The sequence below is a fragment of the Microcaecilia unicolor genome, chromosome 3, assembly GCF_901765095.1.
Source record: "Microcaecilia unicolor chromosome 3, aMicUni1.1, whole genome shotgun sequence".
NCBI lineage: Eukaryota > Metazoa > Chordata > Amphibia > Gymnophiona > Siphonopidae > Microcaecilia > Microcaecilia unicolor.
The window spans coordinates 65,430,323-65,502,411 of NC_044033.1; the positions used below are offsets into that span (position 1 = coordinate 65,430,323).

Below are 72,089 nucleotides of genomic sequence, written 5' to 3' on the forward strand. Positions count from 1 at the left end.
AATATTTTTGGCCATGCATATCGGATACATGTAAAAAACGGAATTACCGCCCGCGGTTCGCGGTAGCCAGGTGGTAGTTCCAAATTGTCGCACGTTGGATGTGCAAAGGCCCCAGAATCCGTACAGGCTTGCTCCTATTACCGTATATAAGTATAAACTGAGATTTTTTGGCAAAAAAAGTGCTTATACCTGAGTCTGCTGGCATCTTGCCAGTAACAGCTCCAATCCCAAAATAGCTGTCATCTCCAGCGGCAATCTCGCGCAATTGTTGCTGGAAGTCACAGCAGCCATTTTTAATGAGGAAGGCAGCATGGGCCGGCATGCATGAAAATAGTTCCTACCCAGCCTCTCCACTAGATCACAAGATGAAACGGAGACCCAGGGGGGAGGGGGCAGGGTGGATGCCAGCCTATGGGTGTGTTGGGGGGGGGGGGTCTCTCTGAGGAATAGGGAGAAGAAAGGGAGGGGAGGCATTCTGGACACGATAGGGGAGAAGACGACTACCTGAATAAACCCTGTTTATATTCAAATTAACATTTTCCCCCTAAAGAAAGTGTGTGTGTGTGTGTGGAGGGGGTGTTATCTTGGTTTACATTTGAGCTTATACGGTATTTGCAAACCTAGTTATGCTGTTTAAAAGGTACGATTTCTCAGATTTTTAGTTATTTTTTTTCTTTTGCCTTTTTAAGCTCTGTTGTTGTCATTCATCTTTTTGTGTGGGAACAACTGTTAGTCTTGCTGTTTTTTTCCAATGCTATTTAGTTACATTATAATGGTTTTGCATCAAATTTGTTCTTTTGGTCTTTTTTGGTTTAAGTTTCATCTAATGATTTGTCACTGTAACTTGATATTTTTTATACATGTGATTACATTTTTAGAGGAGCCAGAGTGACTTGGCAAGAATTATTGTAAATGGACCCATTATGTTAGCCTTTGGAGTGACCTCGTGAGCAGGAGTAGCTTTTGTCAGAATAGTGGAAAATATGATCACAGTATTTTGCTTCTTCTTTTTGTTTTCAGAAATTCTTTGTCTTATTCTTATGTTTGGATGCCACATGCAGAAGGTGAGACCAATTTGTCCTTTCATTAATTCTAGTGGTAAGGTACATTGTATAAAAGTTTTTGTTGGGGGTTCTTGAGTATTTATTTTCCACTGATTTATTTGTAATTTTAAGGGTTTACCCCCCTCCTCCCTCACCCTTAAGGCAGTGGTTCCCAAACTGGGTCCTGAAAGAACTCCAGCCAGTCAGGTTTTCAGGATATCCACAGTGAATATTATTCATGAGAGAGATCTGCATGCAGCAGAGGCAGTGTATGAAAATCTCTCTCATGCATATTTACTGTGGATATCCTGAAAACATGACTGGCTGGGATGCCTCCAAAACCAGGTTGGAGAATCACGGCCTTAAGGTTTCTCTGCTCTACTCAACATAGGTGATACTGCTCAAATTTTGTTTTGCATGTACTATTTAAACCATAATTTGCAACAGCCCAGAAGCAGGTATTCTTCTGGAACATCATCTTATATATTACACACATTATCTTTCTGCTTATTAGGCTATACTTTTCAATTGTTTTTGTTGATTTTTTTTGACTGATAACATTCCTAGCTGCTGTGTTGATTTTGCACTTGCAATCGGGGAATTTTGTAGAAAAGAGCTAAAAAATATATGAATAGTTTGTCTAAGACTTGAAAACATAAAACCAATATAAGGATCTAACACAACTGAACACATGTGCTGGCTCCACGGTGCCTTGGCTGGGTTGTGTTATGTGATAGACCCAGATAGGCATATGTGAAATCAAAGTTTAACAGGACATCATACAAACATAGGTTCACGAACTGAAGGGACGGCAGTGTGTTTCTTCCAATTCAGGCACTTTTAGATACAAAACTTTGGGTGACAAACTAGTTTCAGAGCAGAAGAGGTTCCGATATAATAAGACATATTTTTCAAAGCACTTAGGCTTACAAAGTTACATCTATGGTACTTTGTAAGTCTAAGGGGTCCTTTCACCAAGCTGCAGGAAAAAAGGCCCTGCACTAGCAGCAGGGGCCGTTTTTCCCCACACACCAGGGCCCTTTTTACCTCAGCGGGTAAAAAAGCCCCAAGACACACATGGCCATGAGACGGGGAGCCCTTACCGTCACCCATGCTAACCCGGCAGTAACTGGGCAGCACGCAAGCCATTTCCATGGGTTTTCTTTTTCCCCCGGAAACAGCGCATGCACGGGATGCATTGGGCTGGTGGTAGTCCCTGAAGAGTGAGTGATAAGCCCACGTTGGGCTTACCGCCGCTCTGTAAAAGGGCCCTTAAGTGCTTTGAAAATAAGCCCAATAACCTCTAAAATCTGCATAGCTGGGAAAAGAATAAACAAATTTCAAAATAGAATTTTATTATGCTAAAAAACAAAACAAAACATGGCAATAATGGCAAATGCTTGCAATGATATTAGTCCTGGGGAACTAAGGAACTGAGTTCGATTCCCACTTCAGGCACAGGCAGTTCCTTGTGACTCTGGGCAAGTCACTTACCCCTCCATTGCCCCAGGTACAAATAAGTACCTGTATACAATATGTAAGCCGCATTGAGCCTGCCATGAGTGGGAAAGCGCGGGGTACAAATGTAACATTAAAAAAAAAATGAACAAAAGTAACATTCTTAGTTTCTAGGTGCTGTTGCTTCTTCAGGTAGTTTCTTTAAAATCCAGGACCTCAGGTTTTCCAGTTCTGTCTTGCTTAGTTCATGATAAAGATTAGGAAAGCTGTGAAATGTTGTTGGGACTCCCAAAGACAGTAAAGCTGAGTTGGTCTCTTTGCCCCAGGAATGAAAAACGAGCTGATCTAGAGCTCCATGGCACTGAAACAGTTCAGGAAGTGAGCTATTTTCCTTAATTATCTGGTGATAAAAAAAAATATATAAGCAATTCAACAAAAACCACTGTCGCCTCAGCTTCTAATCTTAGGGTCGTCTTGATTTCTCTCTCTTTCTCTGCACATATACAACAGACTGCTAAAATCCATTACTTCTTTCTCTGTATTAACACCAAATTTCATCCTTTCCTTTCTGAGCACACTATGAAAGCCCTTATCCATACTCTATCATCACCCCCATGTAGACCAATGGTTCCTGGAGGCACCCAAACCAGTCAGCTTTTCAATATATCCTCAATGAATATTTATGAGATAGATTTGCATGCAGTGGAGGAAGTGCATGCAAATCTCTCTGATGAATATGTGGGTATGCTGAAAACGTGACTGGCTGGGGTGCCTCCAGGACCAGGTTTGGGAACCTCTGAACAACACTCATAGGAGCCAACTTTTCAAAATGATTGGGGGTGCTGATTTTTTTTTTTTACAGGTGGTGCATTCCCCCCTCTGTCCCCTCCCTCTCCCCTGTCCCCCCTCCCTCCCTCTCCCCCTCCCCTGTCCCCCGTCCCTCATCCCCCCTCCCTCTGAGTTCCAGGGTCGTCCCCCTGCCCCCTCTGAGTTCCAGGGTCATGCTCCCTCCCGCCAAGTTCCAGGGTCCCTCCGAGTTCCAAGGCCTCCCCCTCCTCCCTCCCTCTCGAGTTCCAAGGACCCCTCCTCCCTCCCTTCGAGTTCCAGGCCCCCTCCCTCCAAATTTTAAAAGTCATCTTACCTCATCGGGGTTACGGCAGCAGCGGTGAAAAGCGTGCAGGCTCGGCGCTTAGTTCAGTCTTCCCTTCTCTCTCTCTCACCTCTGAGAGAGAGAGAGAAGGGAAGACTGAACTAAGTGCCAAGCCTGCACACTTTTCACAGCTGCTGCCGCCACTGTAACTCCGATGAGGTAAGATGACTTTTAAAATTCGGAGGGAAGGGGCCTGGAACTCGAAGGGAGGGAGGGACGAAAGGAACTTCCGGTGGGTGAAATATTGGGGGTGCTTGAGCACCAACAGCACCCATGGAGTTGGCACCTATGCCTGAACTATTGCAAGCTGCTCCTCACAGGTCTCCCACTGAACCATCTCTCTCTCCTTCTGTCTATTCAAATGTCTGCTACAAGACCTATCTTCCACTGCTACAGTCACATAACACCTCTTCTCCAGTCACTTCATTGGCTCCCTCTCTGTTTCTACATACAGATCTAACTTCTTTAACTGACCTACAAGTATATTAATCCTGCTGCTCCTCGATATCTCTTTTTTCTCCCCCCAGTCCTTATTAAGAAAACCGTTTATTGGGTAAGTCACTTATCTGTGCCTTCTTTTCCACCAATTCCAAAGTCCCTTCCTTCCATCTTGTTGCACCAAACAGTGGGGCCCTTTTACTAAGCCACTTAGGCGCATACGCGAGTCCTACACGCATCAATTTTGAACTACCACCCGGCTACCACAACGCCCAGGCAGTAATTTCAGTTTTTATGTGTGTCCACTAGGTATGCCGGAAAATTTCTGGCGTGCGGCGCTAACAGCGCGGTAATCAAAATTGTGCGCATGTATATCATTACTGCCCGGTTAACACGTGAGACTTTATCACTACGTCAATGGGTGGCGGTAAGGTCTCAGGCCCAAAATAGACATGCGCCAATTTTTATTTTGCTGCACATCCATTTCCAACCCCCCAAAAAGAGGCCTTTTTTGCAGGTGCACTGAAAAATGGACCTGCGCTCATCCAATACACGCATCTATTTCAGCACAGGCCATATTTCGGCGCACCTTAGTAAAAGGACCCTAGTATGTCTGAAAAGGTTGAGTCAGCATATCTTGCTCTGTCTGGCCCTATTCAAATCAAGGCTAAAAAGCCCACTTTTTTGAGGCTGGTACACCCCAGGAAAGGCTTGAGAAGAACTGTATTAGGCATAGAACTAATGACAAACAATGGCACTGTAAATACCAGTAAATATGAATTTTCTTTAAAAAAAATATTCTATATAAAAAAGTTTTGGAGACATGTTTGATACTTACTTGGTAAACAACAGATCCCTTGTTAAGAAAACTAGAAAGAGCAAATACTCCTGCTACATCTTGATGATACTTGTAAGCTAAATGCATTGCCATGGCTCCTCCCATTGAAAATCCACCTGAAATTTAAAAAACACACATACACACAAAATATAAACTAATTCAGTGATATCAGTAAAATACGTGGAGGGGCATAATCGAATGGGGACGACCATCTCTAGGGACATTCTGGCGAAGGGGCGGGGAAATCCGTATTATCAAAACAAGATGGACGTCCATCTTTCTTTTCGATAATACGGTTGTGGACGCCCAAATCTCAACATTTAGGTCGACCTTACAGATGGTCATGCCCGGTCCTCCTCACATGCCAGGACACCAACCAGGCACCCTAGGGGACACTGCAGTGGACTTCACAAATTGCTCCCAGGTGCATAGCTCCCTTATCTTCAGTGCTGAGCTCCCCAAACCCCCTCCCCACAACTGTACACCACTACCACAGCCCTTAGGGATGAAGGGGGGCACCTACATGTGGGTTCAGTGGGTTTCAGGTGGGTTTTCGAGGGCTCACATTTACCACCAGAAGTGTAACTGGTGGGAGGGAGATGAGCCTGGGTCCGCCTGCCTGAAATGCACTGCACCCACTAAAAACTGCTCCAGGGACCTGCTTAACGCTGTGATGGAGCTGGGTATGACATTTGAGGCTGGCATAGAGGTTGAAAAAAAATGTTTTTAAATTTTTTTTTAGGGTGGGATGGGGTTGGTGACCACTAGGGGAGTAAGGGGAGGTCATCCCCGATTCCCTCCGGTGGTCATCTGCTCAATTCGGGTACCTTTTCGAGGCTTGGTCATGAAAATAAAAGAGACCAAGTAAAGTCGACCAAATACTCATGAAAGACGCCCTTCTTTTTTCCATTATCAGCTGAGGACGCCCATCTGTTAACCACGCCCCTGTCCCGCCTTCGGTACATTGTCGACACGCCCCGTGAACTTTGGTCGTCCCCACGACGGAAAGCAGTTGAGGACACAAAAATCGGCTTTCGATTATGCCGATTTGGGCGACCTCGGGAGAAGGACGCCCATCTCCCGATATGTGTCGGAAGATGGGCGCCCTTCCCTTTGAAAATAAGCTAGATACTGATAATATTCAGTGGCAATCAGAAATTCAAATGTTACTCTCTCTCTCTCTCTATATATATATATATACACTCTGCAATCCACTTAAGTGCAAGGGTCTGGGACCAAAGAAATACATGCAGTTAACTGGCGTGTGCACTTAACCGTTGTGACACAAAAGCTTGACATCTGATAAACATATGTACAGTACTGTTTATTATACGTACAGTATACAGTCTCCGTTAACTGACGTTATACAGTCTCCGTTAACTGACGTTAGGCTTACTTAAAGTAATCAGTCATAGTCCTCTGTACACTCTTGTGTCTGTGAGTTCCATAGACTATGTCTGCCAGACGGTAAAAACTGTCATAGCACTGACATCCAGTGGCCTCCAGATAGGCCCGCACGGCGTTGAGACTCTCCAGCGCTCTTGCAAAAGTGACAGGAAGTTGTTGAATTTCGTCAGCATGTGTCTCGCTGCTAATTTCATCATCTGTTTCATCATCAGCCGTTGCCTGTGTGTAGGCATATATCTTGACATCAGTACTGTCGTCAGTTGTTTGTGCATCGTAATCAACAGCTACATAGTGATGAAACTCCTCTTCAGTAACACAGGCTGGGATGTCAATAGCCTGTTCATCTGACCCGTTTGCAACAGCTGCATCTATTTCGTCCCTCTCCACATCCCTAACAAAGCTTGCCCGCTTGTAGCAGTTCACAATGGTTGCTTGTGAAACATGATTCCAGGCTTCTTTCTGCATATGTAGGGAATCCAACAGTGATAGATTACGAGCCAGTTCAACAGCAAGTTTATTCTTGCCAGTCTGGTCATCCATAACGCTCATCAGACGACGTAGCACAAGAGCCCGATAATGTTGTTTGAAATTGGCTATTATGCCCTGATCCATAGGTTGGATCAGAGAGGTAGTGTTTGGTGACAGGAAGACCACCTTGACGTTAGACAGCCTGACATCATCACTGTGTGCAGCACAATTATCACAAAGCAATAAAATCTGACGCTTTTGTGCCCGCATTCTAGTGTCTAACTTCTTTAGCTACTGCTTCCAAATTTCCCGTCATCCATGAATTTGCGTTTATTTTTATTTATTGCATTTGTAGTAGTAGTATCCCACATTTTCCCACCTAGTTGCAGGCTCAATGTGGCTTACAGAATCCTGTTATGGCTTTGTCATTCCAGGATGTCAGATACAAGTAGTGATGTGAAAATATTAAATAAGGGAGATAAGAGAAGATTTAGGCGAATAGGTATAGAAAGTAGACTTTCATAACTGACACAGGAAGTCGCTTAACATTCTTGAAGCAATAGGGCTGTTTGCTCTTTCCAATGATGAGGGGTTCCAACTTCTCATTCCCATCCATATTGCAGCAAAGGAGTATCATCAGTCGGTCCTTCAACGTTTTACTTCCTGTAGTTTCGGCTTGTTTGAATGCAAGTGTTCCATCAGGAATCGCTCGCCAGTAGAGACCGTTTTTGTCAGCATTGAAAATGTTACAAGGTGCAAACTCGTTCAAGATGGTAGGAAGAAGTGAAACAACCCAATTTTCAGCACCAAAGTCATCAGCGTCTTGTTTTTCACCATGCTGTTTCTTGAATTTTATGTTGTTCCTCTCCTTCCATCTTTCCAACCATCCAACAGTGGCTTTGAATTCAGTTAGTCCAAGACTTTCAGCTAGCTGATTAGCTTTATCCATAAGTAGTGGACCACTGACAGGAAACTGTTTTCTCCTGACTTGAGAAAACCACCGAAGAAGAGCATCTTCTATTTCCTCAGATTTTCTAATTTTTTTAAGAACTTCTATTCGTTCAGCCAGTGTTAAAGTCTTACAGTTGCGAAGATGGCCGCTGACTGAGACAGATGTGTTTTAGAGCTCCTCCAGATTTTACTGTTACTCTCCAATTACCTTGTAATGCCGAAGAGAAGGGGCAGAGCTGCTGCTACTGCAGCCCAGCAGCAAAGACCTTTGATATCTTCTGGCTTGATTGAATCTTATCTGCAACGAGCTCAGGTTTCAACAGCAGCGTCAGTGAGCGGTTCGCTGGAACAGCCCAGGATAGGAGACCAGGAGCTGAACCTTGAACTGGAAGTTTCTTTGAGCCCCATGCAAGGGCCCCATCTCCCCAGCCTGTGAGAAGTAGTTCTCCGGTGGCGGCGTCCTTAGCCCTGAATACCGAAGTGTTACAGGGTGGAACTGGACGGGAGGCAGTGTTAGCCTTAACGGAGAACGTGGGAGATTTGTCAGCTTCTTCCCTGTTATCTCACACTGCCGGAAAAACACAGGAGGAGTTGCGAGGGACATTGGAAGGTGAGAAACATGTTTCACAGGAAGAGAGTGAGAGCATTGCATTTGCTAAACTTTTTCAGAAACCAGATGAAATGACATTGGACAATCTATGGCAGTTGATTGCAGAAATGGGGAAGTTTTTGTGCCCCCAGATGAGGAAAATAAGAAATGAAGTTGTGATATTAGATGGGAAGGTAACAGAAATTGAGAATGAGGTGAAAATAGTTAAAGCAGATTTGGCTAAACAGAAAAAGGATGTTTTAGAGTTGAAATCACAGCAAACAACAATGCTTAAAGACTTGGTCAATTTAAGGAGAAAATCAGAAATGCTGGAAAATACTTCAAAATCTAATAATCTGTGTTTTATAAATTTTCCGCGACAACCACTTATCTCCCCTCGGGAGATGCTAAAAAATTACCTTAGAGAAATTCTAGAGATAGAAGATAAAGATATGCCACCCTTTTCACAGGTTTTTTATATACCTGTGAAGGGTTTGGATCCTTTACAAAGGAATAATATTCAGAATGCGCAACCATTGGGTGTTTCAGCCTTTCTTGAAATGTCGGATTCAGAACAGATAACACCAACTACTATGTTGGCCACTGTAGCGTTACCTTCTGACAAGATCTGGATTTTAAAGAAGTTTTTTCAGAATAAAGAAAAAACCTTTCGTGGTTTGCAAACTCATGTTTTTCCAGATCTAGCGAGGGAAACGCAAAGGCGACGACAAAAGTTTTTACAGATGAGACAGGCGACACTTCAACTTGGCGCAACTTTTTACCTTAAATATCCTTGTAAATGTTTAATCTCCTATCAAGCCGTGAAATATGTTTATTTTGATCCTGACCAACTGTCATCTTTTTTAACATCTAAGAGAGCTCCTAGTTAAGTAAAGTTGAATAGAAACTCGTCTGCATCTCAAAATTTGATTTATAAAGTTTATTACCTGTTTTCTCCTATTTAGGAATCTTGGACTCCTGTTGTGGACTTTAAATGAAGCTATAATATTTAATTTGTGTTATGAATAATATCTTTAGATTTAATTGTAATAGTGGATTTTTCTTTACAAGTTTATACTTGTTTACTATGTATAAAAACGATAAATAAAATATAAAAAAAAGTCTTACAGTTGCGCGACGACGACAACCCCAGTGCTCATTGCTCCAAAAATTAAAATTGCATGATTAATTGCGCACACATTTTATCGCATAAAGCAGTCCTCTCATATTTCCTCCTGTACAGTGCAATATATAGACAGCAGATGTAAGTTCTCAAAATGGGCTTATTTCAATTATTAAACTACAAATAAAATAATTTATCTTACCTTTCTTGTCTGGTGGGTTTATCTTTTATCTTGTTCACTTTCTCTGGTTCTACTTTTTTGTGCTCTGTTTCCTGGCTCTACTGTCTTAATCACTATTACTTTTTTTTTTTTTTCTCTTCCTGCCCTATATCCATCTTTCACACTCAATTTTCTTCCATTTTTCTTCTTCCTGTTCATATATATCTAGTTTTCATCTCTTCCCTTTCATGGACACCTTCTCCTACCATCTTTCTTCTCTCCCCTTCCCCTCATGGGCACCATGTTCTCCCATCTTCCTCCCCTTCATGGGCATCATTTCTTTTCCTCTCCTCTCCTCCACTCCCTTGGCTCCATCTCCTCCCCTCCCTTGGCTCCATCTCCTCCCCTCCCTGGGCACCATCTCCTCTCCTCTCCTTCATGGGCACTATCTCATCCTTTCTGTCTTCCCTATCCTTCTCTCCATGGATACCATCTCCTCCCATCTCTCTTCTCTCCCCTTCCCCTTTTCTCCATAGGCACCATGTCCTCCCATCTTCCTCCCCTCTCCTCTATGGGCATCATCTTCCTCCCCACTGCAGGCACCATCTCTCTCCTCTCTTCCCCATCTCCCTTTTTGTTTTTTTCCCATTTCTTATATCCAAGATATCTCACTAATGCTGCTTCTACTTGCCTCCTCAACCTTGTATTTAACGTGGGAGGGAGGAGGGGGTCCACCACTAATTGCTCCTGCTCTTCATTCCTGGCTGGTGTCCTCAGCATGCTCTTCCTCTCTCAGGGTGCCATCCTGTGAGCCCTCAGCTGCTACCGACTCACTGTCCTGCCTGCGGGTTCCAGGTTGTCCATCGGACTCCGTGTCCTCGCTTGCATAGGGAAAGTATAGGAAATGTATCTGTTGCACTAGCAAATCTGGCAGTCTGCTGCAGCCTTCCTGAAAGTACCCCTCCATGTGCACTTCTAGACCACAGCTGATGAGGAATGGTATTGTCATGCAACCCAAAGATGTATGCTTCTAAATCCAACACTGCAGGAGCCAAGGGGTATGGTGCACTGTGCACCTCAGAGGCCAGGGTGCCAGACAGCCAGGTGGGTACAGAAGGACGGATTGTGTAAGTGGTGTGGAGGGCATAATGAGAGGCCTAGAAAGCAGGAATAGACACTGGTTGGTAATGAGCCTAGGTGGAGGGTGGGGGAAGCAGCCATCTAAACATGAGAGGTACAGGGGTTCCCCACCTGGCAAGCTGAGTGGCCCCAGACCTGCCTACTAACCTGTACTCCCTGTTGAATTGTTGGGACATGGCCTCTGATAACCAGCCTTTCAGCAAATACTCTTGTGTGCCTTCTTACCCCCTCCCCCACCTACCTGAGAACCTGTACTACACATGGGAGTGTTATCAGTGAGGGCCCCCACACTATCCCTGCTTGAGGAACAGGGTGCAAAACAGAAAGAACAGCCAGCACAGCTTTGTTCTCCCAAACTTACCTGACTTCCCAGCCTGTGCTGAGGTGTCCTGGCTTCCCAGACCAGGGATGCCCTCCTGGGGAAGGAGCCTGTGCACCATGTGCTCCCTAGGGGTGAAGTTCACAATGATCATACCTGGCGGGTCGGCCCCAGCCTTGCGCCTCATAAACCTCTTCAGCTGCCTCCATTTCCTCTTGCAGTCCTCCACCTCCCTATTTGTGTGGTAGACTACATTAAGATGGTTGCATATTGCGACCTATTCTTTTTCCTTGGTCTAAGCGCATATTGTTTGCCCCTTAGGAGAAAAGAGATTGGTATGGTGTGCCGTATCTCATGCTCCTTGTGGGATGTCTGATCTTTTTCCAACAACACTGCCTATATTCATGATCTCCGTATTTCTCATACTCAACATCATCTTGCATTAACTGAGACTTGGCTTTCTCCTGAAAGCTCTACTTCAGTTGCTGCTCTCTGTTATGAACACTCATTTTCCCAATTCTCTCAGCTTACAACCTTAGGGTCATCTTTGACTCATTTTCTCTACTCATACCCAACACATTGACAAATCCTCCTGTTTATTCTCTGTAACCACAATCTGTCCTTTTCTAAACAAACCATTATGTCCTTTATCCACAGCATTATCACCTTTCACTTACGCAACTGTTCCTCTCTCTGAACCATTTCTCTTTACTTAAACCTGTTCAAAACTTTACTTACTCCTCCTTTTCTCAAATCACTTCTTTGGCTCCTTCACCATTTTCACATACAGCTCAAAGTTCTTACTGACACACAAGTTCATTCATTCTGCAGCTCCTTATTACCTTTTCTCTCATCTCTCCTTACACCCTCCATGGGAACTTGCTCATCAGGTATGTCACTCTTATCTGTGGCATTCTCAATTACCAACTCCAGACTCCATTCTTTCTATTTTGCTGCACTATACAGAGGCAATGTATCATGCTCCCTTCACTGGAAGTACTGAAATTCAGCTTAAAAACCCCATCTTCTTGAGACTGTTTTAAAATCTAAACTCATAAAAATGAAACCCTCTAGCAAGGACTCTCTCTTATATACACTACACTGCAAACCTCTAGTAGCACTATAATACAATAGCAGTAGTAATAGGCAGACCACATTGAGTGCAGAGAAAGCCTCCCAACAATGATTTGGTGGGGAGGAATTTGAATTGGCTTCCTTTCTCAACACGCCAGTTCCTTGTAAATATACCTGACAAGAGCATGAGTGCGTCCCCCAAAATCATACAACCATTTTTACTGATAAAGTTAAAAAAATGTGTGTTCCAAAAGCTCCAATTCCTTTACCTTTTCAGGGGAAAATGAAGCTTTCTACCTGCAATGGTGACTAAAATTGTAATTACCCAAATTCCCTTTATCATCGGTGGTACAAATTGGTTACATTCTGGAAGCCAACAGCACAAAGAAGAATGGAAAGTATGCATGGAACGGCAGTGAACAGCCCTAAATGAAAGCACTAGGGGATAACCTGCACAAAGTAGCAGTTACAATCCTAATCTCCTTTGGGCAAACTAGATGGGGCCATTTTGGTTTTTAACTGCTGTCAAATACCATGTTACACTCAAACAGTTGCTATATATTTTCTTAAATGTTCAACACAAGGTGTTATCTTTATAGCTGGGTACTTATGACAGAATTTATCTTACATTCTGTTAAAAAAATGTGCATTGAAAATTCATTACTACTTTTTAAATAGTTTAATCTAAATTTTGCACCCAGTTAGTCACAACTTGGCAAGCCAATATACAATTAGTCACTGGCAATCCTTTACAATGCAGTCACCTTCCGTGTAAAGGAATATTAGGTAATGCTACATTCATGTGGCTCATGCTAGTTAAAAAAAAAAAAAAGTTAGCTCTTTGAATTCAGTTTTCCATTGAAAAGCCTGCAATTTATCACTCAATACCACAAAGGTCTCTAGGTAGATACCATAACTCTGTACAGATAATGATTTCAATGGGTATTTATAGCTGGTAGCAAACTATTATGATTCAAAGATATTTCAATGTAAGAATGGTTTGACATAATACATAAAACACATGTTGAATTAAGGGAGTTACGCTTTTTTTTTCTTTAGGTTTATTTCTAGTATTCTTGTATAGGAATAGCACATTTATTCCTTGGCAAATGGATTAAAATGTTAAATTCCAACGACTCATTATTTTCTTCTGTTTCCTGCTTCACGATTTCATAATGTCTTTACAAGGTTAAAGGCAATGTCCTTGCAGTAGCCAACCACATTCTCTTCTTACAAAACTAGTGACATAAATTAATCTGTAGCCAGATCTCTCTTGGCAAAGCAGCGGGACATCTTTTCAGCTAACAACTAAAATGGCACAATTTTACAGAGAAAAAGTGTCTACCTTCTCCACATGTATTAAATCTGTGTAATTCTTTTTTTCATTTAAATTTAACATAGCATTTCCCAAACTGTTTCTTTGGAATCTACCTAAGTTGAATGACTAGATATTGTGTGCCACAAAGCAAAATCATGGCAAATACAGCCAACAACACACTGATTAGTGCTCAACACTGCCTAACAGGAGATACAGGGTCAATTCTCAATTTAGGCTTCTTCAGCCAAAGTGCTAAAGCAGTAGCCTCACAGCTGTTTTTTGCATGGCAACAAAGGACAATAGTAAAGAGTTTGTTTCAAGAAAAGGGGAATTACCAGGGGTGTGCCTGTAAGGATCTGTCCTTGGTCCAGTTCTTGCCAATATTTTTGAATGTGACATTGCAGTAAGGCGGCCAGAGAATGTTTCCTTTTTTTGAAGATATAACAAAATCTACAACAGGGTAGACATGAGGAAGGATTGATTTAGCAAAGCTTGAGGAAGGATAGTTTGGCAGCTAAGACTTAATGCTATAAATTTACAGGGTCACACATTTGTGCTAGAAAATAAAAGTGAGCAATGCAATATAAGGAGTAAAGTTTTTTTCTTCTGTGCATGAAAGAATAGTCGAATCTGAGGGTGAGTATATCAGAGTATCTTGGGGGCAGGGCTTAGTCTCTCTGCTACCATGTCCTTCAACAGCAGATCAATTTTGGAACGTTTTAATAATTTATTTGTGTAATCTTTAACCACCCTTGTTCCAGATCATGGAATTAGCTTGTATTACTATGCACACATCCAACTGGTGAACTATATGGCTCCTTTGTCTGCTGATCTGTCAAAATTAAATACATATTTAGATGTCATTGCAGACTGGCTTATTAAACATAAGCTGATATTGAACCCGTTAATCACATATGGCCCTTTTACTAAGCTGTGTAAGCGTCTACGCACGCGCCTAAATGGAGTTACCGCCTGACTACCGCGTGGCTCTTGTGGGTTTCATTTTTGGCGCGCATCCGATACGCGTGTCTGAAAAATATTTTTCATTTTCGGGCGTGTGTAACGGATGCGTGCCAAGTGGCATTTGGTGTGCATAGGTCATTACCACCCAGTTACTGCGTGAGTCTTTACCACTAGGTTAATGGCTGGCGGTAAGATCTCAGACCCAAAATGGACATGTGGCAATTTTCATTTTGCCACATGTTCATTTTCGGCAAAAAAGGCCTTTACAGGCGTGCTAAAAAAAATGGATTGGTGCACGCCCAAAACCCACGCCTACACTACCGCAAGGCATTTTTCAGCACACTTTTGTAAAAGGACCCCATAGCCTCACATTGCAACTCTTACCCCCCAGATCGATGGCTTACCTATTCCACTTTAGAATACTTAGAAGATCCCATCAGCAAGGAAAGAACTGTTAATAGTAGTACTAATGCAGAATTCAATAAAGCGCAAGAAACAATACATCAGTTTACACATAGTGCTACTGAACAACTTCTAATAAATCATTTTTTTCCGGCACCTACCCTCTGAGATATGGAGGGGCATTTTTGAAAGGGACGTCCAAGTTGCGATTTGGACACCCTTGCAAAACGGCAAAATCCAGGGGCGGGGAAACCTTTATTTTCGAAACAAGATGGACATCCATCTTTCGTTTCAACAATACCATCAGGGATGTCTAAATCCTTAAATGTCCTTAGACAAGGATGTTTCTGACTTTCGGCTATTTTCGAAACCAAAGACGTCCATGTCAAAAATGGCCAAATGCAAGCCATTTGGTCGTGGAAGGAGCCAGCATTTGTAGTGCACTGGACCCCCTGACATGCCAGGACACCAACCGGGCACACTAGGGGGCACTGCAGTGGACTTCACAAATTGCTCCCAGGAACATAGCTCCCTTACCTTGTGTGCTGAGCCCCCCCCAAAACCCAATACTCACAACTGTACACCACTACCATAACCCTTACGGGTGAAGGAGTCACCTATATATGGGTACAGTGGGTTTGTGGTGTGTTTTGGAGAGCTCGCTGATCCCTCCACAAATATAACAGGTAGGGGGGGTATGGGCCTGGGTCCGCTTGTCTGAAGTGCACTGCAGTACCCACTAAAACTGCTCCAGGGACCTGCATGCGCTGTCATGGACCTGAGTATGACATCTGAGTCTGGCACGAAATATTTTTAAAGATGTTTTTTGAGGGTGCGAGGAGGTTAGTGGCCACTGGGGGAGTAATGGGAGGTCATCCCCGATTCTCTCCGGTGGTCATCTGGTCAATTCGGGCACCTTTTTGTGCCTTAGTCGTAAGAAAAACAGGTCCGGGTGAAAACGTCCAAGTCAGGGATGTCATTGTTTTTTTCGATTATGGGTCAAGGACGTCCAAGTGTTAGGCACGCCCAAGTCCCGCCTTCGCTACACCTCCAACACTCTCCCTTGAACTTTGGCCATCCTTTGTGATGGAGTGCAGTTGGAGACGTCCTAAATCGGGTTTTGATTACACCGATTTGGACGTCCCTGGGAGAAGGATGTCCATCTTCTGATTTATGTCGAAAGATGGACGTCCTTCTCTTTCGAAAACGAGCCCCATGGTCAAACAAGCAGTATCCCTTCTCTACAACTGAGGAATCTCAGCAAATATCGTAACTATTACCTGTTCTACTGCTTGCAATTCATGTAAATACTGGCCTGTGATGACGCCAGGTTTTACACTGGCTAAAAGGATGGCTCAACTTTCAGATGGAAGTACTCACCAGGCACAAATTGGCAGATGATGAAAAACTGATAAAAGTGAGTTGCTTTACGTCAGGACAATGCTAACTGCTATCAAACAAACTGGCTGGCTCATTATTTATTTATTCTTAGTGCTTCCTATACTACAAGTTGTCCATGGAGGTGGCTATGTAGTTTACAATTCTAAAACCAGATGAGGGAAGGACTAAGAAACATAAGGAGAGGGATAATACAGTCAGGAGGGAGTGTTAATAGCCTCTGTGATAAGGAAGGTTTTTAGTAAGGACTTAAATTTTGGGTAAGATGTTTCAAGGTGAAGATGAGGTGGAACAGAGCTCCAGAGAGAAAGTCCCTGAAAACTGAAACTAGCTTCTCTAGAAATAGTAAGACAAAACGAAGGAAGAGAGGGAACTAATAGAAAGTTTCCAGATGAAGAATGAACAGAATGAGAGGGTGTGTAAGGGGTAAGCAGAGATAAAAGATATTGAAGGGGGGGCAGTGGGAAGGCGAGACATTAAGAATATATACTTGTCTGCACATTCCTGGAGTTCTCTCTAGACATCAAACAAATCCAAATGTATTCACCATTATTGAATCCTTGGTTCTTATTAATAATACGTAACTGACACCAGTCTATCTTGGAGTTCAATTGAAGGTTCACATAAACATACTCACAATTTTAAATGCAGCACATTTTATTCTGGAGGAGGGAAGGAAATGGATACAATGGGTATACTTAAAGATGTAGGGGGTATTGCAAAAGGAATCAAACTGTCAAAAACTGTAAAGCAGGATAGAGGGCACTGCATGATACAAAGTAATGTATTCTACCGCCTAACACCTAAAGTAATCTATTACTATTTAATGTTTTGTATACCACCTGCAGATCCAGATTAAAGAATAAGCAAACTAAGCATATGCCTAGAGCCCAAAGGTGTAGGGGCTGGGGCCCTCTCAGATGTAGTCTGGAATCAGAAGCATAGGACTGCCAACTCTCTGAATTTTGAAGGCTAAATGATCTGTATATATTTCAGTTTAGACCTCTGTAGCTCTCCAATGCTCCCCCCCCCCCCCCCCCACTTTCCAGTGCAGAGACTGTGATAGGATCCAGCCAATGGGAAAGTTGCTCTTGTTACAGGAAGGAGGGGCTGAGTCGCAAGTGATTGTAAGGAGAGGTGAGAGGAAGTGAGACTACATGGGATTTAGAGACAGTCAGGAAAACAGGTGAGTGTTTTGGAGGTGAGGGGGTTGTTGAGAAATGGTAGAAATGTAAGAGGGGTTGGGGAAAGGTTAGAAGCAATGCAGGCTGAGAAACTGGAATAAAATGGCAGAATTTTACACGATAATGGGAAGAGCTGGTTACAGATGGTGGTGTGGGGGGGGGGGGGGGGAGCACTGACAGAGAGAGAGGGAGGATTTCTAGAAAGGGACAGTATGAAGAGCAAGAAAGTGGATATAAGTGAAGAGTGAGAGGCTGTAGTATCACTCGTGGAGACAGTATCACATAGAGCTTCTCTTTCAAAATCTGAGTTGCAGTGCAGAAGCCAACTGGTACACCTGTACCTGTGCAAATGCTAAATGACGTGAAATGGTCAAATTGGGGATTTACCCAGCAAACTGTCAAGTTACTTGGGCAAATGCTTAATACTGCCTCTACTCTGTCTATATTATTTTACAATATCAAAGAAAGCTAAATATTTTCTTTTGCTCACTCCATTTATGAAGTTTCTCGTATATAAAACATTGTACATTTATATCTCAGACATATTGCCTGTGAATCTCACGCTTGGAGCAGTATACCCTTGACAACAGAAGCAGTGGAGAATGAAAATGGCTTGCCAGTGGAGGAGTAGCCTAGTGGTTAGGGTGGTGGACTTTAGTCCTGGGGAACTGAGGAACTGAGTTCAATTCCCACTTCAGGCACAGGCAGCTCCTTGTGACTCTGGGCAAGTCACTTAACCCTCCATTGCCCCATGTAAGCTGCATTGAGCCTGCCATGAGTGGGAAAGCGCGGGGTACAAATGTAACAAAACAAAAAAACTTCCCTGGTTCTCAGCCCACTGCTCCAGAACTGCGAAGTTACCCAGCCTCAGGAGGAAGAGTGTTTGGCCAATCCTGTTTTTGAACATACATGCTAATTCAGTATGCTATTTGTAGTCCCTGATTTTACTTATTGATATCAGTGCTACATGTCCCATAATGCACCATGATAAGGTTGTCAGAAATCCAGAGCTGGTTAAAATCTCCCTCCTAGGAGTTGGTAACTTGGGAGCACTCCAGCTCCAATCATTTAAGCCACTTCATTCAAAACATAGCTTGCCTAGTTCCAATGTTCGATAACAAACTATTAGCGCTGACATACTCACAGTTACAGTAGGCTCTGAAGTTTTCCATGCTACTTCTGGAGAGCAGAAAACCATACATGAATACCTTGGGGGTGGGGGGGGGGGGGAGAGCAGGGAACTCAAACGAGGATAACTTATGTTTCTAAGACCAATAAATCAATAATCCTCAGTATCATGAGTATTCAAACACCCTTAATATCTGAATCTTATTTTCTTACATTTTTCTTTAAAAAAAAAGGGGGAGGAAAAGCCTCTACAGACTCCAACTAAGCAAAATGTCTGTCAAGTACCAGAGTTTTTGCTGTCATCATAAACTAAAATACCTCCCAAAACGTTTCATTATCATAGTTCATAAGTACAAAAAACTTTCACTTAGCTTGAAAATGCTGAGAAACCCTCCACAGCTGTTCTACAGTCGCTAATGGCCAAAATTTCGATAAACTGCATCACGGTCCATGGGGCATAAGCTGTGAAGAATAAAGGAAGGAATCAGATCCAAACAAGTAAGTTTCCAATGTACAAAATAAAGTACTCTCATACCCAAACTCCAATCAAAATGGCATCCTCTTAAATAAACAAATGTCAGACATCCAGTATTGATATCAACCAATCAGAAATAACTCTCAATCATATTTACAAAAAATACTTCAATAGAAATGACACTACTCTATCTTGTAGTTCAGTCCTGAGGGTTCAAGTGTCTTCAATTTAAAAATCCACTTCTGCTCCAATTGTAACAAAACCCGTCTTGTGTCTCCTCCTCTACACAATGGATCAATACGTTATAAAACAATACATCTCAGAGTTTCAAATACAGTTCAAACTCCTCTTACTGACCTTTAAATGCATCCACTCTATGACCCCTCACTACCTCTCCTCTCTCATCTCTCCCTACTTTCCTCCCCGTGAACTCCGCTCTCTGAACAAATCTCTCTTGTCATCCCCCTTCTCCTCCACCGCTAACTCCAGACTTCGTTCCTTTTATCTTGCGGCACCTTATGCCTGGAACCGTCTTCCCGAACCCATACATCTAGCTCCATCTCTACCTGTTTTTAAATCTATGCTGAAAGCTCACCTTTTCACTACTGCCTTTGGCTCCTAACCGCTACTCATTTGCCCTCCTCCTCTCCTGTTCCTCTTTACCCTGTAATTCCCTTGCCCGTAATGCCTTGTCTGTCTGTTTTACCTAGATTGTAAGCTATTTGAGCAGGGACTGTCTCTCTATGTCAAATGTACAGCGCTGCATGTGCCTGGTAGCGCTATATAAATGCTATTAGTAGTAGTAGTAGAAGAGATCTTTCCTGGACAGATAATTTCCTGGAAGATTGAGCTATATATAATTTTTTGCAAGGACACTGGATGCACTATATCACAAAATTTGTGGAACAAGATGTAACAGACAAAAGAGTTATTTTCATGCTCGATTGTTGATCTTCAAAAAAAGATGAAACCATCATTATATTGCACATCTGGCACTATCCACAAGTTTCATGTCTCTCTGCCACCTCTTCAGTGTCCTCTTGTCAATGAACATCTTTAACATGGAGGGACTCAATATCTCCTTAAGATTCTTACCTCTACTATAAGCAAACTACAAAGCGGTATCAGTAAATGTTGTCAGTTTTCACTATATGCCAGTGCTTTCTGATGGCTATTCGTGAAGTGGTAGTTGTAAATTTCAGAACACATGTCATTATGTCTTCTTCATCAAAATTTTCTATTCCTTGGTGCTAATAACAGATGACGATGATTAAATTTGGCTCTCCTATAAGCTGTTTTAATAATACTTTTGGGATATCCTCTATCCACTAATTGTTTTTGCAAGTTCTGTGATTTATTCTGAAACTCTTGATTGCTTGAACATATTCAGTGATATCTAAGAAATTGCGAAAAGGGGAGGCCATCTCTCAACTTCTTAGGATAGCAACTGTTTGTAGTCCAACAATGTATTTCTATCAGTAAACTTCCTGAAAACTGTAGTTTCAAATCTTGAGTCTTCTTTCTTAACCAAAATATCAAGATAGGAAATAACGTTTTTATCATACTGTATAGTGAACATCAAAGCTGAATTACATTGGTTCAGATCTTGTACAAAAAACAGGACGCTGTTCCATTCCACAGCAAGAAAACATCATCTATAAAGCGGACTCAAATAAGCACTTCATCAAAAAAAAAAAAAAAAAAAAGAGGAAGTATATATCTTGTGTTCCTCAAAGTAAGCCACAAACAAATTTGCGATTGAGGGAGCCATGGTTGCTCCCATTGCAACTCCAGGTTCTTATTGAAATATTCTTCCATTAAATTGGAAAAAATGTTTCTTCATAGCTAGGGACATCAAAGTTATGATAAATGACATTGGAACTTTCTGGTCTGCTTTTTGGTCCAGTATAGACATCAAAACATCTAAATCTTCTTCCTGTGGAATCACTGTGAACACACTCACCACATCCATTGTAACCAACCAGCAGTAAGTTGAACCATACTCCAATTGATTCAACCGTCGCATAAAATCAGTAGAGTCTTTTATATAAGATTTAGCTTGTTCTACAAAAAGTTGCAAAAATGTACCTATATACATAGACAAAGGTTCCAAAAGTGATCCTCTGCTAGAAACAATTGGCCGTCCACGTGGACAATCAAGTATTTTATGTATTTATGGCAATGTATATAGTACTGGGATTTGAGGATATTTGACATTCAAAAAAGAAAGCTCCTTTTGAGTTAAAAACCCTTGCAAAAAGCCTGATCCCGTGACATATATAGCTCTGAGGTCTAGATGGATCTTCTTCAATCTCTTCATACTCCAGAGGACTTGAAAGTAGGCGAAAAATCTTATTATCATACGCATCCCTATCTTGAACAACTATGGCCCTTTATCTGCTCTCCTTATTACTATCTCTTGATTTTCTCATAGAAATTTAATAGCTATTCTCTCCTCCTTGGTGCAGTTAAAATAAACTCTATTAGCTGTACTCTCAATGGATTCAAATTCTCTAATCACCAGTTGTTTGAAAATGAATATTGCTGGGTCTATAGGACCCAGAGGAATCCATTTTGATCTTAATGTAACTCTTGAATTGTCAGTGGTGATTACTTCTTTTCTATAAAAAAACGATTTAATTTGCAGATTTCTAATACATTTCTCAAAGTCAATCCTGCATTGAAAATCATCACGATGTATTGTTAGCTCAAAAGACAGGCCCTTAGCTAATACTTGATGTTCAAAAATGGAGAGGGAATAAATATCGGGATGGATTAATAACCACAGAGTCTTTCATTGTTGTGACCAAGTATACGGTCGTTCCATTCTGTCTTGGGGCTGTTGCTACTCTTGTCTGCCCCAGCATCTTTGATATCTCCTTCTTCCTCTGCCTCTTCGCCCTGACAGCAAGAAATCTAGTACTTGACAGGCATTTTGCCTAGTTGGAGTCTGTTGATGCTTTTCCTCCCCCTCCTTTTAAGAAACATTTACAAAAATTAATAAAATAAGATTCAAAGATTCTCATGATACTGAGGATTATTGATTTATTGGTCTTAGAAATATTTTATCTTAACCATGATTGCTAACCAGGCCTTGTAATGCTCTATTTCTGTCTTTGCTTCATACTCGACTGAAAGGGTAATCTTATAACAGTAACTAAACAGGGACTGTACATAGGTACTCCAAGGCAGAGGTAAGTTTGCACATGTGCTGGAATGTGCCCCTGGGGGGGAGGGGGGAGGAAATAAAAAATGGGGCTCCATGGTAGGAGACCCACAAATGCATGTTTGCCTATGGCCCAATATAGTTTTAATATGGATCACAAGGGAAAACGTTAAAGGGCTGGGGGAAGAGGGTTATTCAACAGGATGGGAAATTCGGCACACACAAAAAAATTACAAATAAAAGTATGTAGAATTTCAAAGAACTTGAAAATATTGTGCACAGAATTTTCAAACTTCTAGCACAGAATTCCATCAAAAGTAGTACTTTAAGAAATTTAGAACAATTAGAGCACAGTATGCACACTAAAAGGCACTGTTCATGAGTGCATTTACCTAAAGATGCCACACCAACTTTTTGGAACTTTCTTCCTCTCGTGATACAAGCAGAATTGTCCTTCAAAAATTTGAAATACACTATAAAAAAAAAACCTGGCTCATCTAAAAACAGGCCTTTGGTTCAAACCAGGAAGTTCAGTGCCAACCAGCCACTAGCTTGCTTCCATTTTACCAGTTTACCCCTCCCCATCCCACTGCCGCCCCCCCTCCAGGACTTCTTTTTCTTAGTGAGTCTTTGTACTCCTTGATTGAATGTAGACTCTTTCCTATCACGGTTTGTAGTTCTTTTTCAATTTGTTTGTTGGTTTTTAGTCTGTAAACCACCTAGATCTGCCAATTAGGCAAGGCAGTATAGAATGTCTCAATAAACAAACATATTTATACAATACCTCTTCAGAGTCCTGCAAATAATATGTACGTTATAGAAAACCACATGTATTTCTATTGCAAAACAGCATAATAATTTACTATGTCATTATCTGGGTAAGCCATCATTTGAAAAACATCCTTATGGTGTATAAAAGTGGATCTGTAAGTTCAAGATGTACCTAAAATCAAATCAAATTAATTTTTGTATACCGCTAATATCCCCTTTCCAGGGTTCAGTGCGGTTTACATTCTAGGTGGGACAAAAGCCGATAATGTTAGTGTGAGGTATGAGAACAATTAGAGACCACTGGTGTAATGCATGAGATCAAAAACATTATAGGAAAGGATAATGGATGATACTAGGAGATAGAAGTCAATGGATTGTTATGAAGCAGTCTTTGGGAAAAGAAAGGTTTCTAGCCCCTTCCTGAAGCTAAGGTAGCTGTTTTCTGTTATGAAGGCAATAGGTAGAGTTACATATTTTAACTCCAAGTGCAGGGAATAGAGAGCTGAAAATCTTCTGATTTCAAATTGTCTTAACGGCGATGCTAGCATCAGTTGTTCTTTCAGTCTGTTAGACTGGACCAAACGTAGTGAAGTGGTCTTAGTCAGCAGTTCAGAGGGGAGACCCTGTAAGATTTGAAAAACTAAACATGTAGCTTTGAACCTGAATCGTTCTGCTATGGGAAGCCAGTGCCGTTTGTTAAGATGAGTTGAAACACTAATATAGCTATTCAATCTGTATATTAGTCTAGCAGCTGTATGATTTGCAGTATTTTCTGATATTGACACTAAATACCAAGAAGCTGAACGTTACAATAATCCAAGTGGGGTAAGACAAACATTTGGACTAGTAATGCAATGGCTTTTTGGTCGAAGAATAATCTGACTCGACGTAGCTATCTCATTTTGAATAGTGTTTTCTTCCACAGCTGGTTAATATGGGAAGAGAAGGTGAGTGAAGAATCAAGCAAGACCCTTAGTACTCTGGTTTCAGATTTGACTGCAAAGATTTGACCACTGGACAAAGATATTGATGATGGGACTTCAACTCCCTGATTTCGGAACCACAGAACCTTGGCTTTTTGCGCATTCAATTTCAGTTTATTGGTCAGAGCCCAGGTGCTAAATGCAGTCATGCCATTCGCTATAGACTGAGTTGTATTTTTGATGCTGTCACTGATAGAGAAGCAGGATGTCCCTGTGAGACCCCTCAATTAGGAGACCAATAGTTGGAAAGTTGTCTGTTTTGCTTGACAGAATAGCTTCAATCAAAGGAATTCACTGAAGCATTTGATCACAGTCCCTGTTATTCTTATGTGATCCAGACGTTCGAGTAGCAATGTGTGGTCAACTGCAATGAATGCCGCCGATATATCGAATTGGAGAAGAACTACTTGGTCACCTTTGAATAGGTGTTGTTTGACAAATGTAGTTAGAACTAGCAGCAATGATTCCGTACTATGTGAAAATCTGAAGCCAAACTGTCACCAGTGTAATATAGAACATTTTTCCAGATATAAACAGTTGTTTACTGATGTAGGTTTCTAATACTTTAGTAAAACTGGATATGCTTATCACTGGACGGTAGTTTGCAGGCGATGCTACGTCTAGCCCAGATCCCTTCAACAGCAGAGTGAGAACGTTTTTGCCCATATTAGGAGGAAGAGAGCCAGTTTTAAACAGTTCATTGAGATCATTGAGTAACCAGTTTGCTGCTTCTATAGGGATGGAATTGAGTAAGTATTTTGGGCACTGATCCAGGGAACAGTTGGCTCAGGAGCATTTCAACAGAAGGGATCTTACATCCTCAAATGTTAGTGGCTGAAAAGATTCCCAGTTTTGAGTCCTTGGATTGTAGAATTGCAGGATCTCCAGCGATTGAAGTTGAACTAAAGTTTGTACTATTTTCCTCTGTTGGAGTAGCTTTAGATAACTCAGACCTAATTTGGAGGATTTTATTGGCAAAATGATCAGATAGATCTTGGGTGGTGGGACATATTTTCTGTGAATGTTCATCATCATCATTAGTGGAAGCTAGTTTTTTAACTAAAGAGCACTACAGTACTGACATTTTGAATCAGCTACCTTTTTGTAGCGTCAGAAGGCTGATTCCATTTGCATTTATCAGTAGTATTTTTGTTCTTTCTCCATTGCTTTTCAAAGCATCAACATTCCTTATTTAGGATGGATAGTTCCTCTGTAAACCATGCTGAATTTCTGGATGTCTTGACCTTTTTAGTGGTAAATGGAACAATTTTGTCTAATATGGCTTTCATCTTGGTATCCCAGTGGGATTTGATCGAACCATGTGTAGGAGATAAGGTAGTGAGGGAATCTGTTAGCTCAGACCAGAAAGTGACCTCCTTGATTTTTTACCTCTGGTGGAGATGAGTTTGGAGGACTTGTGCCTGGTTAAACTTGACGTATAGGTATCAGTGGTGAAATACAGTTGGAAGTGGTCTGACCATGGTACTGGCCTCCATTTGAATGAACTGATCAAGCTATTACGATAGGAAGTCATGAAGTCTATCGCATGGCCTTTTCATGAGTTGCACCTTCGGAGAATGTAGTTAGTTCGCATTCCTTCAGGAATTATTTGAAGTTGTGGACTTTGGTGTCCGCATCATTTTCCAAGAGTAGGTTTAAGTCTCCCACAAAGATAATCCTAGAAAATTGGGACATGGCAGAGGAAATAATTTCTTCAAGTCGAGGTTCTGCCTTGGACCAAGCTCCTGGAGGACGGTAAATAACGAGTAGGGCGATTTGATTTGCCTCTTTTGAATCATTGCAGAATTTGCACATCATATATTCCAGTTCAGGAAAAGCCCCAGAACTAACTAAAGACACGTGGAAAAAAACACATTAATATAAGAGCCACTTCATGGTGATAACTTTTGGAGCTAATTTAAGTCAGTCAGGGTTAGCGCTCTTTATCAGTTCTAAATGTGCGCTGTTAAAGACTTCACAACAGAGTCCTCCCTGAGGGTAGAAGCCACCGATAGTGAGGAGAGGTCATGATGTCTCAGGAGCTCATAAAGTGGGGAGGTGTGGGTAGGGTATTAGGTAGAGTTCCTCTTTCAAGCTGTCATTCTTCCATAGTCAGTCATGTAGTAGTAAGGGAGAGTTTAGAGCATGCAAGAGGCCATAACGTAGTTTTCGTGTTATGGAATTGTCAATTTCCCTTGTTTGCTGTTTGAATTATGATTACAAGAACAGAGCTGAGCAGGACAGGTATTTGTATGACAGAGGAAAGTAACTGACCTTAAAAAAACACTTTTTCTATAAAATAGCACATAAAAAACACAAGGGACCATCTAGTTTTTCTGTTTCTCGATGCAATGTCATGAATCTTCCCAGTCTATGGTTTCATCCTTACTTCCCTGCATCCAAGAATGTTGTGCTTAGTCCATTTTTGTTTCAATTCTATTATATTTTATCCTCCACCACTTCCAGAGGGAGACATTTACATAGTAACATAATAGATGATGGCAGATAAAGACCTGTACGGTCCATCTAGTCTGCCCAACAAGATAAACTCATATGTGCTACTTTATGTGTATACCTGACTTTGATTTGCATTTGCCATTTTCAGGGCACAGACCGTAGAAGTCTGCCAAGCACTAGGCCCTCCTCCCAACCACTACCCCGCCTCCCACCACCGGCTCTGCCACCCAATCTCCGCTAAGCTTCTGAGGATCCATTCCTTCTGAACAGGATTCCTTTATGTTTATCCCACGCATTCTTGAATTCCATTACTGTTTTCATCTCCACCACCTCCCACAGGAGGGCATTCCAAGTATCCACCACTCTCTCTGTGAAAAAATACTTCCTGACATTTTTCTTGAGTCTACCCCCCTTCAATCTCATTTCATGTCCTCCAGTTCTACCGCCTTCCCATCTACGGAAAAGGTTCGTTTGCAGATTAATACCTTTCAAATATTTGAACGTCTGTATCATATCACCCGTTTCTCCTTTCTTCCAGAGTATACATGTTCAGGTCATCAAGTCTCTGCTCATACATCTTGTAACGCAAATCCCTTACCATTCTCGTAGCTTTTCTTTGCACCGCTTCAATTCTTTTTACATCCTTTGCAAGGTACGGCCTCCAAAACTGAACACAATACTCTAGGTGGGGCCTCACCAATGACTTATACAGGGGCATCAACACCTCCTTTCTTCTGCTGGTCACACCTCTCTCTATACAGCCTAACAACCTTCTAGCTACGGCCACCGCCTTGTCACACTGTTTCGTCGCCTTCAGATCCTCAGATACTATCACCCCAAGATCCCTCTCCCCGTCCGTACCTATCAGATTCTCCCCGCCTAACACATACGTCTCCCGAGGATTTCTATTCCCTAAGTGCATCACTTTGCATTTCTTCGCATTGAATTTTAATTGCCAAACCTTAGACCATTCTTCTAGCTTCCTCAGATCCTTTTTCATGTTTTCCACTCCCTCCCGGGTGTCCACTCTCCGTTACAGATCTTAGTATCATCCACAAATAGGCAAACTTTACCTTCTAACCCTTCGGCAATGTCACTCACAAATATACTGAACAGAATCGGCCACAGCACCAATCCCTGAGGCACTCCACTGCTCACCTTTCCCTCATCTGAGCGAATTCCATTTACCACCACCCTCTGGAATCTGTCCATCAACCAGTTCCCAGTGGCGTTCCTAGGGGGGGCTGACACCTGGGGCGGATTGCCGATGCGCCCTGCCCCCCCCCCCGGTGAAAGGACACCCCCCCCCCCCGCGAAAGAACCCCCCCGGGTGCACGCCGCTGGGGGGAGGGGGGGTGCCACACGCACCTGTCCTTCGTTTGTTCCATGCTCCCTCTGCCCTGGAACAGGAAGTAACCTGTTCCGGGGCAGAGGGAGCATGGAACGAACGAAGGACAGGCGCGCGCGGCACCCCCCCTCCCCCAAGCGGCGTGCACCCAGGGCGGACTGCCCCCCCCGCCCCCCCCCCCCCCCCCCCCAGGAACGCCACTGCCAATTCCTAATCCAGTTCATCACGTCAGGTCCTATCTTCAGCCTGTCAAGTTTATTCAAGAGCCTCCTGTGGGGAATGTGGTTTATTTGGTTTACTAAGTCTAGCCACTCTTCGGCTTCAATTATGATTTGTTGTTACACAACTCCCTTATCCCTGAAAATGTTTGCCTCTATGTGTATGATCTACACATTTGAGGTATTTGCCCTCCGACAATAATTTTAACTTTCTGGTGTAGGATGAAAATGCTGCTCAATATGCCCAAACTAGAGAATGTTTAACTATATGTAAAAAAATAAATATACTTACACAAGTTGTAAAGGCTCTACACTCAGGGGAATTGAACAGAAAGGCACTGGTGTTCCTTCCAAGTAAGATGCCACAATCTACAGGCCAACTGAATTAGCCTGTTCCTAAATGGCTGTCACTCTCTACTAGCTCATTAACAGCTGTGTCATTGTTCTCTGAATCCAACAGTCCATCACCTGCAAGGTCTGTTTAATGTATTCAATAGCTGCATTTAACAAACATGTCTCCTGGGTTTGTAGCACTGTAGTAGCTCACTGTGATAAATCCAAATAAATATGTAGATAGAAGGGGGAGAGAGGGGGTCAGAGAGGCAGACATGAAGAACAAAAACATTATTTTTTTCTTCAGATAAACATGATGCCTGCAAATGGATGTAAAAAAATGTGTAATCTAAGTTTAACAAAATGTATTAAAATCGTGCGTTCTGCTCACATGCATTATCGCCTTTATGTGCTACAAGTAAAATTCATTTGATCAGTCCTTTGATAATCCCACATTTCTCAGAATGAAGGCATTTAAATCCACGGTCTTGCAGGACACATTGCCACAGGTGTGGCTTTAATTTTAAAAATTAAAAATGTTATGAACAAAGATATACTGTAGTACAGTCTGCTAATAGGTTCCATGAAACGTCTTAAATTTATTTACATCCAACTTTTACAGAAGCGCTTTAGAAATATACAGCTCAATACTCAGAAGTATGCACAAGTTTACCCCAGGATTCTAAATAGTGCAAATTAAGTTGCATGCACAAATCCAGTCATATTCTGGATTTGCACAAGCAACTTAATTAGTTAACAAGCCAGTCTCCACAGATAATTGCCACTTAACAAGCAATTAACATTAATTATAATTTACAAGCAGAAATGTCTAAGCATATTCTATGAACATGATGTGCGTACATTCTAAGTCGCATAGTTGAAAAGGGAGAATGGCCATGGGTATGGAATGGGTGGGGGGGGGGGGGGGCATTTCTGAAATCTAAGCTTGTGGTTATATTATACACACAGTCCGCACATAATTTAGGTGTTGGTACTTGGCGTAGCTGCCAGTGACTAAATTTAGTTGTGCGGGCGGGCGCTCGGTGTATTCTATAAACCGCATGGAAATTTAGGTGTCCTTTATAGAATATGCCTAGACATATTTCATTTCGGTGCCATTTTTTTGGCATCATATATAGAATCTAGTCCTTAATGGCAACCACTAGTTGTGTAAGTGCTCAATATGGATAATTCCACTGAAAATTCTTACAACCTCCCCAGTACAATCCGGATAATAATGAAGTGTAGCGAGATCGTTTCTCCCTTTGGAAAGTCAGAGATATTCAACTATTAGCTACACAGCTACATGGTTTAATTTAGGACACAAAAAGACTGTTCTAGTACACAGCATGCTGTCTTTGGAAACTCAAAATTCCAGTGGGCATTTCTGTATACTTGTTAGGAATAAACAACAACTTGATTTTGCTTAAGGATAAAGGGGATTTATCTGATACAGTGTTTGCTTTTAGCAGCAAGATTGACTGTAGGGAGATATTAGAAATGTACAAGTGTAGAAAACTTAGGATGTATTTCAAATGGAAAAACTGACTTATAAGGTACATGATAGGAGTCTTGTGTTTTGGGACCAGTGGATGCCTTTTTTTTTCCTCTTACGTTCATATGTTGTAAACAATTTGACTGTTATACCACCTATGTTTTCCGAAACTTCCTATGTGAAACCCTCTGTGGTTTAGCTTAAGTTTTATTATACAGTGGGAAATGCTGAAATGCTTTGTGTAACTCACACCATACTTAGACATTGCAGTTAACTGATTAATTTTTCAGTGTGGAGGGAGGGGGAGGTTGTCTCTGTGGACAATAATCACTATATAAGTACATAAGTATTGCCATACTGGGAAAGACCAAAGGTCTATCAAGCCCAGCATCCTGTTTCCAAAAGTGGCCAATCCAGGTCACAAATACCCGGCAAGATCCCAAAAATGTACAAAACATGTACAAAATATGTTAATCATTGGAAGCTGCTCTCTTTAAAAACAACACTTTAATAAAATGTTTAAATTAAAAGAAAAAGAGGCTGTCCTAAATTAGCTGTACAGACTGTAACTGAATACCGCCAGCTATCCATATGTGACGGTCTCTGGGAAAAGGTGACTTTAGTGTCCAGAAAAAAAAAAAGGTTTTATTGAATTCTGTTACAGCAAACAATTTGTAATACAACAGTCCAAACCTCATCCTTTTATGTAAAAAATTTTTTTAAGTTACAGAAGTTCAAACATGGACATTTTATAGGCTGCTTATGGACCCACAACATGAAAATAAAATCAGCCACTCTCAACATTTTGGATCTGCTACTTTAGTTATCTATTCCCAGGGACGATCACATATAGTGTACAGTCAGCACCACTGAATCTATGTATAATATTTAAATGTCATGGCTGGCATTTATAAAAACATGCTGGCAGCAGGGTTTAAATATTGACCTGATACTATATAACAATGTGCAGTAATTAGTAGTACTCAATTCTATCAATCTCAGAAGGATGAAAGTCTAAAATGATGAGACTTGAACCCATCAACTTTGGCTTTTACCATAGATCATTAAAACAAAAAGGTATTTGAGACAATACTATCCTTCAGCCAAATATTTGGGAATGGCAAAAGGAAAAACATTTTATTTGTTTTTGGAATTTTTGACTCCACCTCCTCCCCCCCCCCCCAATTTTTGCACTTTTTTCTGTTTCCCACATTCTTGTTAATAAAAATTATGAATGCTAACTTGTAGGTTAATGTACATTGAATTATTTTGCGTGCATTAAAGTTTTTAAGGCAAGCTAATGAGCATTGAATGCATGCTAGCAAATGCACCATCATCTGCTGGTGGCAAATGAGCAGCAGAAAATAAAACACATTTGAACTAAACTGATGAGCAAAATATTTTGCAAAATAACTGAAATAATAAAACCACTTCTTCCTGATTTTAAATTGTCAGTAGTAAAAGGAAGAACAGTGAGATTCACTTTAACACATGCAACAATACACTGAACCAGAGTGCAAGGGATTCCTATTAAAACACACAAGAGTTTCTATCCAAAATTACTTTCCAGGTCATGTATACACAGTTTGAACATATGCATAGTTCTGAAGAAAACCACACCTGTTAGAGTCCTTCTGTCTCTTATATGATGTCCTGAAAATGTAGGGGTCCTTTTACTAACGTGTGCTGAAAAATGGCCTGCGGTAGCGTAGACACCTGTTTTGGGCACGCGCAAAATTATTTTCCAGCGCACCTACAAAAAATGCCTTTTTAAAATTTTTGCCAAAAATGGACGTGCAGCAAAATGAAAATTGCCGCGCGTCCATTTTGGGTCTGAGACCTTACCGCCAGCCATTGACCTAGTGGTAAAGTCTCACAAGGTAAGTGGACGGTAATGATCTACGTATGTCAAATGCCACTTGGTGCGCGTCCGATGCGCGTGCCCGAAAATAAAAATTATGTTTCGGACACGCGCCAAAAATGAAATTACCGCAAGAGCCATGCGGTAGCCTGGCGGTAACTCCATTCTGGTGCGTGTAGATGCTTACGCACCTTAGTAAAAGGGCCCCTTAGTGCAACAATTTTTATGAGAACCCACAGAGATACAAGTCTCTCAGTAGGCCAAAAAAAAAATGCCTTACCAAGGATTATCCTATGCTTTGGGATGCCACTTTTAACTTCCTCATTAATCAGATCTCTCAAATCCTGGGACATTGATTCAATGGATTCAAGGTGCTCTGGGCAATCACTGGAGATTTTGTATCTGTCAAACCATACTGTGGATAATGCCCCCATCATAGGTGTGTATGGCCTGAAAAAGTAATTCATGTAATTTACAAAGCACTCAAACACTGTGCACAGAAAAATATGATAGTTTAAGAGACAGTTCAACGTAAAGTGAATACTGAATGCATGGACTTTGAGCAACATTGCAAATAGGAAAGAGCCAAATAATGAACTGACCATGACCCTCAGGGACTGCTGGGATCAATGGAGACCCACAATTCCATCCAGAGAGAAATTGGAAATGCACAGGGAGCATTAGGAACACCAAGCATACTGTACAATTTAATATTTCTGTTTGGATGTTTCTGCTTGAAACAGTCTTCAGTAAGAATACAAGAAGAAGATATATTTAATGAAATATATATTTCACAGATTAAGAAACCATTGGAAAAAGAAACAAGTGGAAACAGCATAAACAGCATTGCTCATGGATTTCTTTCTACCCTTTCTGCATATGTGCCTGTATATGTCTATCTATGTTGTTTTGTGTGTGTCGCTGACATGGAGGTGAGGGGGAAGGGCCGTTTGAATGCAGCGGTTCCCAAACATTCCTTTCATAATTAACAGATTTCAAAGGATGGATTTTATAGTTTAACCACTGCTGTCTCTGTTCCATGGCTACAGATATTGCTATGCTTCACTACTAACTGGTAGTACACACAGCAGTCAGAAGCAAAGTACATGGCTGAAGTCATTATCACTGTTCATGGGGTTCAGCCAGAATGTTTCACAGAAGAATGTCCAACAAAGAAAAAGAAATACATATCTGAATCACTAAGAGCCAACCTAGCAGTGATAGGGGTGTGACAGAAATGACAGTGGGGAGAGCATACCTCGTGGAATTATATCCAGTTCTCGTGTGTGTCAGAAGGCTCTGTAATCCATAACCAGATCTGCATGCACTGTCTCCTTGCAAATCTATCTCATGCATATTAATTGTGAACATCCTGAAAACTCAACTGGCTGGGTGTACCTTGAGGACTGGTGTGAGAACTAGAGGATGACCAAAACCAAATCTGTGGTCGAAATCCACAGCTCGGTTTTGGCCAGAACCAGAACCGCCCCCCCGACAAACCACATTTTCGGCCCCCCAGGCCACCCACGACTCTACCCTACTCCTCCCCTCACACAGTTAGGCCTGCCTCAGGCTTACCTTGTAAAGGCCCTGGTGATCTAGTGGTGTCTTTGGGGCAGGAGCATCCCAAGTTGCTCCTATCCCCTTCGGATGTGCTGTAACAATGGTAGCCACGACTTACTATGGCAGTCTCACAAGGCTGCCATGGGAAGTCGCAGCCTCCAATTTTGGAAATGGCTTGAGCAGGCTGCTGCTCAGGCCATTCTCAATTACAAAATGACAGCTGTGAGGCTGCCACAAGAAGTTACAGTGCAGCCGACAGGGGCAGGAGCAACTCGGGATGCTCCTGCTCTGAAGACACCACTAGAATGCCAGGACCTTTACAAGGTAGTCCCAGGGAGGGCCTATAGGAAAGGAGGAGGAGCGTGGAGTGGTGGATGGTATGGGGGTGGGGGGTGGAATGTGTGTTTTCTGTTGGGGGGGTGGGGGGAGGTTGGCTTGTGGCGGTGGGGCTACAGTTTCGGATTTCTACAGAAAATGCACAGGCATTTTTGGCCGAAACCCGAACCCGGATTTCAGGTCAGTTTCGCTGTCGAAACTGAAATTCGGTCAGTCTCTATTGAGAACTAATGGTCTACGGGCTATACAAGTAATTGTTTCTTATTCCCTAAACGTAATAGTATTTCATGAAGAGTATCAGAATAGACAAGCATTATGTAGGGATCATGTCCAAAATCCTTTTCCATGTTAACTTTTGAGGAGCCGTTTTTGTAGTGAGCACCACAGCGATAAATATTAAGAAGGTAACTGTCAAAAGCATTTTTGCAGGTAAAGAAGTGCTTTATCCACGGAAAACAAAATAGCATGCCCAAAGTGTTGATAAAGTTTCATTTGTACAGACTGTAATGTATAGCATGAAACAGTTTGCGAACCCCTCACACAATGTTCTGCAATTTAACATAAAATTAGGTCCTTGCCTGAACCTTGATAACAGATAAAAATAACCTTATTTCTTATGCTGCTTTGCAACCCACTAAGGAAATTATGATTGGACTGGTGGATATAAATATTGTAAAATACACACACACGTATATACATATATCTACATATACATATACACATACATATATCTACATATACATACACACATACATATATATATATATATCTATATACACACACACCCAGGCAAAAATACATGCAACTGAAAAGACTCAAGAATAAGTATCCTTTGGTGATAAAGCATGTGAACATTTCATTAACTGGTGGCACCTTCTTAAGCATCAATAACTTCAAAATATTTCTAGCCCTTGGAGAATTTTGGCCCATTCTTCCATCCAGAACCATTTCAGCCTTGTGACATTTGAAGGCTTCCGAACAAATCTTTTCAGATCTTGGTACAACATTTCAATATGGTTTAGGTAGGGACTTTCATTTAGCCAATCCAAAGGCCCCAATATTTAATGGCACTTTTCCAGGTAGATGCTCCCAAGGTCACATCTGGATTTCCAGAGGAGTTATCTGGATAATGCCACTGAAAATTCACCAACTGCCCTGGCACTATTTGGGCAGTCTTGGTTTAGAGCCAAAAGTTATCCTAGTACTGCCATAACATTAAACACTGTGGTTTGTATTTTAAAGCAGCACTGACCATGGAGTTTAAATATCGGGGGAGGTGGATTTCTTTAATGTTTGTTCACCCCGGCTGGATTTCATTGTTTTAAAGTGTACTGCGTCTTTTTAAAGACAGTGTGCTTTTTACCTACATAAATTGCACACTATTGAGACCTTTCAAACAAACCCCTGAGGCAGGCACTCAGCTGAAACAATGTGCCGTGTTGGGTCCTTCAAGGAATAAAGTGTTATATTTCATTCAGTCATCCTTCTGTTTTCCTTCTGCAAGAGCTCTGCTGGCTATACCACTGCTTTGGGTGCTTTTTTACACAGTGTGTCACGGTCCTCTGCTTCTGCGGACATTCTCCACTTTCCCTCCCCTCAACCATGATACAAACATTCAAATATTTGAAAGGTATTAATCCGCAAACGAACCTTTTCCAGAGACGGGAAGGTAGTAGAACTAGAGGACATGAATTGAGGTTGAACGGGAGAACTCAAGAGTAATGCCAGGAAGTATTTTTTTCAGAGAGGGTGGTGGATACATGGAATTCCCTCCCACAGGAGGTGGTGGAGATGAAAACGGTAACGGAATTCAAACATGCATGAGATAAACACAAAGGAATCCTGTTTAGAAGGAACAGATCCACGGAATCTTAGCGGAGATTGGGTGGCAACACCAGTAATTGGGAAGCAAAACCAGAAATGGGCAGACTTCTACAGTCTGTGCCCTGATCATGACTGAATAGATATGGATGGGCTGGAGTGTAAATTTTAAGGGGCTTCAATGTTATTCAAAACTTTTAGAACAAGAATAGTGCTGGGAAGACTTCTACAGTCTGTGCCCTGAAAATGGCAAGGACAAATCAAACTCATTTATACATATAAAGTATCGCATACCATCTATAATGAGTTTATCTTGTTGGGCAGACTGGATGGACTGTACAGGTCTTTATCTGCCATTATAGACTATGTTACTATCAGGCTCATTTTCAAAAGAGAAGGACGCCCATCTTTCGACACAAATCGGAAGATGGGCGTCCTTCTCACAGGGTCGCCAAAATCGGTATAATCGAAAGCCGATTTTGGGTGTCCCCAACTGCTTTCCGTCGTGGGGACGACCAAAGTTCATGGGGGCGTGTCGGAGGCATAGCGAAGGTGGGACTTGAGCGTCCTAACACATGGACGTCCTCGACCCATAATGAAAAAAAAAGGGCGTCCCTGATGAGCACTTGGATGACTTTACCTGGTCCTGTTTTTCATACGACCAAGGCATAAAAAGATGCCCGAACTGATCAGATGACCACCAGAGATAATCGGTGATGACCTCCCCTTACTCCCCCAGTGGTCACTAACCACCTCCCACCCTCAAAAATAATCTTTAAAAGTATTTTGTGCCAGCCTCTATGCCAGCCTCAAATGTCATACTCAGGTCCATCATAGCAGTATGCAGGTCCCTGGAGCAGTTTTAGTGGGTGCAGTACACTTCAGGCAGGTGGACCCAGGCCCATCCCCCCTACCTGTTACACTTGTGGTGGTAAATGTGAGCCCTCCAAAACCCACCAGAAATCCACTGTACCCACATGTAGGTGCCCCCTTTCACCCGTAAGGGCTATGGTAGTGGTGTACAGTTGTGGGTAGTGGGTTTTGGGGGGGCTCAGCACACAAGGAAAGGGAGATATGTACCTGGGAGCAATTTATTAAGTCCACTACAGTGCCCCGGCATGTGAGGAGGGCCAGTGCACTACGAATGCTGGCTCCTCCCACGACTAAAGGGCTTGAATTTGGTTGTTTCTGAGATGGGTGTCCTTGGTTTCCATTATTGCCGAAAATCAGAAACGACCAAGTCTAGGGACGACCATCTCTAAGGACAACCTAAATTTCAATTTTTGGGCATCCCCGACCGTATTATCGAAATGAAAGATGGACGTCCATCGGGACATTTTGCGAGGACGTCCTCAGCAAAACTTGGGCGTCCCTTTCGATTATGCCCCTCCACGTGTCCTCTGAAGCTGGTCTGTCCCTTGTGGGATGTAGGGCTTGTTCTTCGTGCGCTCCGGCGGCCTCACTCAGGCCACTCTTAAAGACCTTACCTTGATTGAGGGTATAAATGAGAGCATTTGGATTGTCAAACTTCAGGGGTACTTGGAGGAAGAGAGATTTCTCTCCCAGTCTTCCTTCCTTGTTAACAAGAAATATTATGTGGCTCTAATAAAAAAAACTAGTTTTATTGATCTCTTGTGGTACAATGAATTTATTTCTCAAAATATATGTACATTCCACAAGTGCTCTCTATCTCCACCTGCTGGTCGATGAGGAACATAACTCAGTTGTCTGGACTGATTCTTGGTGACGTAGTGGAAGTGAAATTTCTGCTGCTACTTTAGTATTTAATAAAGACATATCGGTGCCTCTGTGTCTTTAACATGGAGCCTAAGTGCATACTTGCCCTCTGAAATTAGTTGCCCCCTTATAAAATTACCCTCCACATGTCAAACTGTTCTACCACTGGAAACAGAAAACCTAAAATAAACATTGAATAAAAGGTTGACAAGGCAAAACCCTGGAGGGGTTCTATCAGGTGACTGTTCCCCCTCCCACCAGACAACTTGCTTTCTTCTCCACAAAAAGAGTTAATTCAAGCCTCAATCTGCCCTGTAATCCCAATCTGAATCAACTGCTCTAAAAGCAACTGGTGACCAACAGTGTCAAAAGCAAAAGTTCAAGATCACCACTAAGGTGTCCTATCGTAATTCAGCTGCTAATAACCCTGTATTGACAGTATCCAAAAGAACTAGTCTGGTGACATATACCTTTCCGAACCTTGACTGTATAGGAATAATAGCCCAGGCTTCTACACAATTGTTCCAAGGTTGGTGAAAAGGGGAAGAAGTTTGTATTTTTTTTTGTTACATTTGTACCCCGCGCTTTCCCACTCATGGCAGGCTCAATGCGGCTTACATGGGGCAATGGAGGGTTAAGTGACTTGCCCAGAGTCACAAGGAGCTGCCTGTGCCTGAAGTGGGAATCAAACTCAGTTCCTCAGTTCCCCAGGACCAAAGTCTACCACCCTAACCACTAGGCCACTCCTCCACTCATATAGTAGGCACATACTTTAGAAAATTCATCCATAAGTGAACACAACCTAGAAAATGTGAGTGTAGTGATAGCCAGCATAAATGTAAGCACACATTCCCAAAGGCGCATTTGATAAGTCAACGAAAACCTGTGCGCTTATAAAATTACCCATGCCTGTAGTGTGCTAGGCAGCACATTCATTTTTCTGTTTGCTGGCACACACGAAGCCTGATTTCTCATCAGAGGAAAGAACTTTTGGGTGGGAAACTAATTTTCTGGGAAATGTAGTAGGAAGGATGGTTCTTATAGCTGTGTGTGGTGGGTGAGGAGGGAAGCCCGAGATGACATACTGGGTTTCCTTTGTGGTTAATGCAATTTTTTCCACTACCTTCACTCCATGGTTTTGAATACCTACCCCCGCAAATGTTTAAAATAGTTTAGCAGTATATATATAGCTGACCTGCTGATTTACTGTAAGATATTAAGACTGCCTTTCAATGTGTCTTCCCATAAAGAGATCACCACCACAAGGGTAAAATGAATGGTACACATGCTACAAAATAAATCTTGACATACATCTGAAAATAATATTCTTACCAGTTCCCTATGCCTACACATCTGTTTTAGTCATTCACCTATGTTTACATTTGCTATGCCTTACATCATCTCACCTCCAAAATAAATCCCTTCTCTAGCTGGTTGAGTAGAATTCAGAAATTACACAAATATGTTGAGAAGAAATCAGTAAAGATACAAGCCTACAGATTAGAACTTTTCTTGCCTCAAATTAAAAGAAATATGGCAATAGACCAGCACTACTAAACTTGCTACTGCATTATAAGGTTCTCAAAACTCAACTGTAACTACACTGCTTCTCTACTGATGAAGAATTGTTCTTGAAGGCTAGTCACAGATGTATTGAGATAGTACAGTAAAAAAGGTATTTATCATAATTTCTTTGTAAACCCTTATTTTTTCCAATCCGATGGATGATGTAAAAAAAATAATACATAAGGGATTGAGAATGCTTGCCTGCCTGGGAGCAAAATAATTCTCCAAACGTTTAGGGGAATGGAACCAAACTTGGCATAGGAGGAAAAACAGGTGAAGAGAGAATTCAAAGAGAGGCCAGACTGGCCCAGATATTCTAGAGAACAGGTTTTCAACTCAGTCCTTGAGGCACACTTATCCGGTTGGGGTTTTCAGGAATTCAATGGGGATATCCTGAAAACCCCGACTGGATGGGTATGCCCTGGGGACTGGATTGAAAACCCTTGACCTAGAGAAATAAGCTTCCAAACAACACCACCACCACCACCAACAACAACAACAAAAAGCTCAATGCATTCTATGGAAGAAGCAGTTCCAACTTCTACATCTTAGAAACTTTTATACCTGGAAACACAGCAGTTAGAACATTTAAGTTATTCACTCCTCTTTCCTATTCTCCTGGTCACAGACAGAATAAAGAGAGACACACAGAAACAGACACTGGACATAATTCTATGAAGATGTACTAAATGCTTCTCATTACAGCCTCACCCCTATCCACTGATAAGCTGCCATTTTAATGATTTCTGAGATGTATTCTACCTTTTGTAAATTCTGCTTTCAAATCTACTGAATGAACACTACAGTTTTAAGGGTTGCTATGCCTAAAATCCAGATATTTAGAGGAGGTCCTTATCAGATGACTCAGGAATCGGGAAGCTGAGCCTGCCAACTTTATTTTCTTCTAGGATCCCACAGATTTTTTTATTATTATTAATAATAATAATGTCCAGAAGATAGAAGAATGGATAGTATGTATGGCTATTTTTCAATGTTTAAAACCTTTGCCTGCAGTCTCCCATCCTTCCCCCTGTGTAAGAAAGCTCACCCTGCCTGCTTTCAGTGTAATTGGCAACAGAAACTATGGATTTCCAAACAATCGGAAAGCACTGAAGGACCTTTTTTAAACCTTGCTATGGCAATGAATTCCAAAGTTATTATATGTTAAGTGAAGAAATATTTTCTCTGGTTTGTTTTAAATGTACTCTTAGTAGCTTCAATGCATGCCTCCTAGCCCTAGTATTTTTGGAAAGAGTAAACAAGAGATTCACCTCTCCCCGTTCCACTCCACTCAGTATTATACAGGCCTCTAACATACCTCCTCTCAGCCGTCTTTCCTTCAAGCTGAGGACCCCTAGCCACTTTAGCCTTTCCTCATAGGGAAGTTGTCCCATCCCCTATATCTTTTCCGTCACCCTTCTCTGTACCTTTTCTAACTTCGCTATAACTTTTTTGAGATTCGGTGACCAGAATTGCATACTGTACTCGAGGTTGGGTCGCACCATAGAGCAATAAAGGCATTATAACCTTCTCATTTTTGTTTTCCATTCCTTTCCTAATAATTCCTAACATTCTATTTGCTTTCTTCACTGCCACTGCACACTGAGCAGAGGGTTTCAACATATCAGCAATGATGACACCTAGATCCTTTTCCTGGGCAGTGACTCCTAATATGGAACCTTGCATCATATAGCTATAGTGTGGGTTTCTCATTCCCACATGCATCACTTTGCACTTGCTCACATTAAGGACCTTATTCTATAAATGTTATGCTCCTAAATTTAGAGTATGCTCATAAATTAGGAGTATTACCTTTATAGAACAAGGTCCTAAATGTAATCTGTCATTTGGATGCCCAGTTTCCCAGTCTCATAAGGTCCTCTTGTAATTTTTCACAGTCCTCTTGCGATTTAACAACTTTGAATAACTTTCAGGCTTATTCTCAAAAGAGAAGGACGCCCATCTTTCAACACAAATCGCAAGATGGGTGTCCTTTTTACAGGGTCGCCCAAATCGGCATAATCGAAAGCCGATTTTGGGCATCCTCAACTGCTTTCTGTCGTGGGGACGACCAAAGTTCACAGGGGCATGTCGGAGGCGCAGCAAAGGTGGGACTGGGGCGTGCCTAACACATGGGCGTCCTCGACCCATAATGGAAAAAAGAAGGGCGTCCTTGGTGAACACTTGGACAACTTTACCTGGTCCTTTTTTTCTTACAACCAAGCCACAAAAATGTGCCCTAAATGACCAGATGACCACCGGAGGGAATCGGGGATGACCTCCCCTTACTCCCCCAGTGGTCACTAACCCCCTCTCACCCTCAAAAAACTTTAAAAAATATATTTTTCCAGCCTCTAATACCATACCCAGCTCCATGACAGCAGTATGCAGGTCCCTGGAGCAGTTTTAGTGGGTGCAGTGCACTTCAGGCCTATCTTGTTTCGATAATATGGGTTTCCCCGCCCCTTCGCCGGGACGTCCTGCAAGGACATCCTCAGGAAAACTTGGGCGCCCCTTTCGATTATGCTCCTCTGTTTGTCATCAGCAAATGTAATTACCTTGCTAGTTACTCTCATCTCAAACCCATTTATAAATATGTTAAAAAGCAACGGTCTCAGCATAGACCCCTGAAAAACCTCACTATCTACCCTTCTCCATTGAAAATACTGTCAGACCTGTGAGTTTTTGTACCAAGTAGAGCGCTGCCGAGCCCGGTACTCGGACCAGGTTCTGCTTGGTGGCCGGAGAACTCTGGGTTTGATCTGCGCTGATTGCTGTTCCCCAGAGGTTGAGCCCTTAGGTGCGGACGGCCTGCAGGGCTTACGAGATGGAGCAGGAAGCGGGGTGATGAACGTGACAGGTAGCAGGCAAGAGAGTGATCCAGGTACAGGCAGAGTCAGTAGGCAGGCAGCAGGTCAAGAGACTAATCCAGGTACAGGCAGAGTCAGCAGGCAGGCAGCAGACACGAGAGTAATCCAGGTACAGGCAAGGTCAGGAGGCAGGCAGCAGACACAAGAACAAAGTAGAGGAGAAGCACACTACTGAGCAAGTAACACCTACCAAAGTAGAAGCCGAAGCAAGGAATCTAGGGAGAGCTCAGCTGATAAAGTGCTGGCGTCTGACATCAGCAAGGAGAAAGGGCACAGCCGTAGGACAAGAGCAGGGGAAGGAGGAACTGGAAGACCAATAGGAGAAAAGCAAGGGAAGCCAGGCAGAGGAAGAGCAGACCCAGATGGATGGAAGCAAAGCAATCAAGGAGCCTGCAGCCAGAGAAGAACCACACACACATGGCTCAGGGCTGTGCCAGTCAATTGTGCGTGTTGACGGGTCCCTGCGCAGCCCGAGGACGCCGCTTGCGTTGAGGTAAGGGACATGACTTACCATTTAACCTTACTATTTTCTATCTTTTAACAAAAACTGATGTCTTACCTGATTATTTCTTTACTTTAGTCACAGCAGATGAATCCAGAGACTTGAAGGTTATGACCATCTAACAGCAGGTGGATATATAGAGCACAGAACTGAACTATTTTGAATGACAGAATGCTCCTTGGTCAGTCAGTATTTCTCAAAACAAAGCAGAAGGAAACAGAATTAGAACATTTCTCTTTCCCCTAAAGGAAAAATGATAACCACGAACTGCAAAACCGAAACCCAATTGGAACAGACCATCTAGAATGTAAAAAGGCAGCAACAAGTACCAACAAAGAGAACTAACCAAGATGAATCACCCCCCCCCCCAAAAAAAAAAAAAAAAAACAGGGTGGACCTCTGGATTCATCTGCTGTGACTAAAGGAAAGAAAATTATCAGGTAAGACATTATTTTTCATTCCTTAGCATCAGCAACAGATGAATCCAAAGACTTGTGGGATGTAGCAAAGCAGTCTTTAAGTAGGGTGGGAAGTAGTAGTAGTAGCTGGTAACAGTATTATTTTCACATGTATGTCAAGATTCATTTTGTAGCATATGCTGAGGACCCAAATATTTAGGAGGTTCTGGTCAGATGTGTTCAGGACTCAGGACATGATTGTCAACTGTCTGGCTCTTTTCAGGATTCTATAGATTTTTTGCATTAATGTCCAGAATTTAGACATATTTCAGAGTTTTAAACTTTATCTGCAGTTCTCTAATCCTCCCTCCACATGAATGAACCAGCGTCACTAGCTGCACACCGAGGGTACAATCCAGCCAATGGGAAGGCTGTGGTACAAAGCCCTGGAATACTCTAGTCACAGAAAAGGAAGGCTTATACTGCACAAGTGAAGCTTTTGTGCGAGGTGGAGGTGGGGAGGGGGCCTGAGCTCTGCAAGCTAACTTTGGACAGAGCCAGCAAGGGTGCTGAGGATGAGGAGAAGAAATGGGAAAGGGATTTTATAGTTTGTCACCAACATCTAATGGTTTCACACTTGGTTTAATTTTATTATTTCCAAACCAACATAATGTTTGGGTACTGCACCATTAAACTACCCATCCCCTCTGTGTTCTCAGTAAAAGATACACACACAAGGGGGGTGGAAAGAATTCCAGGAGTCATGCTCTAGCTATTTTCCTCACTTGTTGAAAGATACTTTCAAAAGCTTTAGATGGATACAATGTATAATTTCAAATGTTAAGTTGTAGTTTCTGTCCCTTCCAAAGAAAGGGTGGAAGGAATAGAATGGGCATGATTAGGCTGCTACTAAGAAGGATAATGTAATTCTTTTCCTTTTGTATATTGCACATTGATTTACACTGCAAATGAATCTATCTAGCTGTTTATCATCATCAAAAAAAAAAAAAAAAGATAAATGCAGTCTTGACAAAGCTTTGCAAATTAAAAATACTGTTTATTGACTACAAATATAACATGTTGGAGCTGATAACAACTGAGAGCCTAATATTAAAAGGATTTATGCTTCTAACTTCTATGTTTTTTTTTAAATTAGATTCTTGTTATATCGCCTTGGAGAGTTATGCTCCTAAATTGGCCTCTGAAGATTTAATAGGGCCAACAACTTAAGAGTTTAGTGAAATTAAGATAATAAACAGTGGGAGGCAACTGGGACAGATTTAGGGTGGGGAATAATAGTTATGAGTTTACACTGATTTTCAACACTAGGGTCATAAATAAGACTCATAACTAGACAAATGAATGGAAGGCCTAAATTTATGGAGTTTGTCAAGCATGTTCTACCCTATGTGAGTTTGAAGAACAGGCAACCCGCTGTTGGAACACTTTTTGGAACATGGCTATACTAATCTGGTTGTGCAGTGGGCTTACCTGTGTGCAAAATTTGCACAACGGGATCTACTTCTATTTTAGACAATGAGAACTCATTGGCATGTTGTACAGTTGCATCCTATGATTTTCGAGTTCCCTACGATTGCATATAAACATGGTATTGAGGAATATTATCCTATAAGCGACGGATACCAATGAAGGAAAATAATGTTATCTGTACCCATGGAGGATGTGGTCATTGTCAACAGTGCTCAAACTACAGAAGGCTCAGACTGGGCTGACCCTCTGAGACAAGGGTTTATAGAACACTGCCCCTCACCCTTAAGAAAAGTCCCTCTCTTAACTAGCCTAGGCTACCTTAAGAACACTGATCTCACCTCTGGAAGTGAGCTGGGAGCGGTGGAGTCAATACCTGGGAATTTGAAAGACAGGGCAAGGCTGAGGTTAAGGAGGCCCAGGGCAGGAAGAACTAAAGCCTAAGTCTACACCTTTACAGAATACATTTAGCTGCTGTAACCTGGCTGAGGTAAGCCAACTTTTGTTTCTTGTTAAGACTTGCAAACCTTGCTGAGATCTGGCTGGGGCCAGACCTGAGTCTCAGAAGACCGGAGAATTTACAGGCTGTGTTTGGGGCAGGAAAGCCCCACCAGCCACAGACTGCTTGGCATGCTAGCCAGAGGAATACTCAAGGACTGTTACTAACCCAGAAAAACTGTTGCATCTGAGGATCCTGGCATGTGAGGTAACAGGACCCAGGATCCAGGAGAATAAAACATTTATTTTTACGTTTATACACCGTGTCTGGCTCAGTTATTCCCAGGGCCAGCCTCATAACCCTTGCCTGTGGTCTCACACCCTCATACTGGTTACAGTGTTAAATCAAAAATGAATACTAATTGTCAGAGAATATGGTAAAGGCGATTAGCTTAGCGGGGTTTAAACAAAGTCTAGATGGCTTCCTAAAGGGAAAAGTCCATAGATCATTATTAAAATGACTTGGGAAAAAGCCACTGCTTATTTCTGGGATAAGCAGCATAAAATGTATTGAACTTTTTCGTGATCTTGTCAGGTATTTGTGACCTAGATTGGCCACTGTTGGAAACAGGATGCTGGTCTTGATGGACCTTTGGTCTGTCCCAGTGTGGTAATACTTATGTACTTAGGGTCATGTACATGATTCTTTGCCCCTTTGAACTGGCGTATGTTAGGCGTAGTGTGTGTGTCTTGTTTGCCTATGCTTGACTGAACATAAATCGAGAATTACTACAGGAAACTTGCAAGCCCCACTGGTGTTTTATTGCTCCAAAAGAAACACACTGTGGAGAATATTCGTTGGAGGATTATAGACTCTGTTAAAGTCGGGTGGGAGGGTGACAAATCTGAGCACTATTTACATTTTAAAGAGAAATGATGGATCTGTGTTAACTACGGTAGCACCACATGGCCTGAATGTTGAGATCAAATGGATGACATTGATATAATTTTAATTCTTGTTCTGTGACTGGCTAGGGGATTCAGGAAGTATCATATGATATTTGAAAAAGACACCGCTGCCAGGTTTGAACTAGCAGAGTTGAAGAATAAGCAGCATGAGATTGAAAGCTTGAGTATGCTGGACGTAATTTTTATATAAGTTAATTTTTACTTGTTTTGGAGAATATGTTAGTTAAAGTGTGTTTTTTTTTCATAGGAGACACATCCTTTGAAACAGCTATTGTGAAAACGTAAATTCACATTGGATGGATGTCTCTGTGCTGAACCTCTCCAAGAAGCTTATTTTTTGAGATGAATACTTTACATATTATTTAAAGATTAAATTTCTGAAGATGTTGGTTTTTGAAAAATGAAAAAGGTTTATTATAAAGAAGAACATTTTAAAAAATTGGACCTACAATGACTTTAATGCTGAAGTCGAAGTCTTCGACATAAATATATGTTGGAGCCACGTTTCTGATGGTCTGCCAAAAAGATATTACATTGATTTGGTAAGGAGATCAGTTTATGTGTTGGACTTTATGGGATTTGGTCCTCTAGGGCCCTGTTTACTAAGGCGCATTAGCGTTTTTAATGCGTCTACAATTAGCACATGTGCTAACTGTGTAGGCGCCTATAGAGATATTGTAGGCGCCTGCACGGTTAACGCAAGTTAAAAATGCTAACGCGCCTATAAGGCAGCTTAGTAAACAGGGCCCCCTAGTTTGTTAGTTGTTCTTTGAAGGTCTCTGTTTGTGCTTTGCTCCAATAATAGGCCTAAATTTATAAGCATTAACTTTTAAGCTCCTAAATAAAGATGAAATTTTCAATTGATATCTGGCTAAACCCAGGGCACAAATTTAGCAGCTCAGCCTTTTTTTTTTTTTTTTGCATATCAGATCCAGAATCTTTAGTGGTATAAGATTATCTTACTAGGAAACCTTTAATGGTCGTATGCAGATAACCTTTTAACATATCAGAACAATTAGAAACCACCAAATTGCTACTGAGGGCCAGGTGCTTAGTTCTGGCACAAGATTTTGCTTACTCTCATCATAAACTTAATAGAGAAGACAAAAATGCCATCAAAATAGAGATGCTTCCTAAACACACACAAGAGCAAATCATGCACATCATTTGACAGCAAAAACTCTTCTTTCACTTACAAGCCAGGAATCTGAAACCAAGCCTTGAACTTTTGCAAGCATTAAACTGTTTTTCACATTATTTCTACCACTCCTTTACAAATATATATGTTAAATTTAGGGAATCAAATGCAAAATTCTCAAATGCTTACAAGAGGGATAAGAATGGGCAGGGTGGGGGAGTGTTTTGGCTGATGGCATGAATGTTTATTTCTTAATGCCTTTTATTATAAAGAGAAATTAAAAATACACAGACATACAGAATAAATAAAATATATTTAAACATTAAAAAAATCAGCTGGTCTACATCAGCACAGAACTCTGGTATTTACATTTCAACCAATAAAAGTAAGCATATCTTTGTTTGTATGTCGGTGCCAAACTGTAGCAGGCATTACTTAAGTGCATCTGTTTTTTATCACCGTTTCAGCTAATGGTGCTTATCAGGAACAGGGGCTTGAATGCAATATACCATATGCAGTTCCCATTTGTCAAGGAAAAAATTCAGGCCAGGTACTTTTTTTTTTATTTTTTATCAAACTCCCTTTTCACTGCAGAACACAGAAGGGACAATGTTGGGGAAAACACTGAACTAGAACAAAATTACACTTGAATCCAATTTGTACAACCCCCACCCACCACCATCATCATTTCCATCTCACTATTCTTTAGAACATGTGTATTGCAAGTAAGTAAAGCATTTAATAAGGTTTATTGGAGTGTGGAACAAACAAAAAAAAGCCAGTCCCTCCTCCATTCCACCCCTACAACTGTGTACCCTGGTAGTCCATTGGTCTCTGGGCAGAAGTGATCCCCGGTTACTCCTGCACTTTTGGTGCTACCTGTCAAAATGGCACCCCCAGCAGTAGTCTCTACCACTAGGGAGTCAAGTTTCCACACATTTCCTGATGGGCCGGATCAATGTGGGAGGCTTCATCAGAAGGGGGGTAAAATTTGCACCACAGCCCCTTTGGACTCCAACAGGCATAGCGTTGATGCTCCTGGCATGGTAAAATAACCCCAGCTTTTGTCTGAGGTTCTTAATTGTTATTTCCTGTCCATAACTCTGGAATGGCAAATGCCATGACGGAACATTGTAAGCCACATTGAGCCTGCAAATAGGTGGGAAAATGTGGGATACAATGCAACAAATAAATAAATAAATGAATAACAAAACTTGTGGTCTATCACCGCAAGTTGTGTTATGGTTTTTACATAGTAATGAGCTGCTTTACATGAATTTTCATGTTTTGCACCTCATTAATATGTAACCTGTGGCGACATAAATATTGCTGTGGTAAATTAAGTCAAGCAGTGTTAGGGCCCTTCAAGTTGCATTAAGGGGCAAATAGCGTAACTTGATAACTTCCCCCTTAAATGTCTCAGTCATATCTCCCCTCTTGAACCATTCTTCCAAAGTATGAATATTGAGAACTTCAAATCTGAACCCATATACTTTGTCACTACTGACCATTTTAGTAGCTCCCCTCTGGACCGAATCCATCCTATTTATATCTTTTTGAAGGTGCGGTCCCTAGAATTGTACAAAGTACTCTAAATGAAGTCTTACATAAAGGCAATATCACCTCCTGTTTCCTGCTGCCCATTCCTCTCCCTATGCAACTAAGCACTCCTGGCTTTTCTTGTCACTTTTTCTATCTGTTTGGTCACCTTAAGATCACCATATACATTCATCCTCAAGTCTTGCTCCTCTTTCACATAGAGAAGTACTTCGCCTCCTAAACTGTACCGCTCCCTCAGAGTTTTGTAGCTCAAAGCATGACCTTGGCATTTTTTAGCATTAAATCACAACTGCCAAATTCTGTTCTCGGTGCAAAGCGCTCCTAGCCCTCAGGGAACAGGTCTGATCTCTGGAGGTTAGAATTGCAGACTTGGAGGAGCCGAGGCAGACAGAGAGATTTAAAGAGGAGGTCTACAGGAACACAGAAGAGAAGTCCCACCTCCAGTCTGGCAACCTCTGTGTTGCCATGGAGCAGAAAGGTCTCCTGAAGAGACAGCATCACTGTGGAGAGGCAGGAAGTGATCCTGTAGCCATGACCTGCCCTCCAGGGTATGAAACATCCTCTTGCAACAAGGATGTATCTCCAGGGGCTTCTGCCCAGGAGGGAAGGGTTAAAACTGCTGTTGTAGCATGTAGATAGCTGAGTGGCTGGTGGACATGAGGACACCTTCACACCTACCTGGTGTGAAGGTGGCGGATCTCACACGGCACCTAGATAAAATTTTAGACAGTGCTGGGGAAGAGTCTGCTGTCTTTATACATGTGGGTACCAGTGACATAGGAAAATGTGGAAGAGAGGCTCTGGAAGCCAATTTTGGCCCTTAGGTTGAAAGCTGAAATCCAGATCCTCCAGAGTAGTATAATAATATAATAAGGTGGGAGAGTTACAATATATTATACTAAATGAAAAGATAGATATATTAGATTGTAAGCTCTTTGAGCTCTATGTTTGTGCAGCGCTGTGTACGCCTTGTAGTGCTATAGAAATGCTAAATAGTAGTAGTAGAATCTCTGAGACCTAGTTAAAGGAGGATAACCAGTCATACCAGGGTACATTTTATATCTAAATTGATAGGGTAGATCGAACTGGTGGAGGGGTAGCATTATATATTAAGGAGAACCTTGAATCGAATAAACTAAAATTCTGCAGGACACGAAACACATCTTGGAATCCCTATGGATATACATTACATGTGTAAAGGGGAAAAGGATAGCAATAGAAGTGTATACTACTACCATTCATCTGACCAGGATGAACAGACAGATGTACAAATGTTACCAGAAATTACAGAGACTAACAAACCGGGGAACACAATAATAATGGGTGGTCCGCCATTTTTTGAACCAGAGCAAAGTGGAGACGGCGAGACGCTAAGAGCTTGGACTATTCTTACATATGGAAATATTCCCCTGAAGCAGCTATATTGTAGCGAAACAGGGCGACCCTGTCGGGACTTTATAGAAGTGTGGAGTACAGTGTACGCGAGGCTGGGTTCATAATACAAAGTTGGAAAATTCTTCAGCCAAGATAAGTACTCTCTCCAAGCCTTATAAATTGTGTTATTTAGGTCTCATTTACAAGTGTTTGTAGAGCACATGGTTAAGCCAGTGGCAAAATAGTTTTGTGGAGTTTTTTTTTAAGACATATGACTGATATGGTTCCCTCATTGTACAAAAGGCTTTTCCTTTGACAAAGAGGTGTTTCTGTAATATCTGATGTCTTTTTTTCTCCACGTTTTTGCTTTTGTTTGTGTGATTGTTAAATTTTTTCGCCCAGGGGATGCCATAGTTGCTTGCAAACACATTGTATACAAGGTAGAAAGGTATATTTTTTGTGGTTTCAATTACCCCAATATTGACTAGGTAAAAGTAACATCAGGGTATGCTAGGGAGGTAAAATTCCTTGGTGAAATCAAGGACTGCTTTATTGAGCAGCTGGTTCAGGAACCAACAAGAGGAGGAACAATTCTAGATCTAGTCCTTAACAGAGCACATGATCTGGTGCAGGAGATAATGGTGCTGGGTCCACTTCATAACAGTGATCATAATACAATCAGATTTGATATGTCTGGAGTAAGTACACACAGAAAATCCAATACGTTAGCATTTAACTTTCAAAAAGGAGACTGATAAAATGAGAACAATCCAAACAAACAAAAAAAAAAAAGTTGAGGAGCAGCTGCACAGGTCAAAAATTTACATCAGGCGTGGATGCTGTTCAAAAGTACGCGCTAACCATGTAGATGCTAATAATATTCCTATAGGTGTCTACACGATTAGCACACGTTAATTTTCAGCACGCTCTAAAAACAGGGCCCATAGTAAAATGGCTTCTGCCATGTTGTACCGTTCTGATACGACTTCTTGTGGGTGGGACACAGCAGAGGAAAGGCTCTGCCAGCCAGAAAGGCAGCATTCAGTGCTGTCTTTGCCATGACCCACTGTAGTCTTTGGATCACACGGCAAGCAGATGAGGGGCTGGGAGAAGAGAAACCAGATCCAGGAGAGGAGGAGGGGAAGAGATGCCAGACCAGGGTGTAGGGCTGCCACCTCAGTTTTCTCACCCCATTGAGCTGTAAAGCTAAGTGCTGTTTGAGCTATACTACGTGATGTTCACGATTTCTTGTTATTCTATGAGATTTGACTGCAAAGTTATGTTTTATGTAGAGCCACAGAGCTCAGTGTTATTTATGAATGTTAGGACAAGTGTTATCACACAAGCTGCAATACCTAGTTTTTTGGGGAGGATAAGCTGCATAGCTAAGTGTGGTCCATTTGCTGAATTTTCAATTTCAGAGCTGAGCTGTACTGTACATCGTAATGTGGCTTACTCAATGAGTTCTTCCAGTAACTGAAGAACTGATTTTCTACAAAATAAATCATTTTAACCTACATTAAAAATCAATCATTTCACTGTTACAGATGATTAATATTGAGATTGTTGTTTTCCCAGAGTTCCGGGTATGACTCCTAAAGTTTTTTTTTTCCTCTGAAATGATTCCTCTTAGTATATTAATTCAAAAGGAGTGAAGCCTGTGAAACTGGGATTACTTTAATCAGTGGGAATTGGATCACAGATTCAAGTGTTTGTATTGTTAAATAATTTCTGGTTTTAAAAGGGGAAAAAATGAAATCAGGTGCATTGTTTCCACTAATATTGGACAATAAGTATGTTTCCAACGAAAGTAATTGACTACACCGTTTTGGGTTTGAGGAGGCCAACCAGATGATCAATGTGGAATAATGATTCAGATAAATAATAACTGGGGATAATCAGGTTAATACCACGTTTTCTTGGTTTACTGTTGTTTAATTGATCTCCTTGTCTTGTTTCACTCTCCCTATTTATTTTGTGGTCTAAGAAAGAGAAAGATTGTATATAATTCATTTATCTACTTGAGATTGTTTTCTTCTAATATTGTATTAATGTACAGTCATCTCTGTATTACTGTTTGCAAGTGACCCTTGTAAAATGAAAAATTATAAATAAATGATTAAAAAAAATAAAAATAAATAAAAAAATCAATCATTTCAATTGATAATAATTTAAAAATGGATACAAATTATTAGAATGGAATTAAAATTAATGTAAAGTAGAACTAAGTTTCTGACCCATGAAAAAGAAGTTAGTCCATACAGGAGCAATCTGTGGAGATTTAGCTCAGGACCTCAGAGATCTTTTCCTCCTTAGTAATAATATTAGTGATCAACACAGAAAATGTTATTACTTTGCTATTTAGATACTAATAAATGAGCTCACACCAAAAGTAAGAACTTTGGGGGAGCTTGAGGGAGGGCAGAACCAGTGTCATTCTTCAGTCCGCTGTTGTTTGGACTGGATGTGCTATTCCATGTATGCTTGCGTTAATGCAAAAACTGATGGTGTGCCTTGTCAGTGTGACATGAAAAAGGTTGAAAAAAAATCACTGGTTTAGGGGTTGCTTACTAACAGTTATCTCATACACACACTTTCACAGGCCCATTATATCCAACAGGCCCTGTGACAGATAACATTAATAAATGCTATTAGTAAATGACCCTCTGTGTTTTAAGATCAGTCCAAATTATTCCTGAGCTCATTCCTGTAACAATCATCATTTTCTTCACATGAATAATTGTCAAGACCATTTCAGAAAGAGTCCAATTTAGTGGCTTAATGAGATCCTGGCAGCTGTGTGCTAAATGAAGCATGAAAAAATAAGATCTAAAGTATTTAGATCTTATTTTTCATCACATTTACAAACTCATTTTTGACTACCACACTGTAGCACTGACTCACAACAGCAGTCACAGTGCTTTTAAACCGGCTGAAAATGTTCAGCTCACAGTATGCAGGACTGCTACTTTTAAATTCAGCAGTGCAGAGCAAAACATCGATGCACCAGATGTTCTGCATGTATGACATATGTTCAGTGTCTGGATCATCCGAAAAGAGAACATTTATAATTTAACATGATACAGTACCTAGCAGGTGCTGTGGGATAAACAACTTTAATGTGCTGGAAAACCAAATCCTGTTTCAAAATGTGTTTGATCCACTCCCTTAGTCCTTGTCCAGTATCACCTGAAAAACACAGAAGCATTTTAAATTTAAATAGTGAAGACCACCATGCAGTATCTACAATTTAGTTTATTTTCCTCCGTAACCAAGAAACCTTCTTCCTTACATGTTATTTGCCAAGGACACACCCCACGTAAAACAGCTTTTGGAGTAAACTTGGCACAATTGAGCCGAGGAGTAGCCTAATAGTTAGAGCAGTGGGCTGAAAACCAGAGAAGCCTAATTCAAATCCCACTGCGGCTCCTCGTGACTCTGGGCAAGTCACTTAACCCCTCCACTGCCCCAGATACAAACAGACCGTGAGCCTTCCAGGGACAGGGATATACTGACTGTATTTAAATGTAACTCACCTTGAGCTGCAAATGAAAAGGCCAAAATCCACAATGATCCTGTGTTTTAGAATAACGTGCTGAGCATTACAGAAGAAGAAGTGTTTGTCAGAAAACAAAAAACAATTACTAATAAAAATGCAAGACAACTGTCAAGGGATTACAGACAGTCTCCTCTCTAGGTCACTACCAAAAAGCTTGGAAAGTCAGCCCGTAAGTTAGTATCATGTGAATGCTACCTGGCAGCCCTTAAAAAAATAACTAGTCCCCGTTAGGTTTTCCATACCCAGATACCTCTAAATCACACATTACAATCTGGCCGTAACTGGCATCGCTACTGATATTTTCCACAGAGATCCCCGAGACTATGAAAGCATGGAGGCTGAAGGTCACTCACACTCCACTGATCTCTTGAAAACAACTGAAGAATGTTTGCATGGTAATGTTGAGAAGCATGTACAGCTGCCACGGTCTATGGATAAATGGAAGATTTGGAGTTTCCATTGCTGTGGGGATCCATCACAAATTTGAGAAAAAATACATCTTAAATTGCTCAAGTTACAAATTTACTTTTTCGAGTCTAAATGTGGAAGAAAACAGATCTGTGTTGTAATGAAGGAGGAACTTTTACTCATAAAACTAAGTTATTCTTACAATAACATTTACCTTCCAGATGCAATAAATGGTGCCCAAATTTGGGCACTATCCTGAGATTTGTACATAAATAAATAAATAAATGAGTTGTTAATTATTGATGTTAATTGGCTCTACTTTGCATTTGCACGTGGAACTGGCTGCACACGATTCTATAAAGACCCACACCCAAATCCTCTCGCCAAATCCTTTGGTCACTATCAGGCTTATTTTCGAAAGAGAAGGGTACCCATCTTTCGACACAAGTCGGGAGATGGGCGTCCTTCTCTCAGGGTCGGCCAAATTGGCATAATCGAAAGCCGATTTTGGGCGTCCCCCGACTGCTTCCTGTCGCGGGGACGACCAAAGTTCCAGGGGACATGTCGGAGGCGTAGCGAAGGCGGGACTGGGGTGTGCCTAACAGATGGGCGTCCTCGAGCGATAATGGAAAGAAGAAGGGCGTCCCTGATGAGCATTTGGCCGACTTTACTTGGTCCATTTTTTCTTACGACAAAGACTCAAAAAGTTGCCCGAACTGACCAGATGACCACCAGAGAATCGGGGATGACCTCCTCTGACTCCCCCAGTGGTGACTAACCCCCTCCCACCCTGAAAAAAACAACTTTAAAAACACTTTTAGCCAGCCTCAAATATCATACTCAGGTCCATCGCATTAGTATGTAGGTCCCTGGGGTGGGGGAGGTGTGTTTGTGTCAGCAGAGGCATAACGAAGGCGTGGACGTCCTAAACTGCCCCCCCCCACCCCACAGGGATGGCCAAATTTCAAGGGACAGGAGTGGCCTAGTGGTTAGAGCACTGGTCTTGCAATCCAAAAGTGGCCGGTTCAAATCCCACTGCTGCTACTTGTGATCCAAAATCACAAGGGGGTGTCGGAAGCATAGCAAATGCATGGACGTCCTTCTCACAGAAACATCCACATTTTGGACATCCTCAACTGCCCGTCATAGGACGGAGGCATAGCGAAGGCGCCCAACACTTGGACGTCCTTCACCCATACTCAAACAAACAAAAAAAAAAGATGTCCCTGACGAGCACTTGGACGTTTTCACCTGGACTTCTGTTTTTTTAAGGTTGTAGACGGCTATTATACATGCAGCTTGTCTGCATGTATGAAGCCGTCTTTGGCATGCGCAGAGCAGCCACGCATAACACTTGGCTGCTCTACACTGGCTTCCCCTCCTTAGGAAGGAAATTGTGTGCAAATGGGCTAACAGTGAGCAGCTCATTTGCATGCAATTTCCTTCATGCATGCTCGTTCCTTTCCGAATCGCTAAGGAATCGGTAAGGGAAGGGCTTTTTCCGTGCAGTTAGTCCACTGCAGTGCCCCCTAGTGCAGTGTCCAGTTGGTGTCCTGGCATGTCAGGGGGACCAATGCACTACGAATGCTGGCTCCTCCCACGACAAAATGAGTTGAATTTGGTCATTTTTGAGATGGGCGTCCTTGGTTTGCATTATTGCCAAAAACCGGGGACGACCATCTCTAAGGTCGACCATCTCAACATTTATGTCGACCATCTCTAAGGTCAACCTAAATGTTGAGATTTGGGCGTCCCCGACCATATTATCGAAACGAAAGATGGACGCCCATCTTGTTTCGATAATACGGGTTTCCCCGGCTTTTCGCAGGGATGTCCTGCGAGGACGCCCTCAGGAAAACTTGGGCGCCTAGTTCAATTATGCCCCTCTATGTTATCTGCCTAGTTGAGATTTGCACATTTATTTTTGTTACATTTGTACCCTGCGCTTTCCCACTCATGGCAGGCTCAATGCGGATTACATATTGTATACAGGTACTTATTTGTACCTGGGGCAATGGAGGGTTAAGTGACTTGCCCAGAGTCACAAGGAGCTGCCTGTGCCTGAAGTGGTATATGCATATATGATTTCCAAAAGCGGATCAAACATCACCTCCCCATCACTAATGGTCTAGCTAATTTCCCAAAAACAGCAGTAGGCAGGGATATATACTGCGAAATGCTGGCCATGATTGAAGTTACAGCAAGACCCTATTATAGGAGTAACAACTGACTCCATATCAAGTTAAGGGGGGGGGGGGGGGGGGGGTTGGAACTAAATATTGGAAATTTTGACTTGTTTGATGATTGACAATTTGTTTTGGGAAGGATTTTTATGCCAATGATTGTGCTTTAGCTGTACACATTTGGACCCACTGAGCAATTTGAATGTTTCTGAGGCTTTTTCCTTCCTAGTTTTTTTAACGATTGTGTTTGTGGTCTCTGAAAATCCCACACACAGTTTCAAAGTGAATTTTGCTTGTGTTTGTATACTTCATTTATTCCTGTCCTTTTTTTTATTTTTTAAAAAGTAAAAGGGACTTTTTAGCCATATACTTTCTCCAGTTCAGGTACTGGTGAAATTTTTCACAATAAAGTGTATATGCCTATTTCCACTTTGATTTCCTGAGGTAATTTCAATCTGTGTGTATTATATTTATATTTATTTATGACATTTATATCCCGCATTAGCCCAAGTAAAACTGAGGTTCAATGTGGCTTACATAACAATTAGAAAAGCTTGAACATGTTCAAAATATATTAAAAGTAAAATATATCATATAATGTTAGACATATGTACACACACCTGTTCTGGCACACACCAATTTCCCATATTAACTCAAAAATACGCAGCAGAGCACAGGGATATACAGGAGGGGTAGCCTTCTGGTTTGAGCAGCAGGCCGAGAACCAGGCCTCCTCTTAATCTTGAAGAAGTCACTAAACCCTCCACTGTCTCAGGTACAAACTTTGGGCTCCTTTTACAAAGCCATGCTAGCAATTCTGGCGCAGCAAATGCAACAAACTCCATTCAATTCTTATAGGCTTTGTTGCACTTGCCACACCAAAATAGCTAGCGTGGCTTTATAAAAGGAACCCTTTGATTGTAAGCCCCAAGGGCCAGGAAAATAACTACTGTAATTGAACATAACTCACTTTGAGCTAGGACTGAAAAAGGAATGAGCTAAATCCAAATTCTATTCCCTCTCCAAGGTTTGCTAGCCCAAGAAAAACAAATCAACTACTGCTTTTTCTATTGGATTTTATGTCTATGCATACAAGTGAACTAACTGGACAGCCACACTATTTTGGTTTTTGCACAGTTCTGAAATAACTTAGGGGTCCGTTTACAAAGGCACACTGAAAAATGGCTTGCGGTAGTGTAGGCACGGTTTTTGGGCATGCGCCCATTTTTCAGCGCGCCTATGAAAAAGGCCTTTTTTAAAATTTTTGCAGAAAATGGACGTGTGGTAAAATTAAAATTGCCTCGAGTCCATTATGGGTCTGAGACCTTACCGCCAGCCATTGGCCTAGCGGTAAAGACTCACGTGGTAACCGGGCGATAATGAACTACGCGTGCCAAATGCCACTTGGAGCGCACCTGAAAATAAAAAATATTTTTCAGATGCGAGTATCCAACGCACGCCAAAAATGAAATTACCGCAAGAGCTATGCAGTAGTTGGGCAGTAACTCCATTTTGGCGTGCGTTGGGCGCACATACACACTTACGCGGCTTAATAAAAGGACCCCTAAATTATTTGACCAATGATTTAATTCCCTGAACCTTCAGAAATTGAATAAGAAAACACTACAACAAATGTGTGGGACATTTACACAAAATGCTAAATTAAAAAAAAAAAAAACAACAACAGGCACATGCCTTAAAGTGCTTTTTACACAAGCCTTTGCTTGCAGTTCCCTACCCTATGGAGATACTTAATTTTATCATGGCTATAGACCACTTTGCAGCCACCTGTCACTTTATTTTTTCACCCCTAACTGAAGAAACACCCCCATGCTCCTATGAAGATTTTAAATATGCTGCAATACACATGGGTGCCTGAGCACTTCAAACCGTGAATAAACTCCTTTTTGTCCAGGGAGAGCTCATTTTCATTGGGTTTAGCACCCAAATACGTTTTTGAAAAGTTGACTCCAATGCCTGGAGACAACTACAAACCTTTTGGTTACAGTGTAATATTAGTTAAGAATGCCCTATGCTTGGTTGTAGTGGATTACAAATGGGATTTACAGATTTGATTGCTGGCCATTACTAATACTGAGGAACTTAGGCGTATTAAAAATTTGTTAGGCATAAAAGTTTGCACGGGGACAGCAACACTTTTACATCCCCGAGATGTACAAGGAGGTTTAATGACAAGAGGCACCAGCGCCTGCAGATAGTTAGGCATTTACTCCAGCTGTCAAAAATCCTCCACCTAAATCAAAGCGAAGAAAATATTACTGATGAAAAACACACTTCTTGCTGTCGACCAAGTTAGCGCTTCCGTGGACTTAAAAAAGATGTGACTGGGTTTTGTTCAAAGATTAACAGATATTTCATTTGGCAAACACAGCTATACAGGCCCACACATTAGGCAACCCCATTTCCCGACTAGCTGCAACACAAGGAGAAATCTGTTCCACAACCATACAGGCAGTTACACTCCTGTGCATGAGGGGAAAGGGTTCACACGAGAGAGAGAGAAGACAAAATGAAGCAGAAAGGCGCGTTAACACATGCAGCAATGCACCTGAGCCATGCAGGAAGATAACTGAGGCGGTATGTCTGCCCACTGGAGCCGTCACACACCTCTGCAAGGCAGCCATAACCAAGGAGGTTGAAGAAAAGAGGAGCCGGGATGACGTCAAAACGTTGAAGCCAATCTGATTACTCTTTGTTTCCTCTTCCTCGCGCAGCCGTCATCTAGTACACTGAAGAAAAAAGCAAGCAAACCTGTGAGCTGCTGCATCCTCGTTGTCGTACTTTATTGGTAGTATTTTTTTTTAATCTCACGTATATTTTCAAACATGCTGGCTTGTGCAACATACGAATGTACACAGAGGAAGTATAGGTTTCATCGGTTAGAATACTCATTTGTTCTACACTTCAAATCATTGCGTCATATGGAGGGGCTGGTTATAGGCACTCCCCCCCTGTGTTCGTGACGTGCAGGGATGTTTTCACCTAGTAAAGGGCCACCAAAACGGACATCATGTTATGAGAATCAGGTACTTAGCCATCAGATTTACTGTTTATAAGTACAATTTAAAAACAAACAAAAAAAAAAACATTTAGGTTGAAACTGGAAGCATTTAACATCTTTTTTTCCCTGTGCTTACGTCAAAAGAAAAAGATGGTATGTGGGAACTTGCTCTTTCTTGTTTTGTGGAATGCAGTGGTACATTGTAAATATATAAGTACATAAGTACATAAGTAGTGCCATACTGGGAAAGACCAAAGGTCCATCTAGCCCAGCATCCTGTCACCGACAGTGGCCAATCCAGGTCAAGGGCACCTGGCACGCTCCCCAAACGTAAAAACATTCCAGACAAGTTATACCTAAAAATGAGGAATTTTTCCAGTCCATTTAATAGCGGTCTATGGACTTGTCCTTTAGGAATCTATCTAACCCCTTTTTAAACTCCGTCAAGCTAACCGCCCGTACCACGTTCTCCGGCAATGAATTCCAGAGTCTAATTACACGTTGGGTGAAGAAAAATTTTCTCCGATTCGTTTTAAATTTACCACACTGTAGCTTCAACTCATGCCCTCTAGTCCTAGTATTTTTGGATAGCGTGAACAGTCGCTTCACATCCACCCGATCCATTCCACTCATTATTTTATACACTTCTATCATATCTCCCCTCAGCCGTCTCTTCTCCAAGCTGAAAAGCCCTAGCCTTCTCAGCCTCTCTTCATAGGAAAGTCGTCCCATCCCCACTATCATTTTCGTCGCCCTTCGCTGTACCTTTTCCAATTCTACTATATCTTTTTTGAGATACGGAGACCAGTACTGAACACAATACTCCAGGTGCGGTCGCACCATGGAGCGATACAACGGCATTATAACATCCGCACACCTGGACTCCATACCCTTCCTAATAACACCCAACATTCTATTCGCTTTCCTAGCCGCAGCAGCACACTGAGCAGAAGGTTTCAGCGTATCATCGACGACGACACCCAGATCCCTTTCTTGATCCGTAACTCCTAACGCGGAACCTTGCAAGACGTAGCTATAATTCGGGTTCCTCTTACCCACATGCATCACTTTGCACTTGTCAACATTGAACTTCATCTGCCACTTGCACGCCCATTCTCCCAGTCTCGCAAGGTCCTCCTGTAATCGTTCACATTCCTCCTGCGACTTGACGACCCTGAATAATTTTGTGTCATCGGCGAATTTAATTACCTCACTAGTTATTCCCATCTCTAGGTCATTTATAAATACATTAAAAAGCAACGGACCCAGCACAGACCCCTGCGGGACCCCACTAACTACCCTCCTCCACTGAGAATACTGGCCACGCAATCCTACTCTCTGCTTCCTATCTTTCAACCAGTTCTTAATCCATAATAATACCCTACCTCCGATTCCATGACTCTGCAATTTCTTCAGGAGTCTTTCGTGCGGCACTTTGTCAAACGCCTTCTGAAAATCCAGATATACAATATCAACCGGCTCCCCATTGTCCACATGTTTGCTTACCCCCTCAAAAAAATGCATTAGATTGGTGAGGCAAGACTTCCCTTCACTAAATCCGTGCTGACTTTGTCTCATCAGTCCATGTTTTTGTATATGCTCTGCAATTTTATTCTTAATAATAGCCTCCACCATCTTGCCCGGCACCGACGTCAGACTCACCGGTCTATAATTTCCCGGATCTCCTCTGGAACCTTTCTTAAAAATCGGAGTAACATTGGCTACCCTCCAGTCTTCCGGTATTACACTCGATTTTAGGGACAGATTGCATATTTCTAACAGTAGCTCCGCAAGTTCATTTTTTAGTTCTATTAATACTCTGGGATGAATACCATCAGGTCCCGGTGATTTACTACTCTTCAGCTTGCTGAACTGACCCATTACATCCTCCAAGGTTACAGAGAATTTGTTTAGTTTCTCCGACTCCCCCGCTTCAAATATTCTTTCCGGCACCGGTGTCCCCCCCAAATCCTCCTCGGTGAAGACCGAAGCAAAGAATTCATTTAATTTCTCCGCTACGGCTTTGTCCTCCTTGATCGCCCCTTTAACACCATTTTCGTCCAGCGGCCCAACCGACTCTTTGGCCGGTTTCCTGCTTTTAATGTATCTAAAAAAGTTTTTACTATGTATTTTTGCTTCCAACTTGCTTTTTTATTTTATTACTACTTTTTCACAGATATGTATTGAATAATGAGGTAGGGGCATCCTTTACAACTCCTGTCCAGAGGCAGTCTTAATGTGCCAACATTGTCCGGTGAATATATGAAAAATTTGCAGATAAGTGTTTGATTGTCTTTCAGCATATGAGTGATGCAAATAAGAGGAGTGTGTTCTTATAATAGAAAAGAAAAAAAAACCATAATCTTATAACACAGAAGAAAGAAAAAACATAAAAGAGAAATTAAAAAATTGACATAAAATCATAAAACGAATTAAAAAGGTCGTATAACACCACTTTTCTTTAAGATATAAAGGTGGTGGGGGGTCCAAGTCAGTGATTAGATGTAGTCACGGAAGCTTAAAAAGTCCCGAGGACAAAAGTGACATTATGAGACTGTGCTCCTTCTATTAAATCCATAGTCTGTAGTGGTATATAAAACTGTTGTTTTGGAGTGATCGTTGAAGCGAAGAGCTTATTGGAAGCATATAGCCACATTTTTTTGGAACATTGTCCAGTTCAGCACAGTATTAGCCACTAAGTTCATCCAAAGTTAATTATGTTCAATGGAAAATAAATATATTGGCTCAGGCTATGTGACTATTCCTTCACTATTCCATTATTGATACCAAGTATTACATATTAAGGGCATTTGCTGTAAGCTTTGTTTTAATTAGTTTATCCAGTCCTTAAGTGCACATAGTTTTGCTTTTTAAACCCAAAGGTGAATCCTAAGGGTGGTTGAACAATTAGGTATAAACTGTGCTGTTTGTTTTATTTTACTTGTTTTGGACGGCTTTGAGTCCTGCTGATCTGTACGTCTGCTGTCTGGAATTTTGGAAGATGGAAATGAAAAATAAAAATAAAATTTTGGATGTACTCTGTAGAAGTTGTTGTTCACTTTTGCAGTATGTGTATGGATGTCTGTCTGGTGTATGCATATGATAATATTTGAATAATTGTCTATAGTTATGGCTATGGTTTCTGAACATGTGGCATCATTAAACGACAGACTTTTAAATGCTCTGCTAGGTATAAATGATAATCTCATCTTTGTTAAATTTTTCAAATATATCCATATACTTGCTCCCATGATATAACTGAATTATATTATTCTGTTTTACTGTATTTTCAAATGTAAGCCACATTGAACATGAGTTTGCTTGGGATAATGTGGGATATAAACGTTTTAAAAAGTCCTTTATCCTACACCATTAGACACTGCCTATGCAGCTGGTTGGTGATGGCACAATGAAAGCAAGTTTGGTCCATTGAACACTAACTCAAAATAATCTGTTTGTTAGCTGGGCCCTAGTATTACCACATTGAAAATGCGACCATACCTTGCCTCTGTGGTTATGTTCCACAAATAAGTTAAGTGGAGGAGTGGCCTAGTGGTTAGAGCACCAGTCTTGCAACCCAGAGGTGGCCAGTTCAAGTCCCACAGCTGCTGCTTGTGATCTTGGGCAAGTCACTTAATCCTCCATTGCCTCAGATAGAAAGTTAGATTGTGAGCCCTCCTGGGACAGATAAATATCCAGAGTACCTGAATGTAACTCACCTTGAGCTACTACAGAAAAAGGTATGAGCAACATCTAAATAAACAATTGGCTATCTTGAAAGGATTATATAACCTCTGGCTGCATGACTAGGGACACAAACATACACTTATTTATTCAATATCACGATTCCTCAAATACAGCCAGAAAACAACCTTTTAGGGTGGATAGTGTTCACAATGAGCTCCTTTTATTATGGACCACATAGAAGAGATAAGAGAATTTAGTTCTGGCACAGCACAAGTCATCACAAGAACAAAATATAAGAAAACCAATGGACTGCATTAGGGACTTATAGCCCATTTAGTTATGTTTAAACAAAAGAGATCTGCATGAAACAAAATATTTATTTTTATTTTAACTTATAAAACCATTTGTGTATCTAAAATGTAAACTTCTACAAAACAGATGCAGATGTGATTCCATGCGCCCCAATGAAAGGAGAGTTTAATTTTACTTCCATTTAATTTCAGTATATTCTATCATCTTTATAACACCAGGCTTCCCAAGGCAGATTACAACAACAGTTATGATGAACCCATCAAGAAACTGGATATCCTCACTAAAATCTCGCCTTCTGTATTGTATAGAACAGTGTAGAAAAATTAGCACAAAAAATACAGGTTATAACTGCTGTTTCTACTAGTAATAATAATTTTAAAGCTGTTTTAGTGATATTGAATTTTTATTTCATATTTATATATAGATATGGGAAGCTTTCAAATAAATTAAAAAACTGTCAAGTAAAAAATAAATCTTTTGTCCTCCACCTTTTAAGACACTGCCTATCCAACTGGAACAGCTTTAGACTTTTTACAGATGGACCACGCATTTATTTTTAATAATCTTTTGCTATTGTTTTGGGTGAACTAAAGCTCTGCCTACGCTTCAGCCTATATGATGCACTAGATAGGAACACCCCGTCTCCTGTTTTCTTCAACCTCCTTGGCCATGACAGCCAACGTCACACAAAACCCCCACATTGCTTCATAAGTACATAAGTAATGCCATACTGGGAAAAGACCAAAGGTCAATTGAGCCCAGCATCCTGTCCCCAACAGCGGCCAATCCAGGTCAAGGACACCTGGCAAGCTACCCAAACGTACATACATTTTATACATGTTATTCCCGAAATTGTGGATTTTTTCCATAGTAACATAGTAGATGACAGCAGATAAAGACCTATATGGTCCATTCAGTCTGCCTATTTATTTATTTATTCCATTACGTCCCAAATATCAGTCAAGACAAATGGGTTGCATGTAATTGACTCTCCTATGACTATCATGAGATGTTACATTGCTCTACATGAACAGTTTCTCCTCCTTTATTGTAAACGGTTGTATATCCTCATGGAAACAGGCCCACAATAGAATAGAATCTGCCAGCAGGTGAAGATAGAGAACTCTAATGAGTAGTGCCTCATAAAGCCTCCTGTGCTTAGCAACCAAGCCAGTATTCTCTATCTCCAGTAGGCGGGATAGCAGCTCCTGTGTGCTGTGATGACTTCTATGTGGCCTCCTGTCCTGCTTGCAGGTTCAGTTTGAGGTTGAGAATATCCTGTGTCTCAGGTGTAAACGTAGTGGTCTAGGTCCCTCCCTTTTCCCTTATTGCCACTTTCTACCTCTTTATCTCAGTCTTCCCTTCTCTTTTGCCTGTATCACTGCAGTTCTTTTTGAGAGTGCTTGTGCTGTAGTTCTTCAGTGCCTTGGAGGTCACGAGACTGGCTGTTTTCTGTGAGTATATTTATTACTCTCTATATCTGAGCATACTAAGTCTTGTGCGTGCTGCAGGGGTAAGCTCTCGGCATGCTTTGCTTTACTTCTGTGGATGTGCCGCTTTTGCCTACTTTGGTTGTCAGTACCCCATCTCCAGGAGTTCAATCCGGCCCTGCTACTTTGGCAGTTTTGGCAGGCTCGCAAGGCTTCAGTGGCCATTTTGTCAGTGGATTCCTCGCCTAGACCATGTCCCGCATTGTGTCGAGTTCCTTGCCCATGCCGTGTCCCAGAATGTCGGTTTAGTGGGGGTAGACATCTCTGCCCTGCCATTATCACCTGAATTTGTTCTTTTATTACATCAGGCCTTTTTATTAAAGTCAGTTCAAGCTGCCTCTCCTTTTTCCCTTCACATTACTTTTGAGGAGCAGCTTCCTAAGAAACAAAAACTTTCTATTTCACAGGATTTGGAGAATGTTCCTCCTTGGGACACAGAGGAGGTTTTATCTATGTACTCTGACTGTCCTAGTTCTACTGATGGGGCTGGCTTGGACATTTCAGAGGCAGACAGGGGTGATGATCCTACTGTAGCTAGGCTGCTTTTTAGAGAGGAGTTGCCTGTGTTGATCACAAAATCTATGGAGGTTTTAAACATTTCTTCGAAGCCCTGCTTCTCAGTCCTCTGGTCCTGCTCTATCTATTATGGTAGGTACTACAAGACCTTCTGTATCCTTCCACATTCATGAGGCTATACAGGAACTTATTGCAGCTCAGTGGGAGACCTCCAATTCTAACCTCCGGATGGCTTGCGCTATGTCCAAATGAGGACATCCAGATGCTAATTGAGCCCCGCAACTTCTTCCCTGAGCAGACCTTGCTCCTGGTGAATGTCATTAGTGGTGTGCACCAGGAATGGGTCAGCCTGCTCAAGGTAACCTGGATCTTTTACAGGCCTCTCTACCTCACCCAGCTGCTCCTCCTCCTCCTCTGTGGGGCCTGGGAGATCCAGCTCCTCCTCTGCCTCAATGCCTTCTGCCCCTTCCACTTCCTCTTCTAGCTCTGGTGGTGGTGGTGGTGCTGCTGTCACTGGGCCTTCCTCTTCCTCGGAAGCTTGGCCTTGGGCAACTTGACCATCTCCATGAGGAGATAACATGTGACATGAGCATGGGCAGACACTGGTATGTAGCCGCATAGCAGAAACCAGGCCCAAAGTGGGCTGACAGGGACACATATGACATGCTAGATAGATATGACCACACAACTCACTGATTATTTATTTATTTATTTATTTGGATTTTGCTCACACCTTTTTCAGTAGTAGGTCAAGATGAGTTAGATTCTAGGTTCACAACAACTGTACGGTAGTTCGCCAACTGCATTACTGCCACTGGGGGGCGATGCTTCAATATTGTGTTTTCAATTGAAAGAGACAGGCAGGTTATCTGGAGTCCGGCAGAGCTTGCCTATCCCTCACTATTGAAAATGTGATAGTGAAACAGCACCCACTGGCAGGGTTCTAGGTGGAGGACTCCCACTCAGCTTAGAGGGAACAGCGGGGGGACCAATTCAGCATTAGCACTCATAACATTTGGAATTGTGCCCCCCCCCATCACCACCACCAACCCCTCCAAACTATACTACCTATGTAAATGCTCTTATATTTATTGTTCCCTACTTTGAAGCTCATAGTGAAATGTGGATAATCAAATGAAAATAAATATACACATAAAAGATATGCTCTCCAAATGTGCAGGTTTCTATATCATTGAGTCTTTAATTAGCTTATGGTGTTCTATTTAGAAAATGTCTATATTATTTTTAGTCTCGAGATTTCTGAGTAAGGCTGACCTAAGTTTTTCTTTCATGTCCCTGCAAACACAATTGAAAGTAGGAATATCAGCCTTTAAGATTTTGATGGGTGATGCTCCAACTTATCAATCTGATTTAATTATTCTGCTTCATGATCCAAAAAACATTCGTTATACTTTTGTGTTGTGTTTCTCTACAGTTCATAAGATGAAGTCTGTGAAACGGTTTTCTGCTTCTCTGTCCCATCAGATGGCGGTAATTTGGAATTCCCTACCTATTGCTACAAGATTCTGTAGAAATTACTTAGAATTTAGGAAAATGTTAAAAACTCATTTGTTTCACAAATTCGGTTTATCTAGTAATGCTTGATTTTTTTTTTAATCAGTTGTATAGTTATTCGCTTAATAGTTTTTTATTTCTAAACATGTGGTTCTAGCTTCTTAGTGTTGTAATCTGCCTAGAACTGACAAGGTATTGGCAGAATATTAGACTAGAATGTAATGTAATCTATAATCTTGTTCACTAAAGATCCAGTCTTAGAATATGAAACATAATTGCTTCAGCACATTTCCATTTAAAAGAAGTATCTCCAAAATAATATTTTTTTAATGTATTAAATCATTTAGGGACTCTTTTACCAAACAGTGGTAAAAGGGGCCCTGCGGTGGCATCAGCATACCAAGGCCTCCTTTTACCACCAACGGTTAAAGGCTTTAAAAAAAAAAAAGCAAATGGCCATGCCGAGTTATAAACACTTAGGGCCCTGTTTACTAAGCCGCGCTGTAGGCGCACAAACGTTATAGCGTGCGCTAACACTAGAGACACCCATAGGAATATAATGGATGTCTTTATTGTTAGCATGCGCTAATTTTTAGTAAACGCTAAAAAGTTAGCGTACCTACAGCGTGGCTTAGTAAATAGGGTCCTTAAAGAGCAAAAAAAAAAAAAAAATGGCTATAATGTCCACACTCCAATATGTCAAACATGCAAATCAAAGTGAACTGAGATCCAATGATTATCTAACATTACACGGGAGGAAAAGACCCCAGGCGTCACAAGAAACTTACACCCACCTTTCTTTCTATGTTTGGGTTGGGGGGAAAAAAAGAGTCTTTAGTGACAATGTAATCACAGGTCAAAACTCTCCTTCAGTTATCAGTCAATTTTTATGATTGGTTCAAAATGCATATATACAAAAATCATAAAAATTGACTGATAACTGAAGGAGATTTTTGATCTGTGATTACGTTGTCACTAAAGACTCTTTTTTTCTCCCAAACCAAACAGAGAAAGAAGGGTGGGTGTAAGTTTCTTGTGATGTCTGAGATTTTTTCCTCCCATATAATGTTAGATAATCATTGAAACTCAGTTGTTTACTTTGATTTGCATGCGGTAAGTTAAACACTTGTCACACAGCCATTTCCAGGGGGAGCCCTTACCGTGTCCTATTTAGGAGGCGGTACTGGCTCCGGTGGTACCTGGGCAGTGTGCTGGAAGCTGGAAGTACTACCAGGCTCCTCAGTGAGCCCGGTGGTAGGGCCAATTTGTCACATGGCAATGAGGCAGTATGTAAGGCAGTATGCTTTGTAAAAGGGCCCCTTAACTACACAAGGCCATTCTAGTTAGCTAATTTTTTTTTTATGGGGGGGGGGGGGGGGGGGGGGGGAAATGATGCCTCTAATCCAGCATGGACAATCTTTGAGCTATTCATGAATCCATCACACCAGAAGTAGGTCTACCAAAGTCACTGATGAGCAGGGCCGTGCCGATGCGGTAAGCGAGGTAAGCGCCGCAGGGGGGCGCCCACCTCTGGAGGGCGCCGCCGCGGTGCTTACCCTCGCCCCGCGCCGCCGAGGACTTTAAATTACCTTGGTCGCAGGCTGCAGCAGCGTCGGTGAAAGCCCTGCCGACGTCTCCCTTCCCTTGCACTCATTGGTTCCCTCAGTGTCCCGCCTTCTTCTGACGTCAGATGGATGGGAGAGGGAGGGCAAATGGTGGATTGAGCGGACAGAGAGAAAGGGCAGACAGTGGATGGAAGCGATAGAAAGGGCAGACAGTGAATGGAAGGGGGAGAGAGAGAGGGCAGACAGGGGCAGATGGTGGATGGAAGGGGGCAGAGATAGAGGGCAGATGTAGATGGAAGGAGCAGGGAGAGAGGGCAGACATTGGATGAAGGGGACAGCAGAGAGGGCAGACACTAGATAGCAGAGAGAGAACAAAGACAGATGCTGGATGGAAGGAAGGAAGACAGTGAAAAGAAGATGAGGAAAGCAGAAACCAGAGACAACAAACTGTAAATAAAATATTTACTTTTATTTTTTTGCTTTAGGATACAGTAGTATTGTAGCTGTGTTAATAAATGTTTATAATAGGTAATCTTTTTATTGGACTAATTTTAATACATTTTGACTAACTTTCGGAGAACAAAACCCCCTTCCTCAGTCAGGATAGGATACTGTAACAGCACTATACTGTATTGACCTGAGGAAGGATGTTTTGGCCTCTGAAAGCTAAATGTATTAGTCCAATAAAATGGTATTATTTTATTTTCTATATTTGTTTTATTTCTATTTGTTAATTTGTAAAGTGGTGATTGGTTCTTGTTAGTTTTTTTTCAAATTTACATCTGCAGTCTTATATTTTGCACAGTACTAGGGGACATTTTCTGTTTCTGTGGTGTTGCATTGTATGCAGAGTCTGGCATCTTGGGGGTTCAGTTTAATTTTTGTCTAAATAGCGTTTGGAATATGTCCACTTTGAGAATTTACATCTGCTATCTTATTTTGCAATGTATAGCAATTTGTTTCTAAGAATATTGCTGACAATTCCTGTCAGTGTGGCAAGTGGTGAGCGATCATTTTCACCGGGGGGGGGGGGGGGGCATGATCATTTTCACGGGGGGTAGGGGCGCCAACTGATAGTCTGCAGGGGGGCGCCAGAGACCCTAGGCACGGCCCTGCTGATGAGATGTTAATCTGGAATGTATAAAAATTAAGTTTGCAGTCATTACCCTTAGTCTGGGCCCGATGTACTAGACATGTTTTCCTATAGACACAAAAGAGAGAGACTTATAATATATAGGTCCTATATCCTATTTAGAAAAATCTCACACCTTTAATTGGCAGATCAAATCAATTTTTATTTATTTACAGCATAGGACTTGGTTAGAAGATTTGCCCAAGGTCACAAGGAGCTGCAGTGGGAATCAAGCATAGCTGATGAGGTTCTCAGGCCACCTCACTAACCACTAGGCTACTCCTCAACTCCACTCTACTTCAACCTTATCCTATTCCCTAAAACTTCCCTGTAGGCTGCCTAGCAGGGAGTGACTGGAGTAGGACATCCCTGCTGTTCTGTTTCTGGTGTCTATAAAGAGGTAGCAGAACTGTACTTTGGTCTGTCATCCCAGAAATTAAGTCCTAATTAAATGAAAATGAGCATATGTTCATGTGTTAACACACACACTATTAAACACAGCCCTTAGTTTGTACCTTACATAAGTATTGCCATACTGGGAAAGACCAAAGGTCTACCAAGCCCAGCATCCTGTTTCCAACAGTGGCCAATCCAGGTCACATATACCTTAAACAACAGATTTCAAAAGTAGCTTGTGCAAAGTCACAAGGGGAACCAGTGGCAGAAATGGGATTTAAATCCTGGCCCTCACTGCTCTAACTAGCTAATGTTTTGTTGCTTTTTAAATAAAGTTCAATATTTTTTTTCTACCCTCAATGTGTACTACCAGCCAAGTGAAAACATTTCCAAGTTTGTCTTCCTTTCACTTTACAGATGGGGACATTCTTCAGAATTGCTGATTAATTTAATATACAAAGCTTTTCATACTATCAGAGTTCATCTTGCTCTTTTCCAGCCTCTCAATGCACCACATTTGAAAGCACTTAAGAAGTGGTTGATTAGGTTAAGCGGGCCCTTACAGCCCAAGGAGGCCAGCAGCTCAACGTCAGTGTCCCCTATGCCTCTGCTTCTCTATTTTCAGCTGGCTTGAAGAAGGCTAACCTTTGCAACTTGATTTCCACTACTGAAACTAGAGGATTCCTTTGGCTTTGCATCTTGCATCCTATTTTGAATCCCCATGGATCTCTTCTGACAGAAACAGTCACACCTGCAGAAACCAGAATGAAAACAGATGTGGTTTAAAACCACTCAATCTCTGTCAGAGTTGCACAACACATCAGTCTCCTATGAACCAGGGCAGCATAAAAAAAGACCCCAGATAGAATTCCAATTATAACCTTCTGTTTCCAAAGTAAGGATTCAGGAACCAACAGCAAAGAAGGAAAAAAAAATAGAAGTACTTCTTTGCAAGTACTGAATAAGTACACAAACAGGCAGGAGACAAAAAAACAAACAAACCTGCATCTTACTCTACTGCCACTTTGCTACAAAAATAAGTTCACTTTTTTTGTGTATGTGCGTAGTCAGGTTAACCAGCTCCAGAAGGGAGATTTGGGGTTAGTTCTGGATTTATGGTAGACCCATTCTTATGCATTATGTGACCTGCAGTACTGATTTCAATGGATAGAATCAAGGACTACTACATTGCTTTAGGATGCAGGTTTAAAACCTGCTACCACTGCTTTGAGAGATGTGGTCATTGCTTACCTAGAAAAATAATCATTACAATTGTGTACTGTTTAGCTGTCTCATTTGAAAGCACAATTAAGCTAGAACACATTTTGATATGCTTGGTATTGTTAACATAGTAACATAGTAAATGACGGCAGATAAAGACCTCTACGGTCTATCCGGTGTGCCCAACAAGATAAACTCATTTTACATGGTATGCAATACTTTATATGTATAACCGAGTTTGATTTGTCCTTGCCATTCTCATGGCACAGACCATAGAAGTCTGCCCAGCACTCTTCTTGTACTAAAAGTTCTGAAGCTAACATCAAAACCCCTTAAAATTTACACTCCAGCCTATCCATACCTATTCAGTCACGATCAGGGTGTAGACAGTAGAAGTCTGCCCAGCACTGGTTTTGCTTCCCACTTACCGGTGTTGCCACCCAAGCTCCGCTAAGATTCTGTTGATCCATTCCTTCTATACAGGATTCCTTTGTATTTATCTCACGCATGTTTGAATTCCATTATTGTTTTCATCTCCACCACCTCCCATGGGAGGGCATTCCATGTATCCACCACCTTGTCATTAGTTAGTACTATAGTAACATAGCATGTCAACAAATGAGGGTCAACTTACATTGCTCTATCTAAAGTAGGACTTCAAAACATTTCCTAAGATGGGCCACATAGGACATGTTGAATCATTGCAAGGACTGGTGGCAGACCCCCACTGAATAAGCTAGATGAGGTGGGAGAAAGACTGCCAACTGGAACCAGATTTGCAGGACAGGGTTGATCCAGTCCTGGGTTTACCCCATTGCTTGCAGGGATTTGTAGTTTTGATTTCCCCATTGCAGCCCTTAAGAAAAGCAAGACTACAAGACCCAGCATGCACTGGGGTAACCCCAGGACTGGATCAACCCTGTCCTGCAAATCTGGATCCAGTTGGCAGCCTTAGCTGGAGGGGCACAAGTTTCCTGAATTTGTTGCTATGCCAGATTAATGTTGTCTTCAGCTGGTGGAGCTTTGGTTCCCTGCCAGTCTTGATGCCTTTGTGGCTGCTGAACTAGTAAAAAAAAGTAGAACTTCTTTTGTGGACCAGATTTAGCTGCTGGCAGGAAAAGCATAGCAGGCCAGGAAAATGAGCTCCGTGGGACACATCTGGGCCATAGTCCCTAGTTTAGATACATAGAAATGTAAACCTAAAACACAGAAAATGATGGCAGATAAAGCCCATATTAGAGAATGACACGGGGACAGATCCCACGAGGACAGGGCAGGGACGGGGACAGAACCTGTGAAGACAGGGACAAACTTTGTCCCAGTGTCACTTTCTAATTTGAAGCCTGTTAATGAACTGGGCTGTTATTTATGTTTGATGCAAATGACAATATTTTTATTTTTTGGAAAAACAAGCAAACATGCTGGCCATAGCTAGCAAAATTTGCATGGGGGGTCCTGTACATCCTGCTACCAGCACATCTTCTAAGAAGACATCTTCTATTGCAGGAGGGACTGTGGAAGACAGGAGAGCTAGACTGAATCCAGAGATTGTTGATGACTTCTTATTCATCCACAGATTAAAAAATCATAACAGTTCTTCATAGGGCATATTTCTCCCCTCTAGGGCATAAAGAACGGGTTGTATTTTGTACCCCTGGACATTTT

General features: G+C 41.7%; 1 protein-coding gene across 2 annotated transcripts; it reads right to left on the reverse strand.

Annotated features, from left to right (window-relative positions):
* Positions 1-2,361: 2,361 nt before the first annotated feature.
* On the reverse strand, positions 2,362-58,215 carry LYPLAL1 (lysophospholipase like 1). Of its 2 annotated transcripts, XM_030196021.1 has the most exons (6): positions 58,138-58,215; positions 52,508-52,607; positions 31,939-32,108; positions 4,928-5,043; positions 2,634-2,901; positions 2,362-2,460 (listed from the first exon to the last, which is right to left on the reverse strand). In XM_030196021.1, exons 1-5 carry the CDS (start codon positions 58,211-58,213, stop codon positions 2,665-2,667), a joined length of 699 nt encoding a protein of 232 aa, XP_030051881.1. In that variant the 5' UTR covers positions 58,214-58,215; the 3' UTR covers positions 2,362-2,460; positions 2,634-2,664. The 2 variants fall into 2 exon arrangements, with proteins under 2 accessions (XP_030051881.1, XP_030051880.1); XM_030196020.1 differs by lacking the exon at positions 2,362-2,460 and having other exon boundaries at positions 2,581-2,901.
* Positions 58,216-72,089: the final 13,874 nt, after the last annotated feature.

Coding starts and splice junctions, on each gene's coding strand:
- LYPLAL1 (XM_030196021.1), bottom strand. CDS start 58,213: ATGGCTGCCTTGCAGAGGTGTGTGACGGCTCCAGTGGGCAGACATACC. Junction 52,608..58,137: donor TATCTTCCTGCATGGCTCAG/GTGCATTGCTGC, acceptor TGTGTTTTTCAG/GTGATACTGGACAAGGACTA. Junction 5,044..31,938: donor AAAGCATAGGATAATCCTTG/GTAAGGCATTTT, acceptor TTTAAATTTCAG/GTGGATTTTCAATGGGAGGA.